General features: G+C 39.7%; 1 protein-coding gene across 5 annotated transcripts; it reads right to left on the bottom strand.

Annotated features, from left to right (window-relative positions):
• Positions 1-2,456: 2,456 nt before the first annotated feature.
• LOC127012904 (carbonic anhydrase 3-like) lies at positions 2,457-52,056 on the bottom strand. 5 transcript variants are annotated; one of them, XM_050891348.1, is made up of 7 exons: positions 51,993-52,056; positions 51,721-51,918; positions 10,359-10,477; positions 9,520-9,612; positions 8,522-8,587; positions 7,490-7,645; positions 2,457-3,618 (listed from the first exon to the last, which is right to left on the bottom strand). In XM_050891348.1, the coding sequence occupies exons 1-7, from the start codon at positions 52,027-52,029 to the stop codon at positions 3,499-3,501; spliced, it is 789 nt and encodes a 262-aa protein (XP_050747305.1). In that variant the 5' UTR covers positions 52,030-52,056; the 3' UTR covers positions 2,457-3,498. The 5 variants fall into 5 exon arrangements, with proteins under 5 accessions (XP_050747305.1, XP_050747303.1, XP_050747307.1 ...); XM_050891346.1 differs by lacking the exons at positions 51,721-51,918; positions 51,993-52,056 and adding exons at positions 18,223-18,420; positions 19,384-19,476; XM_050891350.1 differs by lacking the exons at positions 51,721-51,918; positions 51,993-52,056 and adding exons at positions 16,621-16,787; positions 18,223-18,277 and having other exon boundaries at positions 10,359-10,491.
• Positions 52,057-68,132: the final 16,076 nt, after the last annotated feature.

A 68,132-nucleotide genomic window follows, 5' to 3' on the forward strand; every position in this document is an offset into this window, starting at 1 on the left:
TGGAGAAGAGGCTATCAACGAGCCATGCAATGTGGCTGCATGTCTCATGCCTGCCTTTCTGTTTCAGAGGGACTGCTCCTAATTTGCACTGATATCACCAAGTATAGTCAGGCATACATGGTATGTAGTCAAATACAATAGTAACTCATTGTTTTCTACCACTCTCAGATGAAAATTTGACATCTTCCCTTTTTACCCAGTACTTCTGAACCCAGGGCTCCCCGCTCTTGCTGTGCATAGAACTACATCGCACGGCAGAAATGTGCAGGTAGAAGTGAGATGTGTGGGATGTTATTACTACAGTGACCTGCGGTGACCTGAATTCAGTCATACCAGTGATTAATTTTTCTTGTACTGACAGAAAGCTGCAAGCTAAAAGCAAGGGGGAACCTCTGTAAAATAACAATGAATACAGCCAGAGAGAAAAGAAAATTGCATCAGACATGAACACATTCTAAATGCTGACTCACAGCACCCCACATTTTCTCCCTTGTTGCCTTCAAAACTCTCCCTAATCTCCTCATACTTTCAACTTACAGCTCAATTTACAGTGCCCCTGAAGTGCCCTCCCGTTCTTTGGCTTTTTGTTCTCCTTCTACCCTACACTTCCCATTTTTTTCTGATGCCTGCTTGTTTTCTTGCTGTCATCATTACTTCAGACAGTCCCTTAAACATTGGAAGGGGGTCTGTAAAACGACCACCAAAACCCAGATTCACACACTTCCTCCTATCTGCAACTGAGTCAACACAGTCCTGAGCCTAATTTAGTCTACCTTTTACTAATTATAAATACAGATATTACAAAACCAACTGCATGAAAAAGTCAAATGACACTTTTTTTAGAGAGATTACTTCAACTTTAAATTTAAAAGTTAATAAACATGGCTCTAGAGGATGAGGCTTACCGCAGCTTCATTTACAGAACCCAGACAGCTCCTTTGCAAAGTGTGACTGGGAAATCACCATATCATTAAAAAAACCCTGAGATTACATGTTCCTGATTTGCCATATCATAAATTGCAAGAAAGATAAAGCCTGCTCTAAGCTCTAAGATATGCAACTTAGTTTAATAAAGCACATTATAAAATAAGTTACATTGTAATTCACAGCAAATTATACATTTCAGAAAAATAATTTTTGCTTCAAAATTCCTTTTTCTAATGAAGCAACATATAAGCAAACAGACATATACTGCAGAATTGACTGGAAAAAAAACAAGTAGAAAGGTGTTTATAGAATTGTTTTCTCATATTTTCACGCATCAGGAAATTGCCATTTTCACCTCAAGGCAGGAAGCACTGGCTATTCTATCGGACCCCTGTCCTGCATGGTCAATGATGTTCTGTGACTTGCATTCCTGTTCAGAATAACATCAGTTACCAGATACAGAATGCTTCCTGATGTTGTTTTGCATATTTACTTAGAATTTTATGAGAAAAAGAAGTCTTTATGGATTAAACCTTCCTCTGAAGCACAAAGCACAATGCAGCAGCATGTTCTTATCCCTACAGCTAACACTGTGTTGGGTACTGGTGGTCAAACACAAGGCTATGCTTTGAACTGTCCTGGAACGACCCAGCTGGGAAGAAATTACATTTAATCAAGTATTTAAAAAAAAAAAAGTATGTGTTCAAACATAGGGACCTGCATAGGCTTTATTGGTGTAAGTCATCCATCCGAGTAAGTGGAAGTATGTACATGTAAGACAATCTGTGTCAAAATCAGCAATATGTGCATGCAACGTAAACAGATGTTAACTCATCTGAATCATTTCACAATGTGGCTACAAATGAAAAGTGCAAACACGAACAGCACAATGCAATCCATTTGGGAAATTAGTTGGGAAATACTAACAATGGCTAAATGAAATTTCCCAGCCAAAACACTACCTCTTTGAAGGAAGAAAGCAAAGTGAGGACACGGTCCAGAAACTTTCACAGTGGGGAACCTGGAGACAGGAGCATAACCCCTGTCTCATCACCAAGCTCAGCAACATCCTCCTGCCCTAGCACACGGCAGCTAAGAGTCCAGCCACTGCCAGAGCAGCAGCTGCTTTGCATTTCCAGAGCTCAATGTAAATTACCATTCAGATTAACGGTTTTAGATACAGACTGAACTCTTCCACTGTGCAATCAACTTGCGAAGGAGTTGATTCATATGACATTACAGGAAACCCATTGTCAGAAGAGGGTGATCTCACTAAAAGAATAGATGTGGATGCAGCATATTTAAGAAGCTACTTCCTTGCTTGCAGTCACATGAAATATTATCAGTACTCTTGTAGTTCAAACAAACATCTGAAAAAGATACCATCCATCATCAGTTTCCATGAAGGTGTATTACAGAGGACATTGACAAGCCTTTCTTTAAAATTCTGTTATTTTCACATGTTTCTAAAATTGGAAAAAAACATACAGAACAAAAATTCTTAAGTAAATGTATTTATTATTGCTGGATTTTTTAATGCAGAAACACTGTTATTTCAAGTATAAGCTTACAATCCTGTTTCATTGTTCTTTATGCCAAAACAAGAGTCAAGAACACCCTGGTCAACGGCATTTTGATCAGGAGAGTCAAACTGTGGTTTCAGATATTTATGCACAAATCTCATTGATAGCAGGATCAATTATACTTGCACATGAAGTGAGAATATGCCTCAAAAAAACACTAAAAAGATTAAGAACTGTTGCTATCTTAACACCCTTTTTACACAGAAAAGGCACTTGCATACATGGAGAAAATATACATTCAGGATACGAAGACCAAGTTCTCAAAATCCATGTCACTTTGATTGCTACAACATTAAAATGCAAACTAATGGACAACCAGTTGTGACACAAACAGAAACAGCTCTTCCCCCATTCCATCGTTTTAACTGCATATAACTCGGTGAATACAATTTTCAGAACAGACTTCTGTTTCACCTGTCCATTGTTTTAAGAAGTTAAAAGCTTAGTGCTTTATCAACGGTTACGAAGCAATCTTCTATCCTTTCATATTTTGTGTATCGAATACCAAAAGAGTGCTCTCATTTATTTCCAAGAATGCTTTGTGCATTAACTGGTGCAGCTCAGAGCAGGATATGGATAATGCCGAAAACAACTACTGAAAAATATGTTTTTATGCTGAAAACAATTACTTCTCTTAACTGCAACCTCTTTAGCATGGAATAAGGCAAGCACCAAGGGACATGTGGGCAATAGGAAATGGTTTTGTAATTGTTAGTAGCGTCTTCTTTCTTCCTTTGTACTATTAACAAAAGCTAATGTTAAAGCAGTTATGAAGAGCCAAACAGATTCTCTACTTCCATTTTAATGATAGGATTTGCCTAAGTAAATGTTACCCTTTGAAAGCAAAATTCACATTTCACGACTCAAAAGTTTCAGCCTCCGGACCTACAGCTGGAGTTCTGTCTAAATGCAACAGAGGACACAAAACAAAACCACCTCTTAGTTCTAGAGGTCGCCTCACTCAGGGATGCCCAGTCTGAGCCAGGTCCTAGAGGAATGATGCGCTCACCATCCTGAAATGCCGAGGCTGAGTCGGGCGCCAGTTATCAACCAGGGGGAGATCAGGTTCATTCTCAGCATTCCTGGACAGGCTGCGGAGCTTCGCCATCTGCAGAGGAGCAGAAACAGAAGTGTCTTGATGGAAATCCCTTGGGATCAAATCCACAGCCCAACAATTAAACCAAGGAGGCTGGCCCAGCCCCAGAAGCTGGGGAGAAAGTCTCCTTCAAAGTTGTGAAGATGTCCTTCACTCCATCACCACAAGCACTGTACCCATGTTCTTTTCCTAGCAGTAATATTCTTCAAAACAGTCAAGACAGAAAAAATGGGTCCTATCTCAACAGGATTGTGAAAAGTACTGTCATTTATGTACTGTCTACAGAACTGTGTACAGCCACAGAAACTGTGGGAAGTCCTCAGAAAATGCGAACAGAGCAGCCTATGCCCTAATAAACCTCTCCTACTCTAACCCTGCCTTAGTGTCTGATTGTTAAGAAGCCTCTGGAATTGCAAGGTGTTAAGGCTAAATTATAAACTAATTGCTCATTTCCATGGTGGGTCTGTAGCAGAGGATATATTCTGCTGCAGTGACACAAAAAAGTCCATTATTAATAACAGGAATGTAAATCTGAATAATGATTTGGTCAAGGTTTCAAATGGTTTGTAAACAGGGTCTGCAGCTTGACTCTCCTTGGCCATTTTTTTTTTAACCAAGGTATGTTTTTTTGAGGGATGCCATAAGAAGAGTTCTGCCCATACTCTTCAAAACTGTATGACACTCTTCCTCTACTGCTTTCTGATTTTCAAAGGATGCAACACATATACCCACTTACAGACACATTATGTTCATTTGTTGTCACTGCCATGCACAACATTAGACAGAAAGCATATCAGCTGTGATTCAGACACTTGACACTTCCCTGTTTGAATGGCTTACCATGAAAAGGATGCATACATTTTCCCATGTGTACACTTGAAAATGTAGCCCATGCATGGCACGCATCACCTTTGTTCACAACTAGCTTCAATACGCTGATGTATCTACCTTTTACGGTACAGAGTTCAAGACCAATAGAAGCAGAACTTCTGTCTGGGCTGTAAAAGCTGGGTTCACTGTAACTATACTAATTTCAGTTTATGGACTGCGCTAGCTCAGGCATCTGAACATTGCTCTTCACTACACGGCTCAGAAAAGCCAGCTATCTCAGTTTGCCTGAACAATGATGAGGTCACATTTAAACCAGTATAATATTCATCAGATGGATTATTAATCTGAAATTAAATTTCAGATTTCAGATGAAGAATAATTTGTATGGGAACAGTAGGAGATAAAAATAGTTCATCAGGTTCGTTAATACTGATAAAGTACTATTGGAGAAGAGATTGCTGGGTTTTATTATTATTTGTGGAAGATCTGCTTTACTTAGTAAAAAAAAACCCCATATATTCAGGCTATAGCTACATAAAGGTGAAAAAATTAGTCTGCAATTGGATGGAGTTATTCCACAGTTAAATTCCTATCCTTTCATTAAAAGTAACCTGAGCAGCTAGGCCACCCACTCTACATCTCGCAGGGATTTCTGGTGAATTGATTTTTCCTGCAGAGTACTGATTTGCAGTGACTGCACTTATCCTTGTGGCTAATACACTATTACCATCTGCCTGCAAAAGCATCCAAGCAATCCACTGTAAATGCACATGCACTTAAAATAATTACTATTAATGAGGCTGCCATGGTATTACACTTTCTGGGATTAGAAATAATTGGTAACACAATCCTCTTTTATGAATACATTATTTAGACTGCAGGCACTCTGGAGTGAGGAAAGTCTGTCTATTGTATTTGTATACAGTACCTCACATACACTGCCAATTCTGCCTGAGAAGTGGTTATCTCAGGATAAGAGGCAACATCCCATCTATATGTAGTGATTTCCTTTTTACCTCAAATGCTCCATTTTTTCTACAGTAAGGCCAGAGAACAGTCTGTACGTTTCCCAAAACTCACTAACTTTAGATATAAGCTGGAAAAAAAGCCATGACCCAAATACGGCAGCGACCAAAAAGTCTTTTCATGAATCTGGATCAATGACGTGATTAGTTATTCCTTTAAAAACGCATTTTAAATCAGAGATGCTCAGTAATGACTACACTTTTCCCAATAAAATCTGTAGCTGATGTTCTGTAATATAAATCTCTAAGCAGATTTAATAGCCCACATATTTTAATTTTCAAATGGGCAAGGAAACAGGAGGCAGATCAATTCAATAAGCTGTGAAAATTAAGCTGTAAGTTATACGAATACGTTACCATATTTCATCTCTTGCCAGCTGAGGTTCCCATCATACCTGAGTTTTATTCTTATATAAAGAGCCACATAAATACAAAGTACTAGAAAAGAATTTTTTTTGTGATACATGCACATCAATCAATACAATGAAACACCTTATCACCTTGAAAACCTAAAATGAAAAGTTATGTGTCTACATATAATATCTACATAATGTCAGTCAGTTGATTAATGTTCATGTTCACACTATCCTGGAGTCTTGAAATTTGTGATATCGTATCATTATAGTCTGCTGAGTAGAGGAATAATCTCAGATGAGAAAACTGACTTGTATGGTACGAGAATCATAGGCTAAAATGTGATGAAAGAGGGCATTCAAATTTCTGTAAATGGGATTGACAGGGAATGAGGGCTAACAAGAAATACTTCTTTATGGTAAGTGACCAGAGGAGGCTTTCAAATTAACAAGAAATTCTAGTTATCTGATGCTGCTCCTGTTTGTGAAAATTTAGCTGGTATACCTTCCAGAAACATGGGTATCAAGCACCTGATAACAACACTTCTGTAATTTTCTTGGTTACATGATGCCATCTAGAATATGGGGCAGACAGAATCACCAATCCCATTAAAACTGTATTCTGATAAAAGATGTTTTTGAAAGAAGCATGCTATAAGAGACACATTTGCAAAGTAGAATGTTCAAAAAGTTGGAAATGCTCAGCTGCATTAGGTGAGAACACTAGACTTCTGCTTCATTCAGTGTGCAACATAGTTAGGGTACCCTGCATTTCATTGCAGATGGTCACTTTTTCACAGCAGCTTTATTTCATAATTTGTCCAGTGATTACCCTCAAACATTCATCATAATAAGCAATGAACACTTTACGTGAGGAAGCTCGAGACAATATAAATGGTTGAAAAAATCCTGCATAATCAAAGTTGTTGGTGCAAATCTAACATAAGCTTTAGCTAAATGTGTCAATGTTCTCATTTAAATGGTTGCAGGAGAACACAAGTTAATGGCTTGAGCTTTCCTACATTGGTGTAATGCAGTGTTTTGAGCTCTGTGTAAAATAAAAGGTATGAGCCACACCTAGCTCCATCCTTTCCTACTAGCAAGAGTTAATATCGTGGGAGCACAGGGACTGGGAAACAAAAAGAGAACTACTCTTTTCTTTAGCTCATGTCGCAAGAGGTCTCTTGCCCACGGGAGCAAGAACTCTCATATATAGTAACTACTGTTTGCTGTCAGTCACACTCCAAACTGCTATAAACTCTTACCATCTACACTATGTTATGATTTTACTGATTTATAAAGCTCTCTGATGCCTGTGAATTTGAACCACTGTGATGGCTGATGTGGGCTAGGAAACAATGAGCTCTTCCAAGTAGAGAAGGTCATCATCTCTGCTCAATTAGTTAATGCAGGAGGCATACAGAGACAGATAGAGAGATGTGTCTAATAGGTTGACTGCACATATTAGGTTGTAGACTGCAGTCCTTTGAAGATTTTTACAGGCTCCCTATGGAGTCCCAAGGTAGTTTTTAAGGCATTCAGTTCTTCACTGTCCTTTTAATCATGCAATTTCTCACAGAATCCAATAAACATTTTCCTCATCAAAAGAATAAGATCAGGTTATGGCATGTAACTAAAAAGAAGTGGGTAAAATATTATCTATTTGAAGTTTACCTGGTCTGAGCTGACTATGATAGGCTCTCTAAGAACAATCCAGGTGATGCACTCTTCGCAAGGTGGAGTAGTGAAAGACCCATGGTATGTCCAGTAGTCATGAGATTTAGGGAAAAGAATCGAAGGATCGAAGTTTGGGAAAGGAGCTTCTTTCCCCTTTAAAAAAAAAACCACAACAAAACCAAGCAGAAAACTCTTCAACAGCTCTAGTCAAGTTTAGGTAAAGATGCAGCTCTGGTATTTTAAGAAACAGAGAGTGACTCAGATACTTCAAAGGTACGAACTAAGGAAACTAAGCACACATCTACACAAGACATAATGATACAATGTAAAGATAAGTGGATTGAATGACCCTCACAGATGGGCCCAGAGAAACATGACACAACTCCCTGATGCTACTTCTTGTACCTGAGCTAACTCACATGAAGCGGCATCCAATACCAATGTGCTTCACTCATTTCTGTGCAGAAATACTCTTCCTTCTGGCCTCCTTTCTTATGGAAATTCTGCCTATCTATTGAATATTGGATTGGGTCACCATATAATGAAGTCAGACAGGTACTCTAGATTTATAATATTTGTGCTAATAACAAACAAGACAGCCTATGAAATGTGAGCTTCTTATCACATAATGTTATCTGTGACACACACGTCTAGTCAGTGGCATTTCCAGAGGTCCATTAGGCAGCCTATTTCAAGACCAAAAGGACCAATTTCCAAAGGTGCCTTTCTTTTGTCACTGACCAGTGAGGGAATAAGACTCCATGCCTAGTTTTTAGGTGAGTAAAGTTTGGTGAGATGACTCTCATTTTCACAAAATTATAAGGCCCACTCAAGCCAAAGAAGGCTCATATGTAAATGGAAGAAAGGACTTTTCTTGTTAAGGAAAAACTACCCATGGTTTTATTCACAAGTATATTCTGGCAATGTTGCAGAGCAGAATTTGAAAACTAGAGAGTCATGCCTCTTGATATTTTTCTGTCCTGAGAATTTGCAGCAATCTTCCTATAACGAAAAGCCCAACATCGTTACCTTTGTCTTGATAGCATTTATTTCTTCAAGAATTCTCTTCATCTCTGGTTTGGGAGTTTTCCCTACCTGTAAAGAAGAAAGCATGAGCTAACCAAAGAGTTCTGCTCGATCAGTTTTCTTCTTTCTCCTACTTTTTTATATGTGCATCTAAACATATATCAACTATAAAATTACAATGCATTAACCCAACCTGTCACCCCTACCAGCTTAGTAAGCTATGTCTTCTGTCTGTACCTCTGTCTGTACCCCAACAGATAATATGATCCAAATGAGGAAACTATATCAGTACAGAAACTCAGCATCATGGGTAATTTCACAATACAGCTATTCCTGTTGACATTGAATTTTAGCCTAACAAAGATAAACAACTCTTCAGACTCAAGTACAGAATATGGAAAAATTGTAATTCTAGTTTAAAAACCAGATTTCATGGTCAGATCTACTGTTTGCGATTGTTGATCTCAACACAGACATCCATCTTTCTATCTCTAGTGAATATTAATTAAACAAGAGAGAGCAAAGGCCAATATTTCAGGCTAAGACTGCATGCCCCCAAAAGGATTTTAAAAAAGGATGAGTTACATGTATTGGCTGTAGGTTAGTTTTGCCTGGGAGAAAGTTCATGAAAAGCCTAGGAGTGATACCTGTCCTTGAAATCAGTCCATGATTAGCGCAGAAGACAGCTGACTGCTATTGGTCAGAGGGCCACTACTGACATCATGTCCCCAAAGCAGGGGCAAATACATCTGGATTTACAGCTTCCACCAGCCACATAGTGACACAATAGCTGCTGGGACAAGTGTGTGTAGTATTGGATACCATTTGAAATAACGTAACTCATGCTCTATAACTTGAAAAGCATGCATTACTGAAAGTCAAGCCCTTCAATGTGGTACAACCCCTAGAAAATATATTCAGAGGGCTTTGCTTTTTTAACCCTGTAAGAATAGAAGACTCCATAGTAGCAGTACAAAGAAGGGTTGCATACTTCTACTTACTTGCAAAAATATGGCCAAAACAGCTATTCCATCGGCTCTTCTCACAGCATCAAGGTAATTACTGTATTTGGGATTCCAGTGTAACAAATGTAGCTGGAAACAAAGACAAACATGTTAAAAAAAAAATAACCACTATTGAATAGCAAGCCATCAGAGGCTGAATTTAGAGTTCTTCATATACATGAGAGAGTTGGGGTAACAACGAATGAGGATTAGGCCTTCCAAAAAAAAAAAGAAAAAAGGGACAGCAATTCATACATGAGTTATATCAGCCATATATTACCATCTAGACTACTATTTGCTTTAAAATAGACTATAAACATCTTAACACAGAAATTGCAAAAAAGAACAGAAATCTCATCTTAAAGCTGAAGAACACAGAAAAGATGCTTAAGTAAGTAGGTAGAACATGCAGTTCAGAAGTCATCTAGTGATACATGATTCATTTCCATTTGGCTTTCAAACTACAGCAATTCTAGCAAAGAATCCATATGAATTTAAGCTCTGTATATTATTAGTCTACATTTTTCATCTTCCCTTACAATCCTAAAGTGGTAGAAAATCAAGGTAACACATCTTTCCTCCTTTCTGTCGCTACAATTTTATACTTCTGCTATACTACTATACTTTTGTTTCACATAGTATTTTTCTTTTCTTATGCTGTGAGAATTACTTCAACCTGATTCACTTTTATAAGAATCGATGGGAGTAAGAATAAATGTCACAGATAAATAGAAAGAACTTGAAAAGCAGACAAATGACAAATTTTGTCCCACCTGAACAATAATGACAAATGTTATTTTACACCCTATTTTAAAGTATAAAGTGGTGAGTCTTACCTCTCCTGCATATCTCACTCCATTCACAACATGCTCAGAGCCATGGTCATCAGACGAACCCCAATGAAAGTGAAGCTGACGCAGCCTGTAGATGCCTGGAAGTGGCCCACCTCTCAGCACTGCAATTGATAATCTGCAACAGCATTAGACTCGAGTATCTTCCAATTATTTTAAAAGATATATATTTAAAATATTTACATACATATTTACTTATTTACTGTACAGATGTTCTATGTTCTGAGAGTACCGACTACCTCTTGGAATTCTGCACTGATTTTAGCAGCACTTCAGGCAACCATCTTCAGCTATATGCACTTACAGGCAAATGAAAATTATTTGTGTCTAGGCTTCCATTATAGTCAACAGAGATCATTGTTTTAATTCAGCTGCATAAATGTGCATTTAGTACCTTCTGGGATATTCCAAAGACACCTGGACAGGACTGGAAGATGTGATACAAGATCTGTAGAAGAACTGTACTTTACTAAAGCAGTATCTGGAGGCAAGGTGAAATACATTAGGTTATCAAAAACGTCATGAGATGCCTATGTTTGGATAACTGAAGTAAGCCCCTCATCAGAACAGTCAAGCCTCTAGAGTAATTCTGCTTGCCTTAAGGCAGACACTCAACAGACGTGACCTGAATTGCTCTCTGGACTTCATTGATTAAGTGTGACTCCATCTCTGTCGACTAGAATGGGAGTTTAGAGACATAACCCACCTACTTTTAAAAGCCCACATAAGACACCTAAATTTAGATGTTTTAATCTCCCCCTGAAATCCACCTAGTATCTACCTATATCAAAGCACACAAAAATAGCCATGATTAAGATCAACTACTGACGTGCTAGATGAGAAACAAATTCCCACAAAACACTACCAATTGTGTCTCTCACTGCAGGCTATGACTTATTTGTTTAAAAAACTATGAAATTACTGATGCTGCTTCTGCTATAATGGCTGAGCCCTCTGGCTGTGGAAGAGGAGAAAGGAAACAGCAAATGAGCCATAAAAGCAATCACTGAGAATGCAAGCTATTTTCCTAAAGAAAAGTTCAGCCTGTGATGAACAATATCCTGTATTCTAAATAATCTTAACATTTTTACATTATATGCCAAATGAAGGTGGTGTATTTGAAAGGATCTCACAATAAAAAGGGAAGAACTTCTTCACATTCACCAAATACTAATTAATATTCAATTCTTTATTTGTTCTTTTATTTATTCTATAATTCTTCAAAACTTTATTTGGAGATAGAAGTTATAGCATTCCTATAAACCATTCAGCAGTTCTCAAGAACAGGTCTTTATGTGCTAGAGAAAAACATCCTTAAATCTGAAAAGGAATGAAATCCATGATCATTTCAAGAAATAAAGTACTAAGAATATTCTTTACTGAACATTAAGAGCAAGCCGCTATTCTCAACAAATTCCTTTTACTTGTTCCCACAGACATTCAGTACTGTGGCCGATGCAGACACGGTAACAGTAGTAGCTGACAAGGCCATCAATTCTCCGTTAAAATAGATCTGTAAGACCAAATAATCCAGTTTAAGGTAAAAACGTGTCATTATTTCCACTGATGGGCCATCAGCAGACATTTTCGATTGGGCATTAGGTGAAGCTCTGCATCACCTTGTGCCAACACATTCCTGCTTCACTCACCTATAAATAGACAGTAGCTTTTACTTAGCACACTTTAAGCAGACAGAATGATGCAAAGACTCAGATGCCTATAAACCAACATCTCCTGAAGGACAAAAAGGTGTTTTCTTTCTTTTAATTGCAAGTGTATATTATAAAATATAGAAATACATGAAATGACAATGTAAGTAAATGAAATTTCCCTATGTCAGTAAATGAAATTTCCCTATGCTTTAAAAAAGGTAAACAAAACAGTTACAAGAATGAAGTTCTCCAATATCTAAAACATAAAAAATCCCAAACTATGTCTGCATAGCTCAAAGTTAGTAAAAGAAATCTTTATTTTTTTTAAAGATGTGGCTTGGAACCTAAATTCTAATGCTATCTTCATCGTCTTGGGTTTTTGTTTTCAGAAAATACTAACACAAATAAATACACACCCCTATAACAGTTAGAAAAAGAATATGAGGTAAAATTTTATAAAAGAAACTAGGGTACCTTTAAATTGTTTTTCAGTGGTGTTAAAATATAGCTTTAATTTTTTATATTTACATACTTATATGTAACAGGGAATTATTCTAACAATTATTACACAGGAAACGTTCACCTTAAATATCTGAGACTCCCAGTTTTAAGGCTGCGATAGCTGTTTTCCTACCACAAAACACTTACAAAAGGATGCTTTCTAGAAGGCCCCGTGACTCGCTCTGAGCTTTCACCTATGACACTGCATGAAATGAAAAGCTTTAAAAAAGGAGCCTGCAGGCTCACTCGCTGATATATGGGAGCCAGCTTTTCTCTTAGTCCTCTGAAATACCACGTAATCTTTTTCACAAGGCTAGCTGAATGGCTGGGCTTACTTCTGAATATTGGAAACGTGGCATTTCTGTTCCTGTTTCTGCTCTACAGGAAGTAACAGGATGGCCACAGCACAGTTACCAAAATGTAACTCCCTCAGACTTGCTGTCATTAAAGTAACGTGGCCCAGCTGCAGGTATATACAAACCAGCCCAGGAAGACAAGGGAGAAAAATATTCACTCCTTTTTGGTGCCTTATCGTTGCAAACTCTCATCCCATTGCTCAGTGACCGACTCTTTTTATATGGGTTTGCTCATCACCCTCCAGCAGTGCCTGATACCAGACACAAAAACGTCACGTCAGTCTGAAGCGCTTGCTCAAATCCCATGTCCCTCGCCATCCACATTGAAGAACGGTCTATCACAGAGCAATCCTACATGGACACACACGTGGACGTCAGTTCCAGTAAAAAAGCTCACCTTTTATTTGATCTGTCATAAAACTGAGCAGCAAGAGACAGAACTGGCTAATAAAAGAATGGTTTTTTTCCACGCTCAATGTAGTCGCTGAGGCAGATGTTTGCCCCAGAGAGGGCAAGTGTTGCACAGAAGGATGTAACTAAGGCGAGAAAAAACTCCGTATCTCACTCTGTGTGTTTACACAGCAAAATGAAGGTGTGATGCAGTTTGAGTGGAGATGGCCGCTCCACTCGCTTTACCTTAGTTAGCAGGGTGTCCTTAACAACAGAAATGTGACAAGGAGGTTTTGAAATAAGTGCATCCACTTGCTGAGCAGCTTAGGTCGGGGTCTGGTTGTTAATCTGCGCTAATGTCAGTTGTCATCTATCCTCACTAAGGTAAAATTGGCAAAGTTATGCCTACACAAATGCCTTCCCTGTTTGCTGTGAAGGCATACCATGAAAGTCAGGTGGAAAAACACAAGGAGCACCAGACTCACGAGGTGAGTTGTGTTTATAAACATGAGAAGAAATAACCATTGTTACAAGATTTATGATCCTCACGTGCTGCCAAATCCATAAAATGAACTGGTAAACCACAGTGAAATTAAATTAGTAAGGTATTACTGCATGACAATTGAAAAAGACACACTACCTTTGTTGCTTTATAACAGAATCTAACAGTGCAGTATATAAACCACAGCTTTTTAATGTCAGTGCCATATTTTAGATGTTATAAAAAAGCCTCTGCTCAAAAGATCTCTGTACTGAAACAGTCTGGCTAACTGCAGGGATAAAATATGTTTCCTAAAAGCTTTTGGAACTGGAATTTCAGTTCTCACTGAAATTTTCTTTAAGCCAGCACTGAATAGATATGCAGAAGAATTACTTTTGTTTGTATTTGAACTTTGTACTCTTCCAGGGACAGACTGGGAAGAGAAGTGTCTGACAGAAGTCTGTCAGCGTGCCACCCACCCTCACCTGCACTGCAACACACCTTCTCCGGTTTTGCGCCTCTTGATCACAGCCTGTCCATCAGTGAGCTCCCAAATCATCTTTGTTTGCGATCTACGGTAGCACTGAAATCCCCATCTCCAGGGCCAGAAAACTGACAGTCCGCTGCGTAACTGTAGCCTCAGCAGGCCCGTGACTGTTCAAGCATTTTTACCTCTCACAATGGAAGTTCAAAGTTAACAGAAACTCAACTCCTAAATTCCCTGTACCCAAGCTCTGCAGTGTTCATATTAACACTCAGTACCTTCATGCAGACACTACCAATGATAGACGTGTTAAACACTGAAGGAAGAATTTAACTTTGCTGCCTTTTGCGGTATGCAGTATAGCCATCAAGTGGTATGTACCACAGCTACACAAGCACTGGGATTTAGCTGTGCTATTCTTGTAACAGCTACTGGCTTGTTCCAGTGTAAATTCAGTACACAAAATGTTAAGTAACTTTTTGCAGCCATCAACCAAAACTTGAGTGTCTATGGGCAGACTTCCCCCAGTTTTAATTAAAGTTACTGGGTTTTGTCCTCATTGTTTTAGAACCAGTCAACAAATAAATGCTTATTCACCAGAAGTTGATAATCAAAATCCCATTTGAAAAGATAAATGAGATTTCCCATAAAGTGGTACTCTAGGAAATGCTGTGCACAAGCACTAGTCATGCTAAAAGAGACCGATAAACAACAAGCTCTCACTACAGTAACTGTCTCTTTAATTTTTTTGCATCATCCATTTCCAAAGGCACACATTCCTTTGATAAGAAATTGAAAGATTCTGCAAACAGCATCAAGGCAACCTTGTAAGAAAGTGTGCCTGCACTGAGGTACTCCAAGCCCTTAGATGCCATTCATCAGTAAGTCAGTAAAAGGAGAAGTAGGAATCTGTTTGGCCAATGAACTGTCATAGAAAGTGCCAAGGAGATAAAAAACAACAAAGTGAGAAGATGAAAGAACGTATCCATTTGACATAGCCTTAAGTGTATCTCTCCCCAGCTGCTGTGTCTGGGTTCCAGTACAAGACTTCCGTAACTTTACCGCTTATTAAATGATTAAACACCTTGATCTAACCATCTAACCAAGGTATTATAAAGAAAGCCACAGAGTCATTAATTGTAAGGAAGTTACAAGCTATATATCTCACCTAGCATCATGACAACGGTCCCACCAGTTAGGTGCTCTCAGGACACTTCTCTCGCATGAATATTCTGGGAATTTTAAAAGCAAATGGACTCTGCTAGTAGAAATAAGATTGCAGCCCTAATTAAAATCAAAACCAGAGTCTAAAAGAGTACCTGAGTTGCCATTCAGGCCAAACAACATAGCAGTGGTAGGCTGCCAAAGTACCCAAGTTCTGGTATGGGTTTTATTGGGCACAGCCACCTACGAGGTTTTGATTTCAGCTCCCAGTTCTTTCCTGGATTTTGAGACTCCAGCCTCCACCTGCAATGATTTTACAGTGTTTAAGGTCCTTCTTCCACATAGGTATGGTAAGACGGGCAACTGCATCCACAACAATCCATTAACTTGTACGGACAGGCAGCAGAGGCACGACACAGCTCCTAAAGCAAATATCTGTCATCCAAGCCTTCAATTATATAGCAGGTTATTAAAGTCAACCAGATTTTATAAATAGCTGGAGATAAATTCTCCAATTCCTTCCACTAGACTAACTCCAAAGATAACAGTAATAAGGCCTTTTTCAACATAATACATGAATTACATTGGATGGCACTTTCCCCAGAAGCTTCTCTAATTATTTGAGTTTAAAAGGCTGTCCCAATGGTGAATATTCAAAGTATTCCTGGCAGAGAAGACACAATGGAAGCAAAACTTGGAGACATCCAAAGTAATTTGTTTTATCACTCACCTTTGCAATTTATTCAGCAATCTATTTCATCTACCATTAATGAAAATCTAGGTAGAACTACAGATATGGGTATGACTACTCTAACTGAAAAAGTCAGGAATATAAAGGAAGCCCTTAGTTTTCTGGTTAACTCAGAAATAATTCAGATATATAGATAGAGTGATAGATAGACAGACAGATAGATAGATAGATAAACGTCTTTGTTCCAAAGGAATAAAAGCTTCATTCCTATATGATAGCTATTACATATGTATGTATTATGCAGCTGGTGGTTCCTTCACACAAAAAATAAGTCACTGTATATATCTTAAAAAACTCAAAACATGCTCAAGTCAGTGGGAGTATGCACAGTGGAATTCGTCCTGCAATTAGCATTATATTAGAGAAGGAACACCACCCACAGACTCTGCAGGCAATGGTATAACAAAGGAGACATAACAATAAACACTGAATGTTTCTTGCCTTCAAAGAGTTCAGAAATACACCTACTTTTTTTCCAGTGAGTCACTTTTTATTTCTGAGATCAGAACGCAACAGCTACTGAGCAGTTCACTTGAAAAAAAATTCAGAACATTCCAAAACTTTCTGCTTTGTGGCCACAGTGTTGCATCCATGCTGTAGATTGCTGTGCCTGGATACTCCCTCCCGGGCAAAATCTGAGTAATTATAACAATAATTACTTTGACATTTATGCAGAAGATGCAACCATTGATATATTTGATGCTGTTCCAACAAACACAAGAGATGGTAAAAAACGGTAAGTAATGGTCATGGAGGTCTTCTCATATGCCACAGCTACAACTCTTTACTGTCGTATTATCTGACACTAATAATATTTTTATTCAAATAACATTAAAGATTCCCACTCTGCTAGAAAAGTAATCGAACTCTTGACTGCATAGTCATTTGTGAGTTTTGATAGTGCATTAACTAGTCCAGCTTACATACATTTTGATCCTCAGTTTTCATGAAACCCAAGTCATTCATTAAAAATCCATTAAATTAAATCCATGCCCATAGATAGTTAAGATCAATCAACCTATCAGTAAAATTCCTCCTAGTAATTATAGCTGTCAATCCTAGTTATATTGTAACAGAAATTGGAACATGTAATGCTGTTAAGAAATAGTCTGTACACTGTGGAAGACAGACTTTTCAATATTTTACTGAAATTGACATTTCTTACCATTCCATGTACTATAAATAATAACACAATTCTGTTGACCTTGATACAAGAATAAAGAGTGAGGTATGCATTTGATTTTTCCTTTTTATCGCAGTACTAATGCAATTTCATACTTCTTTCAGTAATGTTTTTTCCTCTGAAATATAGCCAACAGTATAAACATGAAACATCAGCGGTTCTGCCAACATAAACTAAATATTTCTAGCACCTGTTAAACAGAACAGACGTATCTCTTCAAAATATATAACCCACTAACTCTTAAAAGCTATGCATTATATATGCAGCACGTTGTATGTTGTCATAACTACAAGTGGGTAAAAGATTTTGGACTTTAAAGCTGAAACACTGGAATTTCTCAGCCCTATAATCCTCATTAAGACAAAAGCTCATAAATGCCAAAGGGAGTTTTAACTGATTAAATACCGTGACTTTGTGGCAACATCTGGTTCATTACTTCATTTATCAGAAATTACATGGGTACAGTTTTCAAATATCATAACTTCAGCCATACACACAGTTAAAGATGTTCTGCTGGGCATCTCAAATAGCTTGAATGGAATTCAGTCCTCATAGATAAAGCCTGAACTCCTTGCTCCTGGAAAGCAACACAACTGCAATGGCTTTTGCAAGCTCAGAAATTTACCTTACACCTTAATTCATCCTGCACCAAGCTTCTTTGCAGCTCTCTCCATTCCCTAGGATTTTACCTACGGACTTTAAAAGTAGCCCCAGGCCTTTCCCACCAGTTGTGCAGGGCACTGGAGTCACAGAAACCTGTATGTCACATGTAGGCAGTACACGGAGACCTTCCGACAGCCATGAGCATTCAGAGCACACTCTGTCTTCCAAGCTAGAGAAATAATTACTGATATATAATGACAGCTTGAGATGAAAACAAAACTAACCTGATCTATCGAACGAATCATCAAATACAACTCTGCAGGTTTTTCCATTATTGAGGATGGTCCTAGATGCACCAGGATCATAACTAGCAAACCATGGTAATAGGGAGCGATCGTAGTGCACTTCTTTGTTATCGATTTCAATAGGTGACTGATGCCGTCCTTTGGCAATCGGGTAATTTTTGTGCCACTGATCTGGTCCTAGAGAAAAATACAGAGAAATATAATGAAAACCTTTTCCAGCTAGGTATGAATTATACTTGTGTTACAATAAATGCAAGCTTGGCTTTGCTTAGCTACAGAACATCAATTAAATGTATTAATAAGTAGGTTACTAATTGCCTGGTTGATAGTCATCCCCTGCCAAGAGTTTCACAGTATAAAAAGCAATTAGATTATTCTAGCTGGAATACTGGATACTGCAAGTCATTCAACCGAACCTAAACTCTCATAGCAACCTCAGGACTTTACTTATTAGGTGACTAACAATACACCATGGAAGGAAACTAGAAGTGTATACTCCAAGTCCAGCAGTGGCTAGAAATATGATGGGATACACCCAAATGATTCAAATGTGGCACCATGTACCCATCTGGAGAGAAAAAAGGCCACTGATACCTGAAGAAGATAGGAACGTGAAACATGGATTTAATTATCGTCATGGTTTTATCAAGAACTTCACGTGGAAAAAGCCTGACCAAGGCCATACTGTTCTTCCTAGAGCAGAGGAGAGCGCAGGAACAACGGGCCACCCAGGCTTCCAACCTCTGCAGGCAGGAGGGATCGTGGCTGCACTGCAGACCGGCACTGCTCTTCCTGCATCAAGGCTAGCCTAAAGCTGGATTTTAAAGCTATGTCAAATTTTAAACTACACTAACAGCAGGAAAACTGTCTTTGTCTAACTTGGAGACCTCTGCCACGGCCTCTCCTTCCACCAGCTTCGCCTCTTCCACACCTGCGAGTGACGACCAACCGGCCACGCCACCCGGCCGCGCTGCCGCTGCACAGAGCCAGGCCCGCCTGAAGCCCACACTCCCCCTCTTCGTGCACGCTCAGGAAGCGGGGCCTCCCGTCTTGCCGGGGTTTTGCTCCCAGACCCGCTGCCTGCAGGGGCGGCGGCCGCAGAGGAGCCGGGCCGGGCCGCCGACCCGCGCCCCCACTCACCGTTGTCGCCGTCGTAGCCCCACGGGGAGTAGTTGGGGTTGATCATGGTGTCGCTGCCGCGCCCCGGCGCCGCGCCCGAGCCTCTCCCGGCGGCTCTGGCAGGACGGTGGCCTCGTCTCACGGCTTTTATAGACTTTTACAGACTCCCGCCAACTCCATGCCCTTCCCCGCCGCCAGCGGGCCGGGAGGGACGGCAGGGCCCCGACCGCCGGGGGCGGGGAGAGCCGAGCTGCCTCGCACCGCCCGCCCGCCGCCGCCCCGCTGCTCCCGCTGTGAGGCGCCCTCGCCACCGGCCTGGCGCCCCCAGCCCCCTCCGGCCTCCGGATCCCCGCCGATTCTCCTCAGAGCTGCCGCAGGGGACGGGGGTTGAGGGGGTCCCGCTGTGTGTGGGGGGTGATGCCGGCGTGGGGCAGCGCGGGGAACCCCGCATGGCACCCCGGCTGTCCTGGCGTCCGGGGGCTGCGGGGAAAGGAGCCCACCCGGAACAGTGCTGGGAAGGCCTGGTGAGGGGAAAGGGGCTGCTGCCGCCTGCCCCGACGCCCAGTAAATGGGAATATAGAAAAGCACGAATGTCCAGATCTAGGTACAGGCAACGTAGGAATATTTTTCAAATTCAAGTAAGATAGGCATACATACACACACAGACAGACATGCACATAAAACAGGATGCATAGCCTGGCTGGTTTCTGGAATTAAATTTGCAGATTACAGGCAGGCAGGCTGTGTTTTTTATGGTTGTTTGGAGAAAGCCTGTTTGCCGTAAGACCACATCAGGTTAGGAGAGGCTGGGTCCGTCCCCAGCAGACCGCATCGGTGATGTGTTTCGCACTCGATGTGCAGCGTAACCCTGATCTGGAGGTCAGCTGGGGATGAGGGGATGAGTCCAACAGCTTCTGTGTGCAAACGGCTATCACAGGTTCACACCCTTCCCTATGAAATTCCCACATATACGCTTGGGTTCCAGCACTGCTCCCTGCTGCGCTGTCTCCCACTGCCTTCGTAAACAGCTTCCCTGCAAAAATTCGGTAGCATTAATTGCCCCGGCCTTTAAAAAGGTGCTGCTTCCTACTGCAAGGATTCTTGGAAACTGGAAATCACTAAACTAGCTGAAGATCCAGGTCCTGCCAGCTGCAGATAAAATCTTTATTATCAAATTAAGCATAGGATCTGTTTGTTTTGCTTCAGCTCTAATTCACCTTTCATTTAGCAGGGTGTTATGCATCGCATTGCACTTAAAATTGTAAGCATACTTGTTAGCGTGCATGTGTTCCTTATGTGACTTGCATGTTACACACAGACATCTAATGACTCCTAAAAAATATTTGTTATTCTGACACATAGGGAATTATCAGGTGAGTTAGAGAAGACAGAGGTTAGCACCAGTGACATAAAATGGATGAGAGACTGACTAGGCAGAAGACAAGACATCGATCTGAAAGGTTATTGCAATTTAAATTTTGGTAGACTTCCTGAATAAGAAGAAATGAGATTATTTTATTTGATAGTAATCAAGTGGGGACAAAAGTATAAGTTGGTTAAAGAAAAATGCAAATGGCACAGGTTGGAAGCATGGGGTTATACAGGAAAGTTCAGTACCCCTGAACATTGTGTAAACTACAGAGGGTGAAAGTTAGTAGCAGAAAGTGCAACACGGTGGTCTTGATTCATGGTCTTGGCTGATATGTTTTTTCTGAAGTGGAAGTGAAAGAAAAGGAGGAAGAGTGGGATTCGTTGGTGATAAAATGTCAATAAGCATTACCAGGCAGGAACTGCTTACAAAAAACCAGGCACAAGCCGGGGGCATGTCACTGGAGCTGGAGAGACCCTGGTATGACCTCCTCTGAAACAGGTCTGTCATCCTCATAAAGCTGAATTAGGATGAATTGGAACAGATGCAGGGGAGACAAGGGAACTAAAGAGCCTCTTTTACAAGAGGAGACTATAAAAACTTAGTGTGCTTTGCATAGCGAACAAATGGTAAGAGGGGAAGTGACAGCTGTCTGTATATACACATCATCACAGAGATAAACACCAAGAAATGAGAAGAGTTATTGAAGCTGAAGAGCAATGTTAGCCAAGGAACAATTACATATGCATGTGCCATGAACAATCTGAGGCAAGATAACAGATGAAGGTTTGGAACCACCCACGGTATTCCAGTAACTTTGCAATATTAAAAGTGGAGACATGAACAAGGTACACAGGAGCTATGTATTTATGCCCTACAGAGCACACACTATTTCCCACCTCTTCCTGAATTTTCACTTCCATTTCCCACCATCTTCTCACTGCCATGACCCACAGACAAATCTCCAGATCCAGAGCATCTCCCAGTGACTCAGTACACTTGCCAGACTCCCAGATGGAGCTATACTGCAAACACGACCATAGCCTATCTGTGGTAGCCCAGGACTGTGCACCTCTATTTCCAGTCCAACATTTGCTCAGATAGAACCCAGCTCTCTTCACTTTTTCCAGTTTCTCAGTTTATTTTTATAAAAACAGCTTTAACTTGCTCCTGAAAACCAAATTAATGTTGAGTCAGGGAAACTATAATAAGAAAATGTCTCTGGGAAGAGGAGAGCAAAAGAAATAAGATACAGAGTTCTGGTGCCTCCTCTACTCCTGCATTGAAGTTGATCAGTTGGTCTCACCTGCCACATATAAAGCTTCCCTACTCTCCCCATTTTTCCAATATGTGCCCTGCACCCACCAAAAGAACTTCCTTGCCCAGCCAGAAGAAGGATGGCAGGAAGACAAAGCCCAGGGTAATCTAATCTCATCTCATCTAATCTTTTAAATTCACTCTGCTTTAAACAGGGGTTGTTCTAGATGAGCTCCTTCCAGAATGATTTTTTAAAAAAGATTTTATGAATATATCACAGAATCATTAAAACTCCCCCAAATCAAATTTGAAGGCTTATCACAATTTCACATCTACGTCAGGACAGGAATCATGCCGGTGACATATCAACCACAAGGCAGATGATAGTTATAAACCTGGTAGGACATAAGCCAGTTTTGTGCACAAAGGCATCACTTCTGTGTGCCAAATCCTGGAAGACTCCCACATGGAGGAGCGGCATCAGTACCAACAAGATCTGCAATGGAGGGAGTATGGAAACTAGCAAACATCATGGGTAAGCAAAGACAGGGATTAGAGTATTTTGAAAGAAAAGTAGTGAGTGATATGAACTAAGCTGGAGCTCAGCATGGACAATTTTAACATGCTACCTTAGCTACCAAGATTGTTTTCAGTATCAGCGCTAATTCATTTAAAGCTAGTCTCCTTTAACAATCCTCCCACTATCTGTAATTGCACTCAGGGAAACAATTAATACTGTTCACTGATAGTTACTTACCCACATTTGAAAAGGAGTATTTTGATGATAAGGATAACAGTAAAGAAAGAAAGAAAGAGGGAAAAAACCCAAACCCACCCACAATAGAAGTTTACTTCCATTGTTTTAGAGCCATTAGTAATTTCTAAGGAACAAGCCTCACCCAGTTTTCTTAATAAATAGTCACATGTAATATAAAGCACTGTATCTTTTACACCTACTTAAATGGACAAATTTGAGGTTGTACTTTACTGCCTGGGTAGGAAGACTCAGTAGATACTGAAATTTCTGTCCTGAGCTCTAAGACACATACAGCGTTTTTTCAGAGTCACTGTTTGTTCTGAACTCCTTGGCATGTAGACAACCTAAAAGGGACTATGGAAGGAAGGAAAAAGCAATCTAAGAAAAAGTTTTAACCTTAGACACTTTAACTTAGACCTTTAAATCAAATAAGTATGTTACTTCTGAGGAAAAAAAACATTTCCTTTGTGTATCTGCTTTCACTGAGCTCTTTTTCTGTGGGACTTGAGGGTCATCATGAGTACCAAATAAGACAGGAGACTTCTTCCTGTCTTCTTCCTCTCTGATCCTCTTCCTTTTTCCAGACAGTGTTCTTACCCCTTCCCTCTGGATTTCCCTCCTTTCCCCCAGCCTGAGTACACTGTGTCCCTCAACACCTCTCTCCAGGTGAAATACTCACTCGCTTCCTGCTCAGAAAAGCCCCATGTAGAATGCCTTAAAAACACTGGCCTTACCAGCAGGAGATCTCCTCTTCCAGTAAAAGAAAGCCTTTAAAAGTCTTTACTGGGCTTTTCGTTATCAAACATGGCCTCAGTTCCCCGCATGTTACAGACAAGAGAAGTGTTTTAAGCAAATATACAGATGGCATAGAAGACAACAGTCAAAATTAAATTTGGTCTAAAGTGGAGGTTGAAATAAAAAAGCTTTCACAGAGCACAGTGATACTCACCATTGGACAACAACATATGCCAATCTGCCACAAACCACATCACGATATACTCAGCTATGTTTCCCATTCGGAGACTACTGGATTCAATGAAATACATTTTCAGGCAATATGGCAATAAATGCTTTTAACGTATGGATAAGTTATAGAAGAAAAATAAGCAAATATATTGTATATTTTTTTTTTACAAATATACACATATACATATGTTTTCTATGTGATTTCTAAGGCACTTGAACAAATGTTTTCCCCCAAAAATACTGATGTTTCAATGAGCAAAATGCACAGATACATGTCTTCCCTGCAAAATTCTGATCAGTCATTCAGGTTTTTTATTCCTATACCACAGATTTTCTCTATATGCATTGCTAAGACTAACATTACTTCGTAAGTTTTAAAGATGATGCTTTTTAATTTGACTACAAAAGATAATTCCTTTGGATCCCAGCGAGGCTCCTCCTTTTTTTTGAAAATGTGTATTATCCACACATATATTTGTAGGTTGTATTACATCGTAGAGTTATTATTGTTGTATTTGCTCTTTATATAACAGTAGCAGTCAGAGGACCTATCATGCTAGATACTGTACAAACATTTAATAAGGCCTTCTTCAGAGGCCTGAGAGACAGATGGGAAGCAGGTAGGCAGTCAGGAGCACTGGGTGTAGCTCATAATTACAAAGCAGAATAATGAGACAGTTAGAAATAGGATTCCAGGATTCTTGATGATTCATCCCATGCACAAAATCACCAGAACCTCGACTTCCAAAAAGTTTTGTTGTCCTAATTTCTTGATGAGATACAGAAATTCATTTCAGGGCAGACCACAGGTCACAATTCAGTGGGTCCCATCTGTGTGTTTTAACAAATAAATCTACCGCTCCTTTAGATAATGGTAAAGTCAGATTTACAAAAAAACGTAAGACAGACTTGGTCTCTAATTTAAAATTGATTTTAAGAATAATAGTCAAGTTCAGAGATGAAAAGCAGTCAAGAAGTGAGGTTAAAATTCACCAGACAACATCTATCCATTAAAAAAATAAACAGGCAAATTCAACACACAGAATCCTATAAACTTTCTAGTTAGATAGCCATTACGGTGTTACTGTAAGTATTACCCAGAGGGCATATACGCTGAAATGTAAGTCTCCGTTCAAGAGTGGAGCAATCTGCTGATGTGTGCTCTGGCACTGAGGCTTAGAACAGTAAGAATTTGACCTCATTTCTTCATAAAAGCAAAATCTGAACATGTCTGCTGTGAAATTCCCACAATTTGGTGGCTCCTGTCCACTAACGTATAGTTTATATTTATATTTAATTTGCATTGACCTTAAACCGTAAGTGTAAAGTGAAAAGGACTAGTCAAATATTAAACAGGTGATTAAGTTTACCAGGATAATTTTCTAAAGCTTATACAAACCATTTATTCTCAAGCCTTGGTATTAACTGATGTGATAAAATTCTCAGTCTTAGGATCCGAACACACATAAGGAAAATCTGGAAGAGAAACCCACACTGTTTATAAACTTAAACAGCGGTCCCACTTCCCAGTCTAAAATACCCCAGCTCTCACTCTTTCTCTGACAATATTCACTGTAGCGTGTCTTTATCAGAAGACATTTATGGTTCAAATGCCTTTAAATATTCCATTAAATGGTTCAGATGTAAGACTAACCTGAGCACTTTTAGAATTATGGTCCAGATCATGCCCCTTACCTACCTTTGTAGGAGGACTGAAATATATCAGAACTTAAATAGTTCTGCAATATAGCTAGTGAGAGGCAAAGGCCTAGGACAGAAAGCACAGCATGAATCCACATTCCTTACATGTCATGGAGAAGCGCTCAGCAAAAGCATCTTCTGTGTCAGTAAACTAAAAACCCTGAGGGACACGGTGGGAGGGTAGATCTGCAATTGTGAGAATCCATCAGCCAAAGCCTTGATGCTATTGATGGTGGTGGGGACAAAGATACAAAAACGACTTCCAGAAATAGATAAGAGGTTGTGTTTGCTCGTGTTTCGTAACTCACTTCCAAAGAGTGGAGGAGGTTGCTATTTCTAGCAATCCTGACATAACGATTCCTCCCAAATGACTTTATTTAGGCTTTGCTCAAGGGACCAGGAATTAGTGCAAGATCCTTGACTGATTAGCAAACTATCACCTCTATATATTGTTTCCATCCCTCATGATTATTCACTTCTCCTTACAGATGCATAAGACAAAAGATTGTTAACCCAAGAGTGTGTAGTCTCATTTTGAACAAGTACAAGAATAATTATTTTTGAAAGAGGCAAAGGCACATAGTTGGCCAATAGATTTAGGTTGGGCAGTTATATTTACTTCTCATACATATGCTTGGACTTTACACTTCAGCTAGATATTTTTCTACATAATACTAATCACCATTAAAACTACAGCTTTGTCAGGAGGAATGAAGAAATTATTTGAAGCTTATTCTGAATTTAGGTATGCACAATAGGGCATGTACAAATATGTTTTAATAAAAGGCTATGTACATTCAAAGTATCAATCTAAGAATTACTATATTTCTCTGTAGCATAGTTGTGTCTTCATTCCTGGATTTAGACATATGCATTTCCAAAACTCATCAAATCGGAATGTATAAATTTTGCTTTCACTATAAATATAAAGGTACATTTATTCTTCCAAGTTATTCACATATTTCACAGAAATCTCAGCAACTAAGATGCTTTCATCTCTAACTACAGAAATTTCCCATATTGTCATTTTGCTGAGAACATGAGAAAGAAGCTATGAAGCTATGGCAGTAGCCAGCCACAGAGAGTGTCAAATTATAGAGCCAGTGAAAAGACTTCTTATGTATAACCATAGAAATTAATGTAATTGCCAGCCTCCTTCTTTCATAAAAAAAAGAGTAAAGCTTGGGAAATTTCTGTGGTACTTTTGTAATTCCTGTTATGAGGTCTAGGAAGAATCAGCTCCTGCTGCATTAGGTTATTAGAGCATTCTCGTCCAAAGAATCTTGTTCCTTGCATGTTTTCTTTTCAGAACTAAGTGAAGAAAGAAATACAAAGAGTGATTGAGAAAGTCCACTATTAAAACAGGAAAATTCCTTCTTCCATTACAAGGCAGATCAATAGCAATTACAAGTAAGATCAGACTTATCTTTCATCACATGCTGCCACTTACATCGCACACCCCAACCCCAGTTTTGGCTTATTCATATAAACACTGATACCTACTGTGTCTTTGATTCAAGCATTTTTTCCCAGACAGTAATTCTTTCCTTTTCTCTTTGCCTCTTCTTCCTCATCCCTACATTGTTTGTACAGGGAGAACAAGGCAATGGAAAAGCATTGCTCTCAAGAGCTGAGCCTTTGCCAAAGGGCTATGCTTACTAAGGCCATGCTTACTTCTCTAGAGTTATATCTATATTTGTAATACTGAATTGCTTCTGCAAGAGACTGAGAATGCTAACTCACCCATTTACATCTGTTTCACCCCCAACATAAACTTTTAATATAGTATTTACAAAATGGAATACAGGGTAGAAGGAACAGATAAGAGATCTGTGGGAAAGTTATCCAACATACTGTGGCTCCCAAATTGAAAGCAGTGAGACTAGAGCAGGTGTTTCACACCGTCTTCAGAGATTGCATCCAGAGCCATTTAAATGTGAAGTTTGGTGGTAAGCATACATAACAGCTGAAGCAGAGAGAATTTGAACGCTGAAGGTCCTCTGGATATTTTGTGGATCACCAGAAGAGAGCAATGAGGTCATACTTCACAAGAACAGGTATCAGCTGCTTCTAAAGAAAGCTGGCAAAGTTATCTATAATTTTACTTGAAGAAAGGAAGATGCCCAAATACTTCAGTTGTTTGACCTTCATTGAATATAACCCCCCCAAAACTTGAAAATAAGCTGGTCACACCCAGAAAAGTAATTGGCTTAAGAAATATTAAGTAGACAATACTTTCCCATTTGTCATTTCATTATTGCGACTCAACATAGTGGTATATTGATGATAAAATGTAGATAGAAATGATACCACAAGGATTTCAAATTTTATCTTCAAAAATAATCAAAAATATTGCTGCTGGCAATGACATGATCTTTTAAGGGAGTGAATGAAGCACTGCTTTTCAAAAGGGTGTAGTCAGAAGTGTCATCTTAGTCTCATATCTACATGGTACATGAGATACATGAGATACATCTACGGATACATGAAAAGCATCCAAAGCAGGTAAAATCCCAGTATTATTAGCTACTAGGAAAGCCCTCTTACTGAACTGCTCGTCAGCTACAGTGCTACAGGTGTTTGTACAGTAGGCATGTTATTCAGTAAATCTGAAAAATTCACATATGCAATAGAATAAAAATATGAGGGAAAGTTGTGCTGACAAAAGGGAGGCATTTTAGTACATGCTACTTTATATATATAAGCTTGCCTAAAACTAGCCTAGAAAGACCCAACCTCAGAACTGCAGCATATTTCAAAAATGTGTTTGGATCAGCATCATATAAGCCACTTGGCTAAGCATTATGACATCATCCTGATGACATTTCTCTGTCTGTCTGCTTGCAAGTAATGTGATAACTATGGAACGGGTAGCACCATAGCACTCTAGCAGCTTAAATACCTCTGCAGTTTTCTGCAGATCAAATAAACAGCCAGCTGGTCACACCAGTTAATACTGTACTGCCCAGCTATAAACTGAATGTTTTCCCTATTCATCTTCCCAATTAGGCATATTTACTAATAAATCACTGAGTGATTTATTGGCTGAGCAGGAAAAAAAGAAGAGGGAAATAAAGGGAAGAAGAGGGGTATGAAGCCTCTATTGTGTGACAGAGAGAGTGGCCTGGGCAAGGGACATATGGAGCTCTTGCTGTAAGGAGAATGGGAGCTGAGTCTGGGAAAAGGATAACAGAGGCTGATATAAATTCCTGGGGCAAGCAGAAAAGAGAAAGGAGACTGAATAGGAAGGGGCAGAAGTGAAGAAAAATATAGAAAAAGATTTGTGGCACAAGAATTATTTGCATGATAGAAGATAGGCTGGTTGCCAGGAGTTCATAAAACAGAAAGGAGAAAAGGAAGGCAGCTTACAATGTCTGTGAGTGGAGAAGCGAAAAGAGCCAATGGCAAGGTCAATAAATATGTCCAGTAAAAGCAGTAATGCATTGGTACAATCCTCCAGTATACACAGAGTCCCCATCCTTGAAATTTTGTACATCTATGATCAAAAAGAAAGAGGCACGTCAAAGAGATTATGCTAATTTAAATGCAATTAAGGTAGCTACTTATTCAGATACTATGAACAAGATTTGGTCTAGTAGAATATCCATTATTGTCCTGGAGTTAAATTTCATTTGTTTTATTTTCTGGCAAAACTTTAATGACCTGAACAGTGGCACAAAATACACCCTCAGCAAGTTCAGGGATGAAATCACGGGGTGCTATCCAGAGGCACCCAGACAGGCTGGAGAAATGGGCTGACAGGAGCTTCACGCAGTTCAACAAAGGCAGTGCAACGTCCTGCACCTGGGGAGGAACAACCTCCCTGCACCAGGACGTGCTGGGGGCCAGCTGGCCAGCAGGCAGCCTTGCGCAAGAGGACATGGAGATCCTGGTGGACAACAAATGGAACATGAGTCAGTGGTGTGCCCTTGCTGTGGTACACGCTGAGCTGCATTAACAAAAGCGTAGCCAGCAGGTTGACGGGAGTGATAATTTCCCTGTCTTCAACACTCGTGCAACTGGTTCTGGAGTCCAATTTTGAGCCTGCTAGTACAAGCAAGACATTGAATAAGTGCTGCGAGTGCAGTGCGGGGCCGGCAAGACAGTTAGTGGGCTGGAGCACATGACAGGCAAGGAGAAGCTGAGCGTGCTGGATTTGTTCAGTCAGTAGAGCAGGCTAAGATATGCCTGTTTTAATTCTGTTTCACCTCCATGCCTGACTGAGAACGATTGCATCATATTACAGAAGAGTTTTAGAACGATTGTTTTGTGCCTAGTACAAATATTAATATAACATACCTTCTATTTTAATTAGGAATTTGTGGAAAATAATACAACAAAAAAGAAGCTGCAGAAAGCACCATATTGTTTTGCAGCTGATTGCGCATAGCACGCCTGGCAGTGTGCAAAAGACATTCACACGGTGCTTTTCATTGAGCATGCCATAGTTGGTATGACATGTCACAGCCAAGAAACCAGTTTGTCATATGCCTTCCACTTCACTGAAATTCGTGCCAGGCTATGGAAAACATGGTAGGCATGAATGGAAACCTATCAACAGCCAGATCTTTGTCTGCCAAAATAAAAAGAACAACATACTGAGTTAAATTATGTTGTGATTATGTCACAATCCCCATTTTTTCCCACAGTTTCTATTGTCAAAGACCAGAATTTGATACTTACAGATTAAGAGTAGATAGCTCTATAAAATATCTTTCTGCCAAGATTTATTCTATTTTTATTGCTACTCATCTACAAAGTCCCAGAGCTGCTATGGCATACTCTGCTCCACCATTTACATTATTTAAAAGTCCACATGAACAAAAATCTATACTGAAACAAGAAAAAAATGCAAATTTTGTTAGTATCAGTAATTTTGTCATATTCTTGGGTAAAGGTTTTTATTCGTGGATGAACTAGAAAAAAACCCCAAGTAAACACATCTCGGTGAATGGTAAAAATGTGTTGGCACTCTTGGCTGGAACGCTGGGTAAAACACTTGCCGTATTTCAACATATGTTCCCATCTACCCACTTTGCAATGCAGTGCAGCTACAACACATAATTGTGAGCACATTTGGATACTTTCTGAATGCCACCCAGCCGTTTCTGTCGACTGCATTGTTTTGCCTGCTACCTTTCAATTCCTTTCAAAGCCCTGGAAAATATTTGCTTCTGCATGCACACACACAGGCACACATCACCCGTGTTTAATTGTCAGAGCCAACAGGTTTGCTTCATTGAATATACAGCAGGCTAGGTTGAACAACCAAAACATACTCGAGAAGTGTATTGCTAGATGGGCAGAGGACCAGATTAGGTTCGGGATAACAGCTTGTATCACTAAAGTAGTGGTGATGGTAATGCAAGATAAACCAGAAACATGCATTTCTGTAGAAAGATCTCATCTGCAGAGTCTAGCTGGTGCTCACGAGATGGGTCAGCCAGACTGCTGCCTAGTGCAGGGAGCTCATAAAGCACTCCAACAGGTTTGGCAACTCTTTGTCAGCCTGCTTGTACAAAAAAATGCAACAAGTCCACATTTGCTACTCCAGTACAGTTTGCAGCCTGCAGTGATCATCTCCTGCGCAAAGAGAAGCATGGTTTTCTAGACCAGACATAGGCAAACAAGAAAGCGTCCCCAGGAGAAAGACTGATGATGGAAGGGCCCCCCAAAATCCTGCCAAAATTTAAAGAAAAAAAAAATCATGAGGACAAACTCTAGAACAGAGCCTGCTGCTAGACACAACCCTGGCACAAGTTAAGCAGTAAGATAGATAGCCACTGAGATAGACTGGCAAAATACTCTGTAGATCTTATCAAGTACATATAGATAGAGAAGCATGAGGAGGAACCATGTCCACAGCAAGACCTGACGCTGGATACATAACACTGAGCCATAGATTATTTTGGAAACATAAGCAAGAGGGGTTTCTGGGCTGTGGCCAGTGTAATTATGTATATGGAGTTGGATTTAGCTTCTGTTATGGTGAAGGCCGTGCCATTTGCTTCCCCAGGTGCAACTCGGGGCATATTCCAAATGGAGTAAATGTAAATAACAGAGTTATTTGTGTGCTTTAACTAAGGGTCCACATAGTGATGGAAAAAACAGAACCAGATCATAAATTCCAGCAAACACTAACGGGATAGATGGATTATACAGAGATTCCCAGTGGCAAGGAGTAGATGGGAAAGCTTTCTGCAGGTAATACTGCTTTGTGCCCTATCCATCTGGGCTGTTTGGCAAAACTCCACATCCTAGTTTAAGATGATGTGAGTGTTCTCACATATTCCCTCCACCAGTTCCAACTAGGGAAGCTTGACATTCTTTGTGCATCAGACAGACCAGACAGTGAGTCAGAAGCTGAGGCAAGGAGACGTTCAACAGCTTGTCTTCTTCTGACTGTTATAACCATGCATTGCTATGATGCTTATTTACCGGTCACAAATTTTTCTCTATGCGTGCATAAATGGAATTCATCTACTCCTCTTCCTGCCACATAAGGTATTCTTGAGTTCCGTTGCTGACATGGAAATATGTGCACTTACATTCATGATGTCTATCCAGGAAACAAGTTTTAGAGGATGTCTTATTCAACAGCTCAGTCACAGTAAATATTGGCAAGTGAAGAGGCTACTCACTTGAACAGGTGCATTATGAACTGGACCTTGCAATCCTACAATATGAAGATACAAATGCAAGTATTAATAAATGGATCTACTGTTTAACTTGAAGTTTTATGGTTCTATGTATAGTGTTGCCTAGATGCTACTGTGAAGCTGTTCCAGGCAAATCTTTCCTAGTCTGATGATGGACACCAATATAAGAACATAATTATTTTCACTGTTAATTAATACTGTACCATATTCTCTTTAATCTAAGTCCTAGCACAATTACTACTTTAAAGGCAGAAGACATGCTCCATATCCTCAACTTTATTTAGATTACACTGACTCCATGCCTTTTTCAGAATTTTTCAGTGGTGGAAGTTATAGCAAAGTGCTCTAAGACATTAGGCATGGAAAGTATTGTTTCTAAACTTGCATCCCCTACCTTTCCCAACAGAGACAATGAAATCAGCATTTCAATTATAGGTCTTACACACTGTTGGGCAACAAGTCAACTTTCATCTGTTTATTCAAGGGTCAGTAGCATTTGTTTAGCTATAAATTTAGGTATGTTGCAGACACTAATGCCATCCATTGCTCAATGATGTCTGACAAGAAATATTATTCCTTGATTATACTCTTTCTCCAACAGAGATTTATTACACAGACAATGCACAACACTGTGGGAGCTCTTAAATTAGGGCTTAATGGCTGGCAGCCTGCAGTGTTAAGAAAAAAAAAAAAATCACTGTTCTCTGAAAGAAGTGAACTTTAATGGAAATGTCTTTGTTTTTTAATTCAGTGGAGAAATTATCATAACCATGAAGGATGATTGAGACGTCATGTGCAGAGAGAAAAGGGCTATGTAGACTGAAAGAGCTAGTCAGACAGGCTATTACTAGTATGCAGGGCAATGTGTCCTGCAGTCCTGGTCTCATACTTACTCAAATCAGCAACCAATTTGGTGCATATCAGTGGGAGATTTTCATCTGTAGTTCCTCTTACCTTGTGATAGGATTCTTTGGGACTTTAGGAATGGAATTAGCTGGACTTTTCTCAGCCTATAGAAGCAAAAGCACTTATATACATAGACTTCACATGAATAAACATGCAGGCAAAATATAAAAGCTTTTTAGATACTAGTCTGTTACTATCAACACTTATTTAAACACAGGATCTTATAGCTCAAGAATAACTTGGATAAACTGCATTTGTTTCAATGCTTATTTAGTTACTCCTGCAGGACTAGAGGAATCTGCACTGTGTGGCAGCTCAGGCCTCCTGTTAGCTGCAAGCGGTGTCAGAAATGTGAATGTTGAGGAACTGGCTCCACCGTGTGGGCTATGGAAAATGAACAAGTCCAGCAAGAAGAAGCATCCTTCACTTCAGTTTTCAGTAAGGATGTTTGCATTGTCTATGGGATAAAGATAGGATGAATAGTGGGAGAGTCAGCAAAAAAGCAAAAAAAATTCTGTGAGGAATTGGAAGAATTGAAAATCTTAATCCAGTAAAGCTTAATTATTGCCATCATACAGGTCTGAGAGAACGGGCCCATGGTCTCGCTGGTCTAGCCCAGCAAGGAAGCTGGTCTAACTCCAGGAAGGAGTTTTGAGTTCTTCAACAGTTTTCTGACAATCATCTCCTACAAGATATTACTAACAGTAAAAAAGTGACAGTGTGCTACTCAGATTCACCAAAGGCTTATTTTTTCCTAACACCTCCTACATGTTCTGCTTACTGATGGCATGACAGAATTGCAAAAGCATGAGTTAACGTAAACCTCTGGCTTGGAGAATTAGTGGCGCAATCAGTGAGACTTACTTTAAGAATTCCCGTACAGATAACATTCTGCGGAAGTGCTCCTGCTTGTGCTAAGTCCAGGTATGGCTCAGCAGTGCAACCACTTCTTCTGCATACCTGATGGCATCATCACTTCCAACCTTCCTGTTGGATTTTCTCCTAGAAAGGCAGGATGCCATCTCCAGGGAGATCTTGCTAAATAGAGTTCTTAACAGAAGTGTTGCAATTTATTATGCCAATCTTTTCAGTTTTCTGAAGCAGAGACAACTCCTTCGACTGGATGAAGTTTGCTCTACTGTCCTACTTAATTTACCATCCCACTTAATGATAGTTTTCATTCTCATATATATATTCCTATCCATCCTTCTTCATTTGCACCCATGTTCTTCATAGTCATCCTTATTGAAAGTGAGGTATTCATTTAGTCTGGACTTAGATTATCTTTGCCTCATCCTGATTGCATAGAAGCTGCATTTCTTTCTTGTCCATTTTCCTTTTTCATGGCTGATTTTCCATCTACTATGTATTTTTTTTCAAAAGTAAAAATCGACATGACTTCTGACAAAGTTCACTTTACTTGTATGATCTCTGACAGCAAAGATACACTTTCCTTGGCTAATGATTTGCCTTTTCATTTCTTCCTGTCACTTACTCCCAACAGCCTTTTTGGTCATTATTCATCAGTAAGTGCAGCGTTCCTTTTCTGTGGTTTGCAGTGTAAGTTCCAGAGATTTTAGAAGTTTTTGCTTTAAAGAACAGCAAGTGTTTTCCTCATTTAAGTATATGGACTTTTTCAGTTCAGTTAACTTGTATTTACATAAACACTGAATACTTGCCGTTTCGAAATTAAAAGCTTTGAAGACGCAATTTTATCTGTTCTTCTTTTAATTTGAATGGAAGCAACTTGCAATAATCAATGCAAGATTCATTTCAAGGACAAGCACACTTGTTCACTGAAATCCAAACTACAGTTGCATAGCACATAATCTCCTGTTGGATTAGTGATTAACTGATAAAGAAATCTGACATTTGTTACATATAGGATTAAGTGGATTCTACACATTCTTGCAAGTATTTTGCTGTCCAGTCCAAATACAGAAAGTTAAAATTTTCTATAATAACAGTACTCTGTTGGTGTTTATTTTCCTAGTAATATCAGAAGGTCTCCATCTGTATTCAAATCTGTTTCTGTGTTTTAATGAACACAAAACTTTACAGCCTTTCTGTCTCTCCCTCACAAATAACACTGAACCGGTCCATTTCATTTTATTGCACATTTTTGCAAATCAACATGTACAGCAGCCCTAAACTGAAAAGAAGATACTTTTAAAAATATGTTCTTAAAGAAAAGGTGAGTCTGATTTGATCTGTAATTCATCATTAGCTGTACATTAGATGTACTCTTTTTTTGGGGAAAATGTTATAATATGTTCTATTAAATTCTTGGTTTTGGAAATAAAATAATTCCTGAATACATGCTTTGTGCTGCAATATTGACAAAGATAAATGCCAGAATTCATTGAGATGAAAGGCAGATAGATGAGGTGGTGTCCTGGTTTCGGCTGGGATAGAGTTAATTTTCTTCCTAGTAGCTGGTACAGTGCTGTGTTTTGGATTTAGTGTGAGAATACTGTTGATAACACTCTGATGTTTTAGTTGTTGCTAAGTAGCACTTATCCTAAGTTAAGGATTTTTCAGCTTCCCATGCTCTGCCAGCAAGCAGGTGTGCAAGAAGCTGGGAGGGAGCAGAGCCAGGGCAGCTGACCCGAACTAGCCAAAGGGGTATTCCATACCATGGAACGTCATGCCCAGTATATAAACAGGGGGGAGTTGGCCGGGAGGGGCAGATCGCTGCTCAGGCATTGGTCATCAGGTGGTGAGCAATTGCATTGTGCATCACTGGGTTTTTTTTCCTTTTTTTTCCCTCTTCTTTTTTTGTTATATTCCTTTTCATTACAATTATTATTATTATTATTATTATTATATTTCATTATTATTATTGTTAGTATTATATTTTATTTTAGTTATTAAACTGTTCTTATCTCAACCCACGAGTTTTACCTTCTTTCCCGATTCTCTTCCCCATCCCACTGGGAGGGGGGGACGGGGAGTGAGGGAGCGGCTGCGTGGTGCTTGGCTGCTGACTGGGGTTAAACCGCGACAGGTGGAACACACACTGCATAGCTGCTTCCTTTGCTGAGGCATGGGACAAAATGCCTCAGGAAGAAATAGATACTGTTTTATTTTGCTAAACTCACTGACAGTATGAACGTTCTTTAACTCTGATTACTCAGCAGCTAAACACCAGCAAGCAGCTCCAGGAGACTCTTTCTTTGAGATACAGTAAAAAAAATATATATTCTTTTCATTTTGTAGTAGAAATGCATAACCATAGCTGGTTGTATACCGAGGGTCATACCAGGAATTCACAGTTCAGTTATGAATTTACACCCAACTGAAAGATGGCCACAGCTGGTGGGAAACTTGTTTCAGTTAACAAAAAAGCTTTGAAACTGTAGGAATAAGCTTTTAATTTTCTAGTATTTGCTCGTGAGGTGTGAGAAGCTGGGAGGGTTTCAGTGTCTGTCAAAACTTAGTAGGTGGTAATTAATTTCAATCATTTGCCTGCCCTGCTGAAATTAATATATACATTATATACATTAAAGTAGTCAAGGATTTAGTGCACCACACTGATAAGGGTAATTTTTACTTTTTTTTTTAATTTATCAGTGCCCAGAGGCTTTTTTCTCTCTGAGAAAAAAAGATTTTTCTCATCTAAGATAGATGAGGCAGCAGGATTAGAGTCCACATAACATATTCTTAGTTCATTACCAAGGTAATCAATACTAAGTTACACTATTCATGTAGTGAGAAAGGCAATGGAACAAAACTACATACACTTTATTCTTCAAGAGAAAAACAAAAGTGTAAAGCATATTTGCAATGAGGTTGATGCTTGTCGTGGTTTAACCCCAGCCAGCAACTAAGCACCACGCAGCCGCTTCCCCCTCCCCCCTTCCAGTGGGGTGGGGAGGACGATCGGAAAAAAAAGGTAAAACTTGTGGGTTGAGATAAGAACAGTTTAATAACTAAAGTCAAATAAAATATACTACTACTACTACTACTACTACTATAATAATAATAATTGTAATGAAAAGGAATATAACAAAAAAAAAGATAAATAAAACCCAAGAAAAGACAAGTGATGCACAATGCAATTGCTCACCACGCGCTGACTGATGCCCGAGCAGCGATCCGCCCCTCCCCACCAGCTCCCCCCTGTTTATATACTGGGCATGACATTCCATGGTATGGAATACCCCTTTGGCTAGTTCGGGTCAGCTGCCCCGGCTGTGCTCCCTCCCAGCTTCTTGCACACCTGCTTGCTGGCAGAGCATGGGAAACTGAAAAGTCCTTGGCTTAGGATAAGTGCAACTTAGCAACAACTAAAACATCAGCGTGTTATCAACATTATTCTCACACTAAATCCAAAACACAGCACTGTACCAGCTACTAGGAAGAAAATTAACTCTGTCCCAGCCGAAATCAAGACAATGCTTTTGTGTAGTAATAGTTTTAAGACAGAATGGAATCAGAGCAAATGCATGAGGGAATAATATAAATTTCGGACTGTATTTTCCTTTGTGCCAACATACAAAGCATGTGTTTGCTGTTGGAACAAAAAGTACTATGTCAGTAGTTGATAAACTTCTGCCTATTCTGCCTTTCAAAAGCAGTAGAGGAAACAGGCAAATAAAGTGAAGTGCACTCAGAATCTGATTTTGTGGGCAATTAAGATATTTCACTTGAACAAGTTTAATTTGTGTACTTAAAAAGTATAAATTAATCAGGAAATTTCTGAATGATGTAACACTTCAGCTAACTGATCCATGTGCTTCTTGCAAGAAACTAAAATGCACATCCAAATTAGTGATATTCAAGATCAGACATGAATGTATGAATTTTGGGAAGATGTAAGAGAATATTTGTGTCCAGGCAAGAAATAAACACTTTTTTTGTACCTGAAAACAGAGGACAAGTGATACTGTTCTGATGACTCATATTTTTGAGGATCTGTTTGATTGGATACACAGAAACCAGGATGAGATATTAAACTAACCTCCAACAGCTAAAAAGGCGATTACTAGAGTGTCTGTCCATCCTTGTATTACAAGCATATGTATCAAAGAAAAGAGTAGCAATGTTTTCTAGTAAGTTCTTGTTACTTTCAATCATCACTCAGCATTAGAAATAAAACCAGAAATCAATATTTTATGTAAGTCAATTTATTGGTTCTCTGAAGACACAAAAGCTGTTATTTCAAGTGCAGGCAACTAATCTTGGTTTATTGCCCCAATAACAAGAGATTAAAACATCACAGTCCATGGCTTTTAAGTAGAAAGACTCAAACTCTTGTCTCAGTTGTGTTGAAATTTTCTCAACACCAAGATCAACTGCATATGGATATGAGAAGAAATGTTACATGTAAGACATAGTACAGTAGAAAAAAATGTTGCTTATGAGCTTTCTGTAGAAAAATTTTTATGTGTTGAGAAGATGTACAGATTCAGGAGTTTAAAGATCTAAGAGACTCTTAAAATCAATACCGTTGCAAGTGCTGCACTCGTAATATCAAAAGCTGATCTTCTGATAAGATTAAGCCAATGCCAAAACATTTGTAAACAGGATTCAATCAATACTTTAGTTTCTGCTGACATGAACTCGGTTTTTAAAATGAAACTGGTTTATACTAAGCAAAATACACTTCTAGTAAACTGAAATATTAATTCTCAATGGGAATTCAGCAATTCTTTGAACATTTCTAAATGAACACAAAGGATCAAACTCTGCCCTCAGTTTCATTCCTGAATTCTCACTGAATTGTGCTGGTAATAACAGCAGAATTTGTCCAATGTTGCCCATTCATTACTTCCCTGTTGGAGCACCATTTTTCTAGTAAAGGTGAAAAGTGAAATAGTGAAGGAGAACTGGGAAATGCCTATTCTAGCCATTTGTAACCCTGCTTTTTACAGACTTTGACATATCCCTTGCAAATGTTGCTGTGAAGGTGTTTGTGGCAACATCTCCAGAGAACGCCCTCTGCTACCTACCGATGAGTTAGAGGAATACAGAGAATCCAAAAGCTTCATTTGCAGGAGGCTTTACGCACCACCTTTGACCACCCAGTCTCCTGTATGTACAATACTGAATAATCACCCTGATGGTGAATACAACGTAGCAGATCTTTACTCCCACAGGCTGCGTGTGGGTTCAGCCTAGATGGTACTTGTCTTACGCTGTTTAGGAAGCATGCTGAAATGATAAAGTTTACATGATGAAGGACAGGGAAAGACTATTTAGAAGCTTCTGTCTGCCAGTGATTCCTTGCTTGGATCATATGTGCGAGCTGATGTGTCTCCCCAGAAAGTAACAGAACTAAACAGACTCCACTTAGAGTCTCTAACTACACAGAGTCACAATAAACAAACACTTAGGTGACTTAACCTGGATTTTTCAGTAGTGGGGAAGACAAATGACACATATGAGTCATCCACAAAGACCCTCTCCATATGCAACAAAATCCCTAACAGGTGAAATCATTAATGTGCAGACTAAGATGTCAAAAATAAAAAAACAGGCAGAGCATCAAAACTAAAAATCCATCATCCTGGGAAGTAACATAGTTAGAGCAGCAGAAGAAAGGCACTTCCCCCCTCAGCAATACGAAAGCTGCTATACTAAATGCAAGGCAACATGATACCAGCAGCACTCTACAGCTGGATGGGTGAAGTAACAGCAGCAGTGAAAGAAGAAAAGGTCAATGGGCAGCAGCAGGACATGGCAAAGACGGCAAATGCTGAAATGACAGCAAGGTATCTTTTCTTCTTCACATACAGAAGCTGAGTATGCCTGATTGTATCCCCAGAATACTAATCTAATCTTGGATAACAAACTATGAACAAGAGAGGGAAGGAAAAACCTGGTATGTTAAAGAGGAACTTATTCTTTGGATGTTCGCACTGGAGGTGGGATATCTGAAGATGATCACTACTAGAGATGCTGTAGGAGCAGGCATTTTACCTCCTGTTCATGTACTGTTGACCCACTGTTATTTCTGCTTTCCTGAACTACTGGTTCATTTTTCTGCCTTTACTACATTTCCTTTGAAGTTCACTTTAAATACTGAAACTGAGCCCATTTTTCTTCCAAGATCACATGGCAGAGAAGTGACACTATCACAAATGCTGAGGCATTTGTGGTCAAGAATCACGTATATCTCACATCTCCTTATTAAGGTTAGTATTTGCATACAGTATTTTTTCTGCTTTCAAAATCAGATTCAGTTTTACCACTCAGAATTTCAAGCTGAGAAACACAGATCTGGATCCATAGGAAAAGCAGTAGACAGCAAAAACTAACTACACTTTGGGATGCAGGGATTTTCTCACTCAGGTTCAGCAGAGTGAGACTTGAGACTTCACTTGAATGAGGCTCTCACTATCCTGCCCTTCACAGGCTGAGGTGGGCGCCAGTTATCAACCAGTGGGTTCACAGGTTCGTTCTCACCATTCTTGGAAAGGCTACGGAGCTTTGCCATCTGCAAGGAAGAAAAATTAAAGTGTCCATGTGAATTCACCTGGAAGCACTGTGGACCTTGATGCCTAGAACAAACTCTGAGACAGAAAAGGAATTTTCTTATATAATGACAAGCACACTGGTAGAGATTATTGGTAGAGATCACTGCAGCCCAACAGCTAACACTGTTTCTGTGGATCTTTACACTCTTCATCCACAGAACAGCGCATCATCTGACCCTTGCCTGGGCTTCTTTTGGATTCTTCCCTGACCCACACTCACAATGTGGAAAAAGAGTAGGGGCCTCTTGTGACTCTGCTGGAGCTGGACTGCAGTCAAGTGACTTGTGAAAATATGGCTATCCGTGAAGGAGGATGCACATCTAAGTATGCAAGGTAGTCTGACAGAAAAAGCTGGTCTGCAGAAGTTCATATTTTGTTCTGTAAGGCAGAGAAATGTATGCCAACTGGATTATTAAGTTCAATCATGAATTCAGCACTTAGCCGTTGTTCTCCAAATTAATTTAAATTCAGTGTTGCTTTGTTAATTGTTACTCTTTCATCAGAATGCAAAATAATTCTGTTCTGAAAACAGCCAAATCAGTAAAAAGGCTATACCCTGACTTGTACTGCTGAAGCAGAAAATAGTACAAATAACCAAAAGTTTTAATGCAAGAACTAAAAAGAAGGTCACCTTATCCAGACTGGCTCTCTATTCCTCTTCCTGTGTAAATGTACATTTGAGCTATAGGAATACAATTACTACATTAATTTGTATTAACATTCAGGTTTGCAGGTTCTAGCTAGTTTGATCCCTCTCACTGACAGCTTTTAGGAAGTCAAGATCTGTACCAGCAACTTCTTAAACCGGGAAACGAGCTAAATGTTAGTCTCACTTGCCACTTAATGCTGAAGTACAGAGAATGAACTGAGACTGCTGTGACGGCTGAACTTTGTGGCTCGGGGGCACTTCTGCCTATGCAGGTTTTCAGGATCCCAAGAACACTCCTGCTGAAGCTATTCCAGGAGGCGTCTAGGAAGACAGCCTGATTCTCAAGGTCAGTTTTACAGTCCATTGCAACAGTCCCTTCTGCAGGCAATTTCTCACAGTCCTCAGCTAAAGCTTTCCTTATCAAAAAATGCAAGGTAACATAGGGCTTGCAAGTCATCACTCTGACATACTCAGACACTGTTCAGAACTGGTAAAGGAGTAGCAGAACTAGCTGGAGTTTACCTGGTCTGAGCTGACTTCAATCGGCTCCCTCAAGAGAATCCAAGTGATGCACTCCTCACAGGGGGGGGTAGTGAATGAACCATGGTAGGTCCAGTAGTCCCGAGATTTGGGGAAAAGAATTGAAGGATCAAAGTGCTGAAAAGGAGCCTCTTTCCCCTTAGAGAAACAAAAAATAATTCTCTGCAGTAACTCTAGGGATATGCATCTTAAAAGACATCAGTATCTATGTTATTATAAAGGAAGTAATTAAATATCAAGATTCATGCAAGAGATCAATCTCCTTTTTCTTCCTGTCAAGCATTTGCCCTGCAATTAATAATAACTGACATTTTGATTCCACTAATAAATTAAAAGAAATTACAAACTGAATTGTGTGGGACCAAAGCAAATTCATTGTTACATTTTTCTATTCTGGAATTATCAAAATTTTGTTTTATTTTGGGTCACTTGGGATAAAAGTTAAAGGCTGTGGCAGTACAGGTACTGGTACACTTTTTATCCCATAGAACAGTGGTCAGGCATTTATCCCAGATTCGTTACAGTCTTCTCTATCTGAAGTAATTTAAATCTGCATCTCTCTCCTCCCAAAACTGTGCTCTAATTACATTGTCATGGTGACACTCTCAATCTTTTTTGTTGGCACTATTATACTTAATGTAAAAAATTAAAATATTTCCTGGAAGAGTACTGGATCCTGAATGTCTTACAACTAAAGGTGATTATCACCAGACAAGTGAGAACAGCAGACATCAGACAACATTTCTTGAGAAGTTTTTTTTTTTACACCAAATAGAATACTCAAGAGAATAGCTCCACAGGACTGTGATGAGACTTCCTTGTCCTCGCAGGGCGACAAGAACTAAACAAGAAAGTTCAGTTCTCTACTGGTATTTAGGATGCAGTTCTGGAAAGCAAAATCTATTATTCCTAATTCCTTCTCCTATCATGGAGAAACTTCTCTAGATGGGAACAGAGTATTACCCTACAAAGTGCAATGGGAGGAGCTGAAATCTTTTCCACACATCCTTGCACAAAATATGGGTAGAAAGAATAACATCAAGACTCCAAATGTATCTTCCTGACAAAATTATTCTGTAAGTTCAGTATGAGTTTGCAAATAACTTCACAACCAAAATTGTGCTTTTGCAGTAAATACAGTAGTGTCCAAGAAACTCCTCTGCCTGTAATGCATCATAGCAATTGAAACTGCATGTGCAATAAATACACTGATGATACCATCCATTAAACTTTCCTGAAAAATAAGTAATCTTGGTAAAATGTATGTGATGACAGGAAAGAAAATAAGTATAAGAGATAAAATACAAGATGTGGTTGTTTGCATATGCACCTATCTTTCTCTGCTTTTCTTCAACTGTTGCTTTTTCCAGAACCACTACAGAGAATATCTGTATGTAGGAAATCAGACTTCCATATTTTTGCTGTTAGAAGTCATAAAATCTCCAGTTAGACAGTCTCAGATAAAATGTAATGGAGTGGATATCACTGCCATCTTGTCATCATTGTATGACACAGTGTTTCATAGGGTGATTGATCAACTTTTTATTAACTGTGGCAAAGCTCTTCTGCATGTAAATGGCCAAAAAATGATCAGTCTGATCAGACTTGATGTAAGACGTATGACGAGATTCATGTCATGACCTCCTCAAATAGGGATTGTGAGAGAAAGCTGAATCTGTATCAAGACAGATATCATTGACACAGCAGGGGGAGCAATGGGTAGGGCAAAAAAAATGACCTTCAGTTCCCTCAGCAGAAAGAACTGAATTGTATCTGAAGACTAAGAAAAGGTTGAAAAATAAAATTAATATGACTCTGAGTGAGGAAAGAACAGATTTCAGGCTCAGACCTGCACATCAATGGCAGTACATATATACATAAGTTAAATGCAAGAAATTCTGCTAAATTTGGAAGAAAATGCTTACAAAATTTGTAAAATTCAGTCTTGGTGATCTGGTGGTATGTTCAATGTCACATAAAAAAAGGACTTTTCTTTTAGCATCATTAGAATCATAAAGCTTATCATGACGTAGAATTGCTGAAGTATACCTAGAGGTTAGGTTTATGTTAAATAATAATGTTAAATAACAACAGATGCAGTATCACAATTCTCTGCAAAGAACTCCCTTCTGCAGTTGTATCTATGCAATAGGTATGGACTTTGGTCCTCAGACCATTAATTAAACAGGAAAACAGTTTAGAATAGGTTTGCAATGCTATTTGTGCTAGCATCATAGGAAGACAGAACCTAGGACTGGTGCAGAAACTGTACCATGTAATCCCTTTCATAAATTAATTCAGTTCCATCTTAAAACTAATAAAGTTTTTAATCTCCCTTTCACTGACTGGGAGCTTGCTCCATCGTTCCTACTAGTTTCTTCTCATTTCAGGCTAACTAAATTTCTGACTCAATTATATGCATTTGTTTTGGCCACTGCTGTCCTCAAATTCAAAAAAAGCTTTTCATTTCTTCTTGATATTTGCACACTAGTATATTTTTACAGAGCAATATCAATAAGACTATCAACTGTGCATGCAAGGATTGATACAAAATCCTCTACAACAAGAATACCTACAGAAGTGAGGAGTTATATGTTTACTTAAGTAAAAGAAAGTGTCCTGCTCCACAGTCTAATACATCACCTCTGGTGCTACTGTTAGGTATCAGAATGATGCCAAAAAGAGTGAATCTGAACTTCTGATTTCTGCTTCTGCTGCTTTTCAACTACATTATATCACAAAAATTGTTTTGATACCTTGGTCTTAATGTTATCAATTTCTTCAAGAATTCTCTTCATCTCTGGTTTGGGAGTTTTTCCAACCTGTAATGCAAAGCACAAGTACTGTATTTTCTCATCATGTTCCACAGTATTTGAAAGAAATTCAGTACATCCCATCTGTCAAGTTAGGCAGCAGTACTCTCAGAGCATCCGGTACAGACTGACACAAAATTGTGTGTGTTAAAAGAACATCCGGAATAGCAGACTCAAGTAACTGGCTTTGCAATTAAAAAATGCATTGAAAGACTCTATAAGGCATCTCCCACTGTGTGAGGAAGAAACTGCGCACTCAGACAGTGTCATCTACACCCTCCAGGGCCTAGCCCTTGGCTCCTGGTTTGAAAGCAACCCACAACCACTGTGAGACGTATAAGCACCCAGCAAAGTGTTGATAGTCTGAAGAGCTGGAATTCCTGCAGACACTTCAAACATTCTGCAGTACATATGCAGTTCGATCAGACTTGATGTAAGACGTATGATGAGATTCATGTCATGACCTCCTCAAGCTATGAGGTCACTTTATTGCTTGTGTTCATGACGTTCAGTACCTCCAAAAGCTTTGACATGGCTCTGCATCCCAGAAGAGTAAAGATAGCATGCATAAGACATGCTGTTATTGCCATGTCTTGTTCCAAAATAGATTAAATTCAATTCTGCAGGAGATAATTCAGTCTCTGTTTTAGCAATAACCAAAAACCCAGTTATCGAACATGACAAACCAAGAGCAAAACAATGGCTCCTACACCGAAGAGCAAGAAGGAAACAGGGAAAGAAAGAGGCCAGACAAGATATAGTGATACTACTTACTCTTCTAGACCTTTTAGCTGACCTTAGCACGGTTAATAGGAACACAATGTTATACTTTGTAAGTTGTGTTTTACAAGATAAAGCTTTAGCCTAAAATAGACCAAAAGAAATGACAAAGGAAGAATAATTGATGACATAGTCACAGGGGAGAATCTGGACAGGTGCTGACCTTCAGTTTAAACCACAAGAACAAAGGTCAGGCTGGCTCACAGTATAACAGAATTAAAATAACATTGGATCTAGCCTGTCCAGGGACACTGTGGCAAAATTAATTACATCCACTTGCTATTACTTGTACAAATGCAGCTTACTAGTGATAAAACAATAAAAGGAGAGCTTTTGCTCTCCCAGCTATTCTCTGATGCTGTGTTCAAGCTGAAATGCCCACCTGCAGGTAAAATGACAGCCACATAGCTGAAGTTTGCATAATTTATCACTATTAGATTGTCTGCCTGTTAGTGTTTCTCAGTGTCCTAGACCACATGCAGATTTGATACTAGGATTGCTTTCTTTCTGTTCAGTTTATAAAAAAATCAATTGGAAAATGTCAGTATTTTGTTATGAAGCTGCTGTATTTCAAGGTTAAAATGTTCAGTGAACTTCTTTTATCATCAATTCTTTCTTTTTGGAGCAGGTTCATTGAACTCTTTTTGATTCCCAGCTTAAGGGGGGATCAGCAAGAGACCAAGGAAGGGAATCAGTCAACATAACCTTGCTGACAGGCAGATACAATACCTGCTAGCAGACAAAGGGCAGGAGGAAACACTCTTCCTATGCAGACTGTCCTCCTCACTCAGTACACACCACAGCAAAGAGCTGGTCAGCTACCAGGGACAAAGTTAGCAAGTGTCCCAGGCTTGAAGTTGTGTGTCTCTTGTTCAATACCACCCATGATATGTGCCACTGGTGTCACGAATGGTGTCAGAAGTCGGCTCTGAACGGGTTAGTGCATGGAATCTGGAGGGCTCAAGGACATATGTGACTTCAGTCTGTGCATCGCTTTGAATGCTTTCCTGTAAAATGATACAGTGCAGGAAAAAACGATGGGAACTTTTTTCCCTGGCACTATAGAAAGATGAAAAATACAGAAAATCATAAAGACTGAATATTTGCCACTTACTTTCAGAAAAATGCCCACAACAGCCACACCATCAGGTTGTTTCAAAGCTCCAGCAAAATTACCATGTTTTGGATTCCAGTGCACCATATGTAACTAAAAAATCAATGAAACCTCAGTTATAAATGCAAGACATTGCCAACAGTGCAATCTTACAAGCTTTTACATTAAATTAAGAACAGTTTCCAGTACACAATAAGTAAAGGAATGGACATGAAAAAGAAAACTATACATAAGTATTTCCTATTCCTGTTCCCATGCTTCCATATGCTCACACTTTCTATAAAGCATCACTTTGCATTTAATTGAAGCACAAAAGAAAGAAAATGGAGTTTACCACACAATACATTTAAAAATTAATCAGACAATTCAACTATAAACAGTTTAACCCAAGCACGTGACATGCACACATGCAGTGCATAAAACACCTACTGACATGCACTTCATCTCAAGTAGATTTTTAGATCTTCATGTTATGCAGATAACAGCTCAAGGATTTATACTGTTATTGTTTTCTATCTCTTACTACTCTTGGCACATTGTACTGCAAAGGAGTGGAGATAGTAACCTGACATTTCTTTGTCATTTCTACTTTCAACAATGCTATATTTTCAGGATATATTTCAAGTTTTTACATCTCCTTCCAGAAAATCTCTGGCTCCTGCATACAGCTAGAAATGCTGCAACCAGCAGTGTGGAATCTCAAAATAAGTAGTGTTTGAAACATAGTGCCATACAAAAAAACCAATAGGAGTCTGGTGCGTATTTTGAATGCAAATTTTTAACTGTTTTTTTTAAGCATAGTAACAATTACTTACAATAGCAACAAAATAATTTGCCCTGAATATAAATTAATGTATTGCTCTCTGTTTCTTTTCTCTTGAGGATAAGGATATCATTGCTAAGGATAAAGGTGGAGCAGCCATATACCTTTGGTTGCATTCTAGCAAAATTTCATATATTCCAGGCTTTCTTCTCCTGTCAATAAATATCTGAGTACTGGGAACAAAAGCAAAGTAAAAAGTCTGTGCTTGAACTAACCAAGAAATAGCTTGAGGAAGCAGAATTTGTCTGTTTAGTCGGCCACAGAAAGTAGAACGCTAACAGAGTTTGGCTGTGGCTAAGGAATGGGGAAAAAAAAAAAAACAATCACCCACAGTCATCTCTGCAATGTTTGTGCAGACTGACCCTGCAAAATATCTGCCCGAATTTTCTCCTATGATAGGTGGGCAGAGCCCCTGTAAGCTCTGCACCTTGAGGGTATAGGTGGGAAGCAGGAAAACACTACTGCGGACTTTTTGTGGGTGTAGGCATACATTTTGAGCCTATTCTCAAATAAGATGGAGGAAGGAGGTAATATTTGCTAGTAATTCACTAGCATGAATAGTGAATTCTCTTACATTTATTACCTGAAGAAGTCTGCATGGCCTAGAGCAGCCATTAATTTTAGCACATTTGGACAACAATAGTGCAGTAGTTTACATCAAAACAAACCTCCAAACATCTGTTTACTACAGTTCCCAAAAATAAACACAGAGATTTTAAAGCACAGATATTCAGAAACTAGAAGATACTCTTTATGACTCTGAATCAGTTTTAAGGTGGATCTAATTTTGAATGTCAGTTTATCAAATCTGCTTTTAGCAAGTTCTTCTATTCATTAGTAATGCTTTCTGAAACTAACTTAGTAATTCAAGCTATACCAGAAACAGCTAAAAGCCAAAAAACACCAGCAGAAAACAGATCTTCCAATTTGGAAATAACAGATCACTTTGTCTCAAATATTTTTAAAACATTCTAAAATACCAGCAAAAACTCTTGCTTGAAGAAGCAAATTCCATGTTAGTATATACTTGCAAAGATACATTTGTTGGCAGATGCAACTTATCCCACTGCTCACTGATGAATATTCACAAGTTTCATAGACAGATTTTAGAGAAAAAAACATAGATGAATACTTGCAAAAGGGAGAATGGTTAATCTATTCAGATGCACAGTCAGTCAAATTCCAGTTAGTACTGAAAACTACTATTAAAAATAGGTCCTACCTCTGCTGCATATTTCACCCCATCTATAACATGCTCAGAGCCATGGTCATCCGAGGAACCCCAATGCAAGTGAAGCTGACGCAGCCTGTAGGCTCCCGTGAGCGGCCCACCTCTCAGCACTGCAATTGATAATCTACATCAACACTAGCCTACAAAACGCTGACATACACATTTACTGAACAGGGACCCGTGCTTTTAAAAGTGTGGAGTACCTCTTGTAAATCCAGCTGATTGCAGCGGGGGTAACAACACTCACCAGTTTACAAGATTGGGGCTGAATTCTGTTATCACTCAGGAAGAGTCCTGTTTGATGTGAAAACTGTGGCAGCTGCTGTGAGTCAAGCACAGAATCAAACCCCAGAAGCCCAACAAGCCCCTTTTCTCTCAGCAAGTGGACACACTATAGTTCCTGATGCGGAGAGAGAAGGAAGGTATTCACAGCCTATTCTTGTCAAGAAAATGGTCTGCTGTGAAATGGCTGGGGACTGGACTGTGAAATTAACCCAAAAGTGCTTTGAAGTGTACCTCTAGTCCATGACTGGCATACCTTTTACAGTTCAGACAACTAAACAGTGGTTTCAGCAGTTTGCTGCTTCTAAAAACAAAAAAATCTATTTCTTGAAAGTGAGGGAGGAGAAGAGAGTTTAGGTCAAATGAGTTAGAAAAGTGTTCTTGAGCAAGCAAAAGCTATAGTCCACATTTAACATTGCCACCAATGAAACAAACTAAGAAGCTATTATTTCTAACGTTCTGATGTTAGCCAAATTATGCTGACCATGCATCAGTCTGACAGTTTACATCAATTCTGACTGTCAAAATATCACACCTGCTCTTTCAGTTTGGGGATTCTTTTGAACAGGGACTGCTTAGAGGATAAGCTCTCAAATACATTTTTCATTCATTACCTAAGGCAGGAATGAGACGTCTTTCCTTACACAGAAAGCTGATAATGCAGTTCACAACTGCACTGCCAGAAGACCTCGTTTAAATAGCATTCAAGTTTGAACTTCTACCAATAGCTTTGAAGTTCAAAGTTAACATTGAAATAATATTTAAATCCTCTTGTGCCCAATGGTCTCAAATTAATTCTTGATATCACATGTGTTGGAATACCTACACAGAGCAAGAGGTTTAACTTTGCAGTTTCTCTTTTTAGTTGGTAGGTGTCACAGCCATTGAGGGGGCAGAAACAAAGCACTGTGTTGAGTTTTAGGCATGCAGTTCCTCTTATTTTTTGAGTTTGCTCATACATAAATTATCATAACTAAATCAATACAGTATTGAGTAAGCCTTCTGTAGAAGCCTTCAATGGAAAATGCAATGTCACATAATAATAATAGTTATTATTATTATCATTATTATTATTGTTTCACTTTTCAATATAGGAAAAATAAGGCATAGACTCTAAGGCCCAAATCCTCACAAGTATTTGCTTGCCATTTCACACTGGAATCAATGGGAGGCAGGAACTTTCAGGAGCTGAATTTATGTGATCTATCTACATCTACAAGCTAAGTCAATATCAGAGTTGGAAACTCATCTAGCAGTCGTTTCTTACAAGTGGCCTTTTCCAGAGCTCAAATACTGTGAAGCATGTGGAAACAGCACTTCGTAATGGTATGCAGATCTCTCTAGCATAAAAATAAATCTTTTTAACATTCAAAATTTTCCATGTGATTAGATCAAAAAAAGGCTATCTTCAAGCTAGATTTCTTCTTCCAGTTAAAATCGGATCTGTGACTACTACTTATCCTCAGCTGCTGCCACCACAGAAGCCAACAAATGAAGGTAATGCTTATGAAATGCCTTCTCATGTGGTTTTTCAGAGCTGTCAAACGTTGTATTTGATGCCAATCATCAGACACATCCCTGTGAAAGGCTTGAGCCCTAAACTACTGTCCAGCAGCCTGCAGAAAGTTAGTAACAGCAGCAAGGAGTGAATGTATACACTGGGTGTCCAGGGGAACAACAGGGATGATGGGGAGGGGAGAGCCAGGGAGGTAACAGAGGGAAGATGATTCAGAGGAAGGGCTGCACCAAGGGCTGCACTCTGCTTGGCCAAATCAGGGTCTTTCTCCAATACAGTTCCCTGGGCACACATGTTCTTGAGCAGCCTCTGTATAAACATGTCAGCCTTTAGGAAGCTGCAAAGACAGAGCAGAACCACCATGTGAAAAGGTTCATAATCAATTTACTTCCTACACTTTGAGTCATGGCATTGATTTTATGCAGTGTTTGTGGAAGAGCATTCCATGTTATAATAAAAGTGCAATTTATGGTTTGGCTGAGGCCACTGTGTAGAAACTGCAGTAATAAATACTAAAGCACCACACAAATACATAACAAAGAGATGGTCCCTGTCCTAAATAGTTTAGATTGCATCTGTGAGATGTGGAACAACAACAGGTAGCTGTAATGGTAAATAAAGGAGTCCAAGGAAACAATGAGCTCATCAAGATAAACTAGAGAGATGGTGATCTTTCAATGTACTGCAGATATATTTCATTAATTATATAGCTTACTAAGAACAAAATCCCAATGCAAACGCCATCAAAGCAGATGCAGAAAAATACAATGGAAAGCAACTCTGTTTTCCATTAATTAGATTGCTTTGTTCTTGATAAAGGACTGATCAGTATTGCATGCTCTTGAGATGTCTGCATTATACGGTATTGTGAATTTATTATTCATTTTGACTGTTGTTGCCTGTCTGTATTCAGAGCTACGCACTGACAGAGCTCTGGAATCAAGTTTTGAACAATTTAACTTAGCGATTAGAGACTGCTCTCTCTCACTTAAATAACAAAGCCATTTCATAGATTTCCATAAGCTATGAAATGCTATTTTCATAAATGCTATTTTCATAGCTTTTTCAGGCTGTCGAGGCTCTTAAGATTTCCCATACAAACAGAAGAAATCAAGATCACAGTCGGTGGAAACACACGAGTTTTGTGTTTACGAAGTGCCTCAGAGCACGCACTAAAACCCCCTGGATGACACTCTCTCCCCTGACACAAAACCTGAGGATGCGGTGTCAGCGCTGAAGGAGGTGACTTGGGGAGAAGTCCACCTTCCAGCTGAGTCTGTATTTCAGGGGTGCCCCTGCAGCTACAGCCTCCCTGTCCCACCTATGTGGGTCCTAGGTGGACCTAAACATTGCTGGATCCACCAGAATAAACTCCAGGAGCACCTTTTTTACGTACCCAAATGACTTTTCTCTGCCAGCCTCCGTAGGCCAGGTACCACGGGATGCGTTTTGATTCCCAGCGCTTTGCAAATCTCAATTCCTAACAACCCTCAAAAGCCGAACCAAAAACCGACCTGATCGATCAAAAGTGTCATCGAAGACGACTCGGCAGGTGCGCCCATTGTTCAGGATGGTTTTCGCTGCCCCGGGATCGTAACTGGCGTGCCAAGCGGCGAGAGAACTGTCGTGCCGCACATCTTTGCTGTTGATCTCAATGGGCGACTGCTTGTCTCCCTTGGCCATGGGGTAGTTTTCATGCCAGCGCTCGGGTCCTGGGGGGGAAAGGCAAGCAAATGTCGCCCCGGCTCAGCCCCGGCCCGCCCGGCGGCCCCGCGGCCCCACTCACCGTTGTCGGTGTCGTAGCCCCACACGAACTGGGCCATGGTGTCGCTGCCCGCGCCCCGTCCCTCACCCTCCGCTAAGGCTCTGGCGGCGCGGTGGCCTCCTCCCTCCCTCCTTCTCTCCCTCCTTCCCTCCCGCCCCGGGGGGCTTTTTATAGACCGCCGCGGCTTCGCGTCCTCCCCTGAGGGGTGGGCAGGGGGAGGGCGGCGGCGGGAGGCTGCGAGGCGGGCAGGGGTGGGGGGCGGTGGGGAGCCGCGGGGGCGGGGAGAGCCATTTTCTTCCCCTCGGACGAGGCAGAGGGATGCCGGCGGGACCCAGCGGCTGCCTTCGTGCCCCTCCCGCAGGGCACGCCTCAGCCCGCCCCGTCCCGGGAGTGGGAAAGAGGGGGCTGCGCCGCCCCGAGGGCCCGAGGAGAGCGGGCGGGCAGGTGCTGGTGCTGAACCTGCGGCAGAAATGGCGGGAGCGCCCCGCAGCCCCCACGGAGGGACGTGGAGCCAGGCTTGGGTGGAGGAGCGGCTGTGTGGAGAGCTAAACTGCTGCACAAACACGGGGAGCCAGCCAGAAGGGAACGCAATACCCCGGCCCGGCCCGGCCTGCACGGCTTTCCCCTGTTTGCAGGCGGTGTCGCGGACATGAAGTCCTCCCGGATGATTTTGAGCCAACTCCCAGGGCAAGCTGGCTTCAGAGCTCTGGCTTCACTGCCCTCACAAATACTCCCGTTTAACACCTCCGAAAGACACTGTATCTGCCTGAAAGGATATCTCATAGCCTGCAAAACCATGCCGTTACGCAAAGCTAGCCTCTGCCAGCCCCAAATGGGGCCATTCCTGGCTGTTTGGTCAAATTCGGGTTTGACGTTTTCCAGTTGATTCTCCTTTGTGCAGGGAGCTTTACACCAAATGTGTTTCTCATGTTAGGCAACTTAGCAGTCGGTATTTCGGTCAGGAAAACAGCTGCTTTTCAGATGATGGAGAGTTAGTGATCGGTATGGTTGTGTTAGTTGGCTTTGTCTCTATATCTATGTTGAATACTCAAAGCTTTTCTTTCAAATGCCAGCTTCACTGCAGTCTCCCTTGGCTTTGTCAGTCCATGTTATCACTGCTGCAACTGTATCTACCTCGAGCTAAATACTACCTCAAACTACATACCTCGAGCTAAATAATATCCCAAGCTAAATATTTGGGAGTCATCCAAGAAGCATCGCGAACCATGGAGATTTCCAACATAGTTGCAGAGAACTTGCTCAAATGCTCCTTGTACCCATTAGCACTGGAAAGTAGCATGGAAATAAATCTGTGGCTTTGAGAGGCTGTAAACCTTTTGTATTGGTGTGGTACAGGGAAAAGGTTGAGAAGCTGCAATATACAGAGCCTAAGATTAATTTGGTCGTATTTCATGTCCCAAAACCAGCTGGAAGATAAAGGTTCCCCTTCTAGCTTACCTATATAGCTAAGCTAATAAATAACTAAATATGGACTTTGTTTAGGGTAACTACAATGAGTTCTTTAAACTTGTTTAGTAAATTCTTCTTGCTCTGAGGTTAATCATAAGTAAACATCCCCCCTTTGAGAGAAAGGTAGGACAAGATCTCTCACATAGGAATCTGCATCTGAGAAGACTTATATAGAGATGTATATAGTATCTTTACGTAGAGAAGATATGTCAGATTGAAACTCACTAAACCTTAGCAACTTACACAATATCATGAGGCATTCCGCTTACCATCTTTAAAGATAAAAAGATGTGCTCGTTATCAAAGTGTCCTTCAAAAAATGTAGTTCCTCATATCTTCCTTAGGCAGTATTCAATTAAGAAAATACTAGGAGGTGATTTAGGTACAATGGTATGGAAAATGACATCTTTTCACTTTCAAAAGAGAGCTCTGAAACAAAAGAAAATACAATCTTTTACTCTGTCATCAATCAAATGGATAATGTCACATTTGTTGCAAGGACAGGCATGTAAAATTGACACCTGTTGCAATTTTAATTCAGAAAGCTTAGACATTAATCCTTTTGAAATGGTTTCTACCTCATCTTCCTAGAGAGAAACATTTGTGTGTTCATGAAATTCTAATTGGAGCAGCTCATCTTCTGTCTGTATAAACAGACAGCTTTAGTGGGCTTGTTTATTGAAGGCTCAGAGAGACTTTTAATCAACTTCGTATATACAAGGAATGCTTATTGGAGCCATTTATGGAGGTAAAGGATGTGATTTGTATTACACAGAAAAAGGTGCAAGTCAGTTCTTTCACGAGTATTTCAATCCATCGCTCTACGTGAGAATTCACACAATCTTCTCTATTAAGGAGACCCATACCTACCTCAAAAGTCTTCATATTTTAGCTTTCCAGTGAGCTGGTCCTGTTGCACCCAGAGGAGCAGCTCTTTGTCAGCTTCTGCACGTTGCGGCTTCTAGGCACTGACTTACGCGTAAGTGACAAATGCTAGGATCAACAGCGTAGCTACTTGGAGTCAGCCCCAGGCACTGAGTCATATCACAGTGTCTCACTGACTTTGTGGTGGTGGTATTCTCTTCCTGCTGCTTTCATCATCAAAGGTAGAGCAAAAAGAAAATGTAGTAGCTTTATCTGCATTAAGAGATAATCACAATAAAATTATTTTTGCATCCCTTAGGACCTACCTTCACATTTATCCTTTTCTTCTGATATTGGCTCAGAAATTCATTATCATCTAACTTGCATAACATCGCTTTCTCTAGGAAGTAAATGCTTCTGTCATGGAAAAGCCATTATAACTAAGAAAAGGCCACGGTTTTAAACATTTAAGAAGAGCAGTGTTACCTAGTGCACTCACAGCTGCACTGCAGTGATTTGTTTCTATTTTCTAAACCTCTGACATGTTTAGAAAGCCAACAGCCATCTGAAATAGCAAAGGCGAGAGTATAACAAGATCAACCTATACCATTCATGAAAAACCTCAGGATTTCTGCGAGCCTAGCTGCAGTATCTTCACCCATGGTACTGCAGTATGCCACTAATGAAAGCATCTTCGCAATATCTTCTGAAAAGAAATGATATTACACCCATTGTTCAGGTGGAGAATTGAGGTACAACATTTTTAAGGATGTCTTTCATAAAAGTCGTCCTACATCTCTTATACACTTTAAAAAATTCTGGCTGAAATTGTTTACCTCTGAGTAGGCAAGAAGACTGTGAAACAGCAGGGAATCCAATACAGCCCTCCTTACTCTATGCTTTAGTCTGGTCACGCTCACTCAGGAACATATCTGCGTGCAGTAATACTCGGTAGCACTGTAAGACATAGCAAGTTGACATCTGTTTAATCAGAAAGATAAGGTCTGAGAAATCAGGGAAGGATAAGGTCTGAGAAATCAGGGAAGGAAAGATAAAAGGCGGGGAATTGAAACCAACTGACCAAAGCAAATGGCAGATTTCAGCATCATCATTAATGGCTGGGGCTAAAAAGTATTAGTAAAGTCATTATCTGCGATTTTAGTCACAGAAGAAGAGCTGTGCATCGTTCATAGTGTTCTGATTTTGTCCTTAAAGGTAGAATCTTTGATCTGAGTGTCAACTGGAGATTGCTAGGTGAAGTGCAGGCTGAATAAATACTAAATCTGGCTTCTCTCAGACTGTCCTTTTAGCATGATCCAACAATACAACACATATAATGTAAGGACTTATGTAAAAAGCAAGTGACGTAGCATGGAAAGTAATGTCATTAAAGAATGCAGCTGATGTTTCAGCTTTGAAAGATGCCTGCCAGACAGCTTCCTATCACTGCTATATCTGTAAAAATGTAATATCAAAAGGTAGTATAATCCAATCCCAGTGGATATAAATCAGCAATCTTCATGCTAAACTGCTTCTGTTATGGTAATAAAACCACCCATGTAAAGTAGACACGTGCATGCATCACACGTGCCTGTAACTGACGAGAAATGCAGTGGGATGAAATGAGATCGAAAGTGAGAGGTTTTAGCTTACACAGTAATTGCAGACAGGCTCTTGTCAAAAACTGGTACCCAATCACAGGATCACAGCTGGGCACCTGGTGACACCAGTTTACTTCAAAAGCTTATCAGAATAAATAAAACATAGTGGTCCTGTTGGATACCTAACTGTCCTGGTTTTGGCTAGGACAGAGTTAATTTTCTTCCTAGTAGCTGGTATACTGCTGTGTTTTGGATTTAGTAGGAAAATAACATTGATAACACACTGAAGTTTTTAGTTGTTGCTAAGCAGTGTTTATACTAAGTCAAGGATTTTTCAGCTTCTCATGCCCAGCCAGCAAGAAGGCTGGAGGGGCACAAGAAGCTGGGAGGGGACACAGCCAGGACAGCTGACCCAAACTGGCCAAAGAGCTATTCCATACCATATGACATCATGCCCAGTATATAAACTGGGGGAGTTGGCTGGGAGGGGCAGATCGCAGCTCGGGAACTAACTGGGCATCGGTCGGCGAGTGGTGAGCAATTGCATTGTGCATCACTTGCTTTGTATAGTCTAATTCTTTTAGTCTTACTATTGTCATATTATTATTATCATTATTATTATCATTATCATTATTTTTCATTCCTTTCTGTCCTATTAAACTGTCTCTATCTCAACCCACGAGGTTTTTTTTCCGATTCTCTTCCCCCATCCCACTGGGTGGGGGGAGCGAGCGAGCGGCTGCGTGGTGCTTAGTTGCTGGCTGGGGTTAAACCACGACCCTAACCAATAAGCTACTCTTCATCCAAAAGAGGGTTTTGTATGTTTGTCACCTAAATGAAAGATCAAAACAGAGGGACCAGTACTGATTAACATGCTGTAGCTATGGGACACTATCTGTTGGACTTGCAGTTCAGATGCAGTATTTGCTTCTGCTAAACAATCAAAAGGCATAATCATGCTCATCTTGCTTACGAAAATACCTTACCTGAAATCATAGACACTTTCTTTGAGAATGGAAAGCAGGAATAAGCGAAGTCTGGAAAATGGCTCACAGCCATGGCTTTACCCAGAGCACACAAAGCACGTACAGAAGAATGATGCATGGAAAAGTGACTTACCGCAGCTTTGGGCTCTTGGCTTGGCCAATACCTTGACATAACTACAACAACCAAAGTGCTGCTCCACCTCAGCATGCCAATTTCCAGCAGTCTCCAGGGGCCAGCATGACAGCTAGGAATGGCTGACTGTAAGGGGACACACAGAAGTAAATATGCCAGCAGGATGTAATTCAAGAATTCCCCTGCTCGAAGCTAAGTTCTCCAGGTTCCACCATGCTGAGGGCTATTTCCCATGGGTGATTTCATGCAAGGGGCTTTACCAGAGCACAGAACGTGCCCACAATGAGCACACTGTTAAATGAGCAAAAGCATTTACTCAGTGCCTGTGGCCAATCTAAATATAAAATATCTTCCACTATATTTAATAGCTTGTGGAAGAAAACAATACAACAGAAAGGAATCTGATAATACACAATATGGAAGGCGCAGCAATGTTTTTTGACATATTGCACATTGCATGCCAGGCAGTGCAAGAAAGGCATGTCACTCAGTGCTTTTGATTGAGGGATGCCACGGTGGCATGCCATAGCCAAAAAGCCAAATTGTCATATGCCTTCCACTTCACTGAGATGCCATGCTATGGAAAACATTGTAGGCATGAATGGAAACCCCCATTCACGGCCAGATCTATGTTGGAAGATCTGCCAAAGGAAAATGAGAAGTATATTGGGTCAATTTTGTTGTTTTTATACACGATGAGTTCTTTAGCTACATTTACTTTATTTGATGAAAAGCAGAATGTAGCACATCTAGTTAATCTAGACAAATGTCAGGCAGACTTCTAATGCATCTTTCCATTTCAGAAGGCATATAACTCAGCAGTCTGCAGTTCGGACTTTGGGACCTTGCTTTCAAAATCCCATCATTCTCCTGTTGTGGCTCAGAACCTACATTACCATTTGCAGAACTTAATATTTAGTCCATGAGATATACAATAAACACGGAAACAACAAGCCAGACTTCACATTTAGCAAAAGGAACTGAAAGGTGAACAAGTTTTCCTTGTGGCAATCTATTAAAATGAGCATAGACTTAAAAGACTATCAGTGGCAAAAAAAAAAAAAAAAGTAAATTTATTAAATATCACATACAGGCCTGATACAACAAAAATATACTGCCTGTTTAAGACACGTCTTCCAGATCTGAAAAACTAAAATGATAAACTCTGCAGGAAGATGACTCTTCTCTTTTTCCCATAGGATTTGCTTGTATGGCACTCACACTGAAATCCAAATCTGAGCTGGGCTGTCTACTTTTATACACACTGGCACAGTCTGACTTGAAATAATCCAAGTATGAGAATCTGACCTATACTGTTTGCTTTTATAAGGTCTGGACGTGTCTGTTTGGAAATTCCAGCAGATTGGCAACTCTTCTATATCAAGGTAGAGTTTTATGTATGACCTTCATCTTGCGCGATACTCTGGCAGTAACATCTACCTGGGAACAGTCCTAACCAGACCACAGAAATGCTAAAATGAGGCTGGAGAAATTCATAAGAGTTTTACAAAAGACATCTCAATGATATATGTCACATAGTTAACGATGCAGCAAATCAGAAATACTTCATACATATTTTCCAGTGAGACACATCCTCCTAAAAGAGAATTTTGTAAGAAATCATCAGATGTGTTTCCAGCCCTTGAAATATGCCCTCTGCAGGCAGTGGAGTTTTCAGCTCTTAATCATCTTCCAGAAATCCTTTGAGATGCTTGTCTCCCACAGCCCTGAGAAAGTCACTCCTTATGAATCCATACCATTTGTGCACTTCGAAAGGTCAGACCATAGCATCCCATTTCTATCAACACCTGTGCTTCCCTTCACTTTAAGGGAGTCAAGATTTCTCTCAGAGACCACAAAAAAACTTCGAAAGCATCATCTGTAGGTCATTAAAAGATAACTTGATGTGTGGAAGTATAAACAGTATGTGTATAGCAAGTGTAAGGAGTATGTAATTAAAAAGGAGTCAGTATAAGGAACCCCATACTTGTCAAACACACAAATTTCAGCAACACATATTGAAGAGCAGGTATTACCAGAAGAGAGGAAAAAATAAGTAATAAAAAGCCTTCAGTAACTGAGAAACAATATTGGCTGGAAGTGTCAATGTTCTTCTCAGAAGAACAGTTTAAGAAATTAGCAATATATCAAAAGCGGTTTTTTTAACAAACCCCACAGAAGCAGACTAAAAGAATGAAGCAGACTAAAAGAATGATATGCAGTGATGCTAAGATCCAATCTTTAAAAATCTGCCTGAGAATACAGTAATAGAGCAGTACGTCATTTTGCAGTTGGTAGTATGTTACAGTCTTATGGACAAAATACTGGGATTCCATCCTCTGCATTCTAAGTCTCATTTCTATGAATTTATACTGATGCATCTCCATGGGCTCCTCTGTGTCTAGCTGCTCCTCAGCTTTCTCTAGCATGACCACTTACAAGCTTGGGCTATGGATTCTACAACACATCTGCTCTTTAAAGTTGCCAGTACAACTAACTGAAATGCTGTTGGTCTGACAGTTCAGCATGACTCAGTACAGTGGTCTGTCCAGCACAAAAGATTTTGCTAGTTTCTCTCCCTCCATTCCTACCTTTCTGTGTCTTTCTGTTCCTCAGTCTCTTTCTTCAAATTTCTTTAACTTTTTCTGTGGTGCTACTCTCCCTTCTCTACAAATGTGTTGGTTGCTCAATGCCTCTTTACGTTATGTATTTTGGAAAAAAAAACTCCTCTTTTTTCTCCTGAATGGATGCCAAGACTTCATGATTGGTTTTGATGATTGATGCTAGACATATTTTCTGTGATCCAATCAAACTCTGCCATTCAAATCTCGTAGTCATTTCAGTGACCTTGTTCACATACCCACAGCAGTGCTGAGGTACACAAATACGTTTGGAGCATGGAGCCAAAGTACTCAGACCCTCTCAGAACTAAGCTCTTGACTCTTGACCTTAAGGATGCTTCAGTGCTACCTATAAAAGCAGTAAAAAGTATCAATGTAATACCTTTTGGATATTTTAATTGAGGTTTTTTTATTAGTAAACCCTTTATGTCATTTTGGAACTGTTCTTCCTAGACAAGGACAGAATATTTTCTGACACAAACACTCCACATCTTCCTAACTTGTCTGCAAAGAAGACTAGTAAGGGCCATGATGTAATAAGCTAGAGGTAAATAAGGAAATTATGCTTCATGCTTGCAATGAAGACAGTGACTACTGTTGGATTGTGCTGCACTTCAGGCTTTTTTGGAAGCAGTAACAGCATCATACCAAGGAGTGACATTGAGAGGTGCCCTCTGGTATTTGCTGCTTCTGCCACTACAATAATGGTCACGGCTTATAGTCAACACATAAAGAGCTCAGTAATAGTGAACACTGAAACTCTTTTTGTTACCCTAGCTTGGGACCCCTAACCCAGAGCATGCAAGCACTGTCCACTGGTAGCCACATGTGCGATCTGGAACTACAGACTTTGGCCCTCCCAGCAGCGGTGATTGTAATATCCTCCCCAGATTGTCACTGCACAGATCCTAGTCACTGTCATCGTAGAAGAACACAATTTTGACTGCAGAAAGTGGTTGAGAACACAAATAATTCTCTTTGATTCTTCACATTTGCTTGGTGCTGGGCTGCTCTCTTTCCCTCCGTTCTAGCGATTTCAAGAAACTCTCCTTTCTACATAGTCTAGCAATCATTGTAGACTTTAGAAATGCTTTTGGTTTGTTCAGAGTTAAGATCAATGAAACCTTTGTGTTCAGGATGCACACTGAGGTGCATTCTCTGAGGACATGAATGATGCACCAGTTCACTACTGCACAACCCAGATACAAAATCTGACCTAATTCCTTAGTAGACCTTATTGGCTAGTTTTAAGAAATATGCTTGGCTGAAATGGAGAAATGAGGATTAAATATATGATAATGAAGAATCAGATCAGGAAATACCTATAAGAAGTCTCAAGCCAGTCAATACTAGAGGTTTATATAACCAAGCAGTATCTGCCAATTTCTCAAACATCCCACATGGACGCAGCAAAGATTTCCCAGCTATTCACAAAGCAAATTCCTCCAGGACAGCACAACTGTAGTGAAAGGGATATGACAAGAAATGAGAAGCCATGAAATCTAGTCCTGTCTCTAACATTGATGTCCTCTGAGGACCTGTGGGTATCACTCCCTGTGATACCAGGGAGTGTTCACATTACTGTAATCGTGCAGAGAGTATGGCACCCTACTCACTATCTCAGAAGACTGTGTGAAAGATGAGTAATATGATTACTGCAAAATCTTTTAACAGCCACACAAATGCTAAATGTTAGCTACCTACTTGTTACAGGAACACCTTTGCTGAACGGGGGAAATTTGATCTGTTCTGGGTGTCCGCGCTGCACAGCATCACCAAACTATTTCATTATTTTCTTGCAGAGTTATGGTCTGCAAGTAGCATGTGGGGTGGAAAGAACAGCAGATTGAACACCCACAGCAACCTGAAATTTATGTTCGTATTTCTCAGTTTGCATCCCTAAACATTAATGTTTATAAAGCCAGTTTCACTATTCAGTCGTCTTCTGTGTGCTTCTGGCTGGGCATTTTCCCAGTTTTAACTACGTGCTTTTTGCAAAGGTTCTCTACAGAAATCATAGCAAAGTATTTTAAGGCATTAGACATGGAAAATATTTTTCTAACCTTGCATCACTATACCTTTTTTGACAGAGGCAATGAACCTAGTGTTTCAATTATAGGTCTTACACACACAATTGGGCAACAGGCCAACAATTTTCATCTGTGTATTCCAGGACCAGTAGCATTTGTTTAGCTATAAATTCAGAGATGGTGTAGGTTATGATCTTCTATCAGGACTGGGAGAATACGTGCCATGATTAAGCCCTTTCTCAAAACAGTTTAATCTAATCAATCACTTTCCAAATAAACTCCAGAGACTAAAACCCAATAAAATGTAATAAAATAAGTTATTTCTGATGGGAGATCAAGAAGGGAGCATATGCTACTGCACTTATTGTTTGTCTTCCAGATGTCTTACATCTTACTACTATGTAAAAAAGAAAGGTAGACATTGTGTGAGAGGAACATTACAGTCATGCGAAATATGTCTTTCCCTCTCTCACCTGGAGTGTCTAGTATTAGTTTGGACAAAGCAAGAGTGAAGTACAAGACACATCTTGAATTCCTCAGGAGGCTAGAACTGGATGACATTTCTGGCTCTAGCTTTTATCTTTTTATGATTTTTTATCATTTTATCTATTCTATGATTTGAATATACTAAACTGTAAAGGTAGAGCCAGCCTATCTTTAAATGTGGATATGTCTTCATTTTCTGGTAACAAATTTTCATACACAGAGAACACACATACTTGTGCAACCAAAATCTGTTTGCAAATGTATACAAGTAACTTCTTAATACTAGATCCCGAGTAATGAAAAATATCAAATTTGGATAAACATTAGTGGCACCAGAAGTAGTATCATAAGTCAAATTCTCTGAATTAATGTCAGATGTCAGTTGCTAAACAGAAAATTAAAACCAAAAACAAGGTAAGAAAAAAAGTATTTTGAGTTAAAACAATTTTTGAATCCACTTCTATCACTGACATAATTTTCACCATTTGGTTTATTTTGAATTTTTAAAAATAAATTTAATTTGAAAATAGCGTTGCTTAACAAAATGAATGTGTCAAACAAAATGTTTTATTTTCTAGTATTTCTCCCATTTCTTTCAACAATCCCTATCACCAGGTTCATCTTAACTGCCTGATGAGAAACTGCATAACCTACCTGCCTAAAAAAATTTGTTCATCTCTGCTCTCAGTTGTATTACTGCAAAACCCAGGGAACTGTATGAGATTCCAAATAGACTTATCATTCTAGGTGCAGCAAATGAGTGAGGGTCTGTAAACTCAAATACCTGCTGTCAAAGGCAAGATTTCAGTGATTAGGCTCTTAATTTTTACCCAAATCACCCTATCACCCACAGATAACTCCCTTTCTCAACTGCAAAGTGCAGTGACTTGTTTTCATATGCCTTCACCTATGATGATCTGGGAAGGAAAGGCAGATACGGGTTTTCTTCTATCAGCCGAACAGTGCTCAATTCAGCAACTTGTTAATGCTTTTTAAGAGGGATTTTTCCCTCTTGAAAATCAGTCAAAAATAAGCATTTCTGATCAGCTGTTTAGATCAGCTGAAAGGCAACAGTACAGCTGGTACAACTGTAAACAATTAATCCTTGCACATGCTTTCATGGAGTGCTACTAACTGTTTCTTAAAAACATGTCTCACAAGGGTGAAGAAAATCCTCATCCTGTAGTGCCACCCTTCTTTTAAAAAAGTTTATGTTCTGAACAAGTTTCTCAGTTTGCAAAGAATCAGAGAATCCAAGGCAGAAAAGAGTAACAGCAGAGAGTTTTATACTGTTGATAGAAAATTTGATGCCCAGATAAGCCTACAGAATATTAACAGTTTTTCAATAAAAGAACTAGTTATGGTATGTTCTAATGCTAATATTTTATTCTGAATTCCAGCAAACTAAGCTCCCCAATGTGAAAGGACAATAAACCAAACCTGATAAAAGTTACCTTGTCACAAAAAAGCGTAAGATCACCCTTGTCTTGCATTAAAAAAGCCCCAGTCTTTTGTTCAATAGGTGGTTACCCTGGACTTTGGGCTGGTAACTGGAGTGTTGGGGGATACTGTAAACACAACTACCAGAAGATTGCCTGCTGTTGGAAGCAGTGGGGAGGGCAGTATTTCAGTTTTATAAATAAGTTCTGTTTTACTCAGCTATTTTGCTGCAGTACTCCACATTGTCCTGTGCTCAGCAAAGAAAAAAGTTTAAATAATGCCATCATCTGAGTATGCAATGCATTGTTCCTTTTATTTCTACTCCTCTGAGTTTAATAAAGGTCTGTATTTAACTACGTCTTTGAGTCTAACAAAATACTAAATTGTAATCTTGTAAAAAAAAAATGTATTTAGTATGGTAAAATAACAGATAATCTACCAAAACCACAGAAGCAAATACAAAGAATTCCATTTAAATAACTGGATGCATAGTCCGTGAGGTCAAGTAACCCTTAGCCAACACAATCTCTAAAGCTGAGGGCTTAAGTCATCTCGTATGGACTAGCAGTGCTCTAATCCCAAAAGTTTTTTAAAAAAAAGGTATCTTAAGTGTCTTTGTTTCATTATGCACAGGATAACACCTTCATTAAGCCCTGCTGATTTTATCAGCTTTGACACCGGTCTTTTGCTTTTGGTTTTCCTTTTTTGGGTGGTTGTCTACTGACAAACATCAAATAAGACTGGCTACTAAGCATCCTGAAATACTGGAAAGCAGACATTCTGGATGTGCAGAGTAATTCGATACCCGCACAATGTACTGTCATTCTGCACACGTTTGATCTGTCTGCTGTATTGGATGTCCAGCGAGTTGACTGTGCACGTGCGGATCGGTAGTGCAGTATGCATGCAGCAGGTTTGACATGTTCTGCATTTACTGCCTATGCACTGCATGGAGGCAGCAGGACCACACTGCATGGCTGTACTAGACTAACTCCTGACCCACTGGAGATTTGTTTTGTCTTGGGGGGTTGGTTGTTTTTAGGAATGACTTCTTAAAGTCCTTCATACGTGGGATGGGTACAAATGCCTAAGGAAGCATTAATTGTCTCCTTACCCTGCTGCCGAGGGGTTTTCTAATTGCACAGTCGACTTAGCAGGCCATTGGTGTTGACGGTCCTCCTCATATGAACACACTCACCTCAAGCTGTGGTTCAGGAAGCCCAAGGTCACATACAAAAGTGTTTCTCCACCAAGGGTTTATATTTTAATAGTCAGTCATGCTTATATACAGAACCCAATTGCAGGAGTGATGCTAAACATGAGTCATTTGGTATTATGAGAGTTTTTCTGGTTTTCAGAGAGAAGATGCATTAGAAACTGATGTCTCTCCTTCGACAGTCACCGTTGTAGCTCCAGTGGTTCAGTGAAGGCAAGTCACGTTCCCTGTGGGAAAAACCTCCTTATGGATCACATAAGATATATTTACCATCTATCATTCAAATATCATAACTCTTAGCATTGACTCAGAAAGACTAAGATTTACTGTTACTAAACAGTCACTTAGATATTCAGTGAGTCATTTGCTTCTATGGCCTAATAACTAAAGCTTTCATTTATTTAATATAGTGAAGAAGAAAACAGGAGTTCAATGGACCACTGATACACTGTCACAGTGACAGATTTGTGCTATGGAGGCCAAGATGCTTGCAAGATAGTCTCAGACCTTCCTCTGCCCCCAAAATTAGAGAAAAGGATTGCTACTGGCCAGCTAAGCCATGTAGCACACAAGTCCAGCCTAGCAGAGAATTTAAGTTTATAACCAGTTCTTTTAATTTCAGTTGGAGTGCTCACACGTCAAAGATGCTTGTACACTTTATAGACACAGTTCAGGTGAGTAACATTTTTTGTCACAGATATTGGAGCTTTATTTTAAATAACAGTGCTCTGTTTTTAAAGTCACATAAAATTTCAGTTTTGAAGAAACTATGAATTTGTTTGAAAAATTAATGTAACTTGCTCTTGTTATGGAATTAGCGTACCAGATGTTCTTTGGGTGTGCTGGGGTGGACTTGGGAGAATCAAGCCTGCGCTTCCCTATTTAGTCAATGCATGTCTCAGCAAAGCACTTTGTGTTCTCCTGCGTCTCTAGCAGATGGTACAAACTGCCTGTCCTTTGTAAGACAGCCGTAACCACACTCCTGAAAAGACTTCACGTTGCTAGTAGTCCTGCTTCTTCTCTGGTGCTTCCCTCTGTTACCCACGTGTCAACAGCAAAGGCCAAGCCACATTTGCTGGTCCTCTATGAGAGGAACAATATCCCATGCCCCTTCGCTTATTCTCCATCAGGGTTTGAACTGTTGCATATCTGTGTATTTTGAATCAAAAGAAGTGTAACCAGCAGGTCAAGGGAGGTGATTCTTCCCCTCTACTCCGCTCTCATGGAGTACTGTGTTCAGCTCTGGGGCCCCCAACATAAGAAGGACATGGGCCTGTTGGAGCGAGTCCAGAGGAGGGCCATGAAGATGATCAGAGGGCTGGAGCACCTCTCCTATGAAGAAAGGCTGAGAGTGTGGGGATTGTTCAGCCTGGAGAAGAGAAGGCTCCGGGGAGACCTTATAGCAGCCTCCCAGTACCTAAAGGGGGCCTACAAGAAAGCTGAAGAGGGACTTTTTACCAGGGCATGTAGCGATAGGACAAGAGGTAATGGCTGTGAGGGTGGTGAGGCACTGGAACAGGTTGCCCAGAGAGGTTGTGGATGCCCCCTTCGGGGAAGCATTCAAGGCCAGACTGGATGGGGCTTTGAGCAACCTGATCCTAGTGGAAGGTGTCCCTGCCCATGGCAGGGGGGTTGGAACTAGGTGATCTTTAAGGTCCCTTCCAACCCAAACCGTTCTATGATTCTACGATTCTATGTGTACTTTGAAATCTCTCTGGGGACAGAGAATAAGATTCATGCAGAACAGACACAGTCATCCTTCATCAGGTTATTACGTTAATACCACGAATACTTGTAAACAGTAAATAAACCAGCAATGAAACCACTTCGGAGAAAAGTAAGCTTGCTTTTAAGAGGCAAGTGATTCTGTTGTCTTCAGCTATCCATCTACTTTCTTCAGAATTTACAGCACAGATTAGAGATTAAAGAAGCGTCACCTGTGGACATGTAAATAAAATTAACATAAATTGGTGACAATTGCGATGTGCTTATTATATTCCAATATAATAAGTAAATAGTCCTTCAGCAATCACAGCATCTTTAAAGGAAAAGTATCTGTTTCAGAGAGTTTACAAGATTGTCCTGAAATAATGGTAGATGATATTGTGTTTATAAGATTTGTTTCTCTGTCTGCACTTACTACATGATACTTGATCTCACTATGGTATTGCACTTTGGAATGGAAAAAACCAAACAGTTTAGTTAGGCTTTTAGGAAGCATTAGCTAATTATAGCTTTTATAATCCTAAACTAGTCTCCTGTTTGTAATAGCTGAGATCATCCCCATCTTGCAACATCCCACACGGTCACTTTCTGGATACCCTGTTTTTCCTACAAATATGCATCTCTGAACTCTCAATTCTATTAATTTATCTTAACAAAGTGATAGATTCTGGACTGTTTGCTGTTTTACTTTATTCACATGATTGATTTCACCACAGATAAAAATTCAGAGAACAGCCATTATCTATGTATGTCTTAATCCAAATGTAATGAATTATAAAAATCATTGCACAACAATGTTCAAAATTCCCCAGGCGATGCCCACGTCTTTGACTCATTCTTCTTATCTTTAACTGTGGACATATTCTCTGTACAACACATTCTTTGATTCCTATATCTGATGATAGAAAATAAACAGAAAATAAACCAGCTTTGCTGAAACTCAATATAATTCTTATCTAGTGTTCCAATATTTTTCATAGTGACAGGGAAATGTTTTATAACATTCCAGACAAAACTTCAGTCACAGAACCATAAAAACACTCAGATTGGAAGGGACCTCAGGCAGTCACCTAGTCTAACCTCCTGCACAAATAGCAACCCCAAAAATATCTCACATATGTTTCAGAACATATATTAAAGTGACAAATATTAGTTTCATTTAGCATATGACCTGCTTGCAAAATTTATTCTTAAAATGGTTGCTAAAATTTCATTTCACCTACTGATACAAATTTTGGAAAGAAGTAGAACTAGTGGTCTCAGTAGCCTCTGGATGAAATAAATATACTTCCACAATGGTTGGCCATGTAAAAAGAAATGTGTAGTGTTAATGTACAAGAACCATCCAGGTACACCGTATGCTGATGTTCAATAAGATAGTAGTGAAACAATAAGGGAAAATAATATATCTGAAGTCCAAAGTCTCGCATTAGATGCGGTTAACCTTCCTACAAGGACAGCAGGTTTTAGTGCAAAGGCAACAACAGCATCACATGGACAATTAAGAAAACATCCAGAGCACTACTTCTGTAAGACAAATAGTGAACAGAATTTCCGTGGTTGCTGTATTTGGCAGAGAGCAATACGAA

The sequence above is a fragment of the Gymnogyps californianus genome, chromosome 2 (genome assembly GCF_018139145.2).
Source record: "Gymnogyps californianus isolate 813 chromosome 2, ASM1813914v2, whole genome shotgun sequence".
Classification (NCBI taxonomy): domain Eukaryota; kingdom Metazoa; phylum Chordata; class Aves; order Accipitriformes; family Cathartidae; genus Gymnogyps; species Gymnogyps californianus.

Excerpts from the sequence above, each read along its gene's own strand:
- LOC127012904 (XM_050891346.1), bottom strand. The coding sequence starts at position 19,429 with ATGATCAACCCCAACTACTCCCCGTGGGGCTACGACGGCGACAACG. Across the intron at positions 10,478-18,222 it reads TGATTCGTTCGATAGATCAG|TGCTGAGAGGTGGGCCACTT; the intron begins GTTAGTTTTGTT and ends TATCAATTGCAG. Across the intron at positions 9,613-10,358 it reads GAGTGAGATATGCAGGAGAG|CTACATTTGTTACACTGGAA; the intron begins GTAAGACTCACC and ends CTTTGTTTCCAG.